Here is a 72,089-nt window from a genome sequence, read left to right as displayed (position 1 = left end):
GAAAAAGCACGTAGAGATCGACATTATAGGTGCCGGAATAGCTCAAATCAGCATCTTTAGTGCTTTTCCCTCCTCGACGAGCTGAAAGTACTTAAACTGTCACCTTTAAGCAACTATAGGTGTTGGTTTCGAAGAAAAAATCGGCACATATACTATAGTTGTCAGTTTTTTAAAAAACAGACACCTTTAGTATATTCTAGGTGTAGGTTAATTATAAATTGACACCTAAATTATAGGTGTCTTTTTATTAAAAAAACCGTCACCTATACTAAGCGGAGCCAACGAGCCGATCAAGAGCCGGCCCATCCATATGATAAGTCGGCCTTATCCGATCGAGTCGTCTCCCGTCCCTTCTCAATCTCTCACCTCTCTCTGTCTCTCTTTCTTGCCTCTCTCACTTCTCTCTATCGCGATGGTGGCCCGACGTACGCAGCAGCGGTGGCGATCATGCCCTCCCCTCTACCAGATGTGGTATGAGGAGAGGCAGTGAACCTCAGCGATGGCAGCGGAAGCGGATGCGCACTCTGCTTTCCAGATCTTGCGGGAGGGGAGGCCGTGGGATGGGAAGCCGTGGCGGGTGAGGAGGTGGCGAGAGGGGAGGCGGCAGTGGCCTCTGGTGATGGCCGCGGTGGCGCTCGTTCCCACGCCTCCGCTAGATTCGGCGGGAGGGGAGGCGGCGGACCTCGGCGATGGCAACGGCGGTGATTGAGTCCTCACCTCCGCCAAATCCAGCAGGAGGAGAGACCCCGGCGGCCTCCGGTGATGGTGGCGGTGGCGCCCGCACCCTCCCCTCCGTTAGATCCGGCGGGAGGGGAAGCGGCGGCGGCCGCGCCCTCCCCATGCTGCGGCGATGGCATGGGTGGAGAAGGGCGGCGGCGGCAGGGGTGGAGAAGGACGCCGGCTGCCATTGTGTTGTTGATGTTAATCTTTTTTGATGTTCTTGATTGCCATCTGTTCATGGATGTTGTTGGTGTTTATCTATTCATGTGTTCTTTAATCTTGTCTGTGTTCTTTGATCTTGTTGAAAGAAATAGAGCTGCTCGATGGATCGGCTCGATTCGAGCTAATACGTTGAGCCACTTTTTTTTTGTCCCAAGAACCTAATTGACACCTTTGAGAACACTTGAAAGGTGCCGACTAATGGGTGCCAGTTGAAAAACCGGCACCAATGGGGATTTCCTCGCTGACACCTTTAGCTGTTTGTGTACTAGTGTGTCTTCAATGTGTTTCACAAAACTTAAAGAATACGTGTCTATATTCTCTCTTCTCTCTCACTCCATCCATCCATGCATGCATGCATCTAGCAATCTTCAAAATGATTTTTATCCCAAACTACTTATTCGATCACACTATTGTATTCGTTGTAATTAAATCTTTATAATAAGATATCGCATGATTATATTCTAATTAAATAAAAACATATGTTTCAATCCATTAACACTCGATGTTTCATACACGATAGTAGCATGTCACTATAAAAACTAATTTTTCCATGTGGCCAGAACCTATTTTTCCATACGGTTGGAGTGTCCGTCTGCACGAAAAGGTATGTACCGCCAGGGGCGGAGGTAGTATATGTTAGGGGGGGTGCCCAGGAACCCGGTCAAGAAAATTTTTTAGCGATATATCATCTATTTTCACCATGTATACACCCCCTCAATACAAACTTAGGTGTTGTGACCTTAGGTCACGAACAAGATCGGGGATAGGCCGGAAAGAAGTGTTTTCCCGCCTATCCTTAGGAATGAGCTCAAACAGTAAATACAGTCTTTGAGGATTACTTTTGTATTAAAAATGTCTTGTCCTGCTACAGGGATTTGACTGGCTTTTTATAGCCCACGGTCTTACATGTTAGATTACATTTTTACCCTTCTAGATGTACAGTGAAAATACAACAGCACCCTTGCCACATCATCAGTACTAGGGGCACTAAGGTACATTTTCAGGGCTAATAAGGTATTTTCGGCTCCAGCTGGCAGGAGTGGTTGAGAAGTGGTCCCCACAGAATCTTCTATTTGACTCTGCCTTTGTCCAAATGAATTTTCTCTCCCGAGACACCCAGTTTGATGTCTCCTGTGTTCTTCGGGACTTTCTTATTCTTCTCCACCGCTGACTCCTGACACGAACCTGCCTAAGTCTTTGAGCAAAACAAGTTACAAGTGACAAAACATCTTGGTCATGTTCACTTTACTCGAAAACATCTTTCCAACTCGAGGAGAACTTTCTGACTCGAGAAGAACTTTCCGTCTCGAGAGTATCTTTCCAACTCGAGAGGAACTTTCCGACTCGAGAGGAACTTCCCATACTTAAGTGTTACGATTGAATAGGAAGGATGGCGATGACCCCCTGTTACAACAAGCCCCTCACGGGTAAGGGAGATATGTGCTTTCAGCCGAAACCGTGTTCAATATAATAAACAGGGGGAAAACCGCCGTCTTCCTATTCGGTCGAAACACATTTGCTCGAATACAACTTTAGTTTAGTTATTATTATAATTATTATTATATATATTTTTTATTATATATATTATTATTTTTTGTATATATACATATATATATATTATTATTTTTTTAGGCAAGTGCCACGTGTCACAACATGATTGGTGCAGGACGAGGCCGCGTCGTTTCGGGACTCGCGCCCGTTCATCTCCTCGCGACCCCCACTCCCTTGGGCTATAAAAGGACCGAGGGGTCGCTCTCAGAATGGCACTGTGCTCCTCTGTTATTCTTGTGCCAATCTCAAAAAACGCCTTTTTTACTCGAAAACACTTTTTTCTCAAGTTCTTTTTTCCCTTTGCTCATCATGGGCAAAGATGTGAAAAAGCAAGTCGAAGAAAAATAAGGAAAAGACTACAACCTCCTCCGGCTTTGGTCCTTCGAGTATCAAAGATAAACACGTGAATGATCTTGTGGAGAGCGGCGCTATTTCTGGTCGGAACGTCGTGATTCGGCTGATCAGTGAATCAAGTCCAACTCCTCGTCTTGGGTACACCCTTGTTTTCGAAAACTACTTTGACGCTGGATTCAAATTTCCGTGCAGCTCCTTTTTGACCGAAGTTCTCAAGCTATTTGGGTTAGAATTTTCTCAGCTTAACCCTAATGCTCTTGTTCGTTTGGGGATATTCGAATGGATTATTCGAAGCTGTGGTGGGACTCCCCATAGGCAAGATTTCGCATACTTTCATGTACCCAGGCATTATACCAAGCAGAACTCCAAGTTTGGTTGCATCAATTTCTGGCCTCACCCAAGTCGTGGGTGTCCTTGGCCGGCTGTTTCTTCTATTCGGACTAAATGGGGGAACAAATGGCAATCCAAATGGTTTTACCTCCAAGTCCCTACTGATGTTTATGCCGAAAAAGATTGTCCCTTTGCCTTTTCTTGCAAAACCCCCAAAATCATCTCTGAGCCTTCTGTTACCTTGTTGTCCGATTTTATCTCCATCAGATCTAGAGTTGAAGAATTAATTTCCAAGTTTAGTTGCCGGGATCTTGTTGAAGAGTTTACCTACCTCAAGATTCGGCCTTTGTCATCTGACTGGTCTTTGAACCTTGGTGCTATCCCTGAGGGTTCGAGTTCTCTACTCCCCCCATTCATCATCGACTCCGCAGGTATTTACATATATATATATATATATATATATATATTGTTTTCAAGTTTCGTTCGAATACCTGTCTCTGTTCTTTTGTTCATGATTTATTTTCTCAACACCACTTGTGACATTTGCCCTTTTCCCTTTTATGTTGCAGTTACTGTCCCTGAAGATTTGGTTATTTCCTGCTGTAAATTCCTTGGTCCTTATACCAAAGATGAACATGTGAAATTCTTAAATGTTCAAAACGGCCAAAGGCAGAATAGGGTTTTTGCTGCAATTGGTGCCGAATTGCCTGCTCGAGTTTATCCCGAACATGTTCCGAAACTTAAGAAGAAGAAAAAGAAAACAGTTAAGCCTGCTTCGGATATGGAAGAAGATGAAGTTGAGATTGATGATCAAGAGATAGTTGACGGCGTCAATGATCATGATGATAATGATGAGGGTGAAATAAATGAAGAAAATGAAGATGATGACGGAGGAGAAGAGGAAAACTCAAACAGTGACGATGATTCGGACAGTAGCTCGAGCGACAGCTCCAGCGACTCAAGCTCTGCCGAATCTAGTAAAGACATTCCTCCTCCCACCGACTTGGGCGGTCAGAAAAGGAAAAAACTTTCGAGCAGCCCTCTCCCTGATCCAAACCCGAAAAGGGTTCAAATTGTTGATGTCAGTGATGATGAACTTGACGACGGCGAGATCCGTATCAGAGCTCCCATCTTAAGTGTGACTCCCATTCGAGCTGATGCTAGTTTTGCCATCGCTGATGGTAACACTGGTCGGCTGGATGTACTCGCTTCTGTTGCCACAGTAGCTGTGGAAAATGTTCAAGCTAAAAATACATGCAATCCTGTTCGAGCCACCAGTCCCATCCGAGCCAGTTCCAGGGTTATTGATCCCAAGACTCATCTGGGTGTGGACGAAAGTGTTCGAGTGGAGAATATCCCGAAGGCTTCTGAACCTTCGTCTCCTCCTTTTATTTTGACTCCTTCTCCTGAGCTGATAAAGGATATCCTTTGTGGTTTCAGTGAACGCTGTGCTAGAGAGGGGCATTGGCTAATGAGTTTGCCTAACTTTAACGAGCTAGGGGAGAGCAGCAACCATGGGGAAAAGTTTTGTTTAAATGACTTGAAGTATCGTTATCTCCTTGGCGCTATTGGTGATAAGCTTGAGAAAGTATTGATCTCCCCTGAGCTCGAAAAGGAATTCCTTGAGGAGAATGATCTTCTCTCCTCATGGACCGCACTTGATGTTTCGGCTGCCCAGGTATTTCTTGTGTATTTAACTTTTCGAATTTCTTATTGTTTTCAAACTCTCTAACTGTGCCTATCTTTTTGACTTTTAACCTTTTTTAACTGTCTTTTGTAGACATATAGTCTTGCTCGACTTCAACGTGGAGCTGCAAAAAAGGCTATCCAGGCGATCTGTACCCGACTGAAAAAATCTCTCGAGCGTGTTGCCAAACTCGAGAAAGACCGAGCATATCTACGCTGTGAGCTTGAACGAGTGATGAACGAAAAACAAGGTGCCGCTGATGTAACTCGGAAGGTCATCACCGAGAAAAAAGGACTTATTGAAGAAAACAGAAATCTCTCTGATGAAAACAAGAAATTACATACTCGAGTTAAATTTCTCAAGCGATCTGTTTGTGATCATCAAGAAGTTGCCCGAGAAAGAGCTAATGCCGAGGATAAATTTAAAGAGAAGATTGTTTCTCTTGAGAGGGAAAACAAACAGCTCGAAATCAAATGCTCCGAGCTTGAAGATAAGCGTGCGCAACTGAGCGTTGAAATTGAGAGCTGTCGAACTAAGCTTTTGACTAGTTGCAAGACTATTGAGGACAGCCTTCACAAAATGGGGGCACGTATTACCCTGCCATGTGATGAGAATGGTCTTGCATCTTTGGCTGCCTGGATTGAAGAATCAACTAAGGGTTTGGGTGACGGAGTAGCACCTTTTGCTTACCGTTGCTCGAAAACTGTTGCCGAAGCATTGTCATCCTTTTTGCTTTCAAGAGGTTGTGATCATTTTAGTGGGATGAAATCATCCATTCAAGAACTTCTTGAAGATGAGAATAAGTTTAACAACTATCGGGAGGCTGTTCGAGCTGTTGTGAAAGCTTTTCAAGTGTTGTACTGGAAAAAAAAAGGTTACGAAGACACCCTTGCCTCTATCGAAGCATCGCTCGCTGCCAACTCACAATTGCCATCCTCTGACTCTGGTCAACAAGGGAAAAAGGATGGTGCTTCGAGCTCGAGCACACAGGTGTGATGTCTTCGAGTTGATCTCATGACTGGGAGCTGAAAAGTTCTTTTGAAAAGACTTATGTTTTGCTGTGTCGCACTCATCTGGGTCGAACACTTTATTGTAAACATCTTAAATTACCTTGCTGCAATATCTCTCTGTTGGTATTTTTGTTTATAGTTATTTTCTTTTGCTTGGGGGTTGCAGGTTTACTCAAACCATAAGTCAGTTATTCAAAGGGGTAAAGTTTTTCCAACTCGAAATGTGAAGCACATAGCGTTTCGACCTCTTGGGAAAGTACCTTCTCCCCGAGCAGCCACATATGATGATGAAATCGAAATGTATTACGATGATACTCGTATTTTCTCTTTCAAGTTCTTTCGATGGCAGAAAGAACATTCTTCGAATAGTTTGCGCGATTTTGTTAATGATTTTAGAAGATGGCGTTCGAATAATAACATGAATAGCGCCGCTTTCTGGCGGTCTTTTTGTCCATCTGAACGCCAACGTAGAATATGGAAAAGACGTTACTCTATAGTTCCCTGTATCGGAACACCTTCACCTCTAAATATTGTTTTTCCTTCTTCTTTTCCCTTTTCTTTGTAAAGAGTTTGTATAAGCTTGTTATATTGAAGAATAAATATTTGTTCCCTCCAAGTATTATCCTCGTATATTACTTGGACCATATACATGTGCTTTTGTTAATGTATGTTTGCTATAGTGTTCGAGTGATCATTAGGCTATTTTTGTGAATCAAAAGAAATTCGAAGAATTTATCTCTTTTCTCTCGTCACAAAGACTTCTTCTTTTGTAAAGAAGTGGGTAATGTTCGAGCGACCATTATCTAGGTTTGCGAGCTGTGGTAGAAGCATTCGAAAACCGCCGTCCTCCTCCCCTTTCGAAGGAGTGACGAGGTCAAAAGTCTTTTACCTCGTTGCGAGGATTTATCTTTTTTACTCGAACTAAAAACGGAGTTTTGCTCGAGCGATTGATATGTAAGTTTTCGAGCTGAGGCAAAAAATGTTCGAAAACCGCCGTCCTCCTCCCCTTTCGAAGGAGTGACGAGGTCAAAAGTCTTTTACCTCGTCGCGAGGATTTATCTTTTTTACTCGAACTAAAAACGGAGTTTTGTTCGAGCGATTGTCCATCGACTTGGTTATTCGAAAAATGTTTTTGACTTCGTCCATGCGAAGTTCTTTTTTTTTTGTCGACTTTGTCAGTCGAAAAGATGTTTTTAACTCCGAGCATGCGGAGAGTTTTTTTTTTGTAGACTTTGTTAGTCGGAAAAATGTTTTTGACTAGGAGCATGCGGAGTTCTTTTTGTCGACTTTGTTAGTCGGAAAAAAGTTTTTGACTTCGAGCATGCGGAGTTCTTTTCGTTGACTTTGTTAGTCGGAAAATTGTTTTTGACACCGAGTGTGCGGAGTTCTTTTTGTTGACTTTGTTAGTCGGAAAAAATGTTTTTGACTCCGAGCGTGCGGAGTTATTTTTTCGTCGACTTTGTTAGTCGGGAAAATGTTTTTGACTCCGAGCGTGCGGAGTTCTTTTCATCAATTTTGTTAGTCGGAAAATTGTTTTTGACTCCGAGCGTGCAGAGTTCTTTCGTCGACTTTGTTAGTCGGAAAAAATGCTTTTGACTCCGAGCATGCGGAGTTCTTTTCGTCGACTTTGTTAGTCGGAAAAAATGCTTTTGACTCCGAGCGTGCGGAGTTATTTTCATCGACTTTGTTAGTCGGAAAAAATGCTTTTGACTCCGAGCGTGCGGAGTTCTTCTTTCGTCGACTTTGTTAGTCGGAAAAATGCTTTTGATTCCGAGCGTGCGGTGTTCTTTCCAATCGTACACAGCGGCACGTTTTTTATACAGGTTCGGGCCTCCATTATGGATAAAAACCCTACGTCCTGTTTATATACATTAACTTGGATATCAACGGTATTTAAATCCTCATGAGTATACTACAAACTCGAACTCCCTTTTTTTTTTAGGGATAAAACTTTTTCAAAGAAATAGCATTCCAAGTGTGCTTTAACTCTTCACCATCAAGATAAGCCAACTTGAATGCCCCTGTTTCCGTCTTCTTTTTGACTATGAATGGTCGTTCCCACTTTGACTCGAGTTTTCCAATAGCTACCTCATTTAGTGTTTTCTTCAACACCAAATCTCCTTCTTCAATTCGTCTTGTCTTTACTTTTTGGTTATAATAGTTTTTTGTTCCTTCTGTGTATGATGCCATTTTCTCCAAAGCTTCAACTCTTATCTCATCTAGCATTTCAAGAGTAATTTCTCTTCCTTCTTCATCTTTTTGATCAAATATCACCCTCGGGGAATGTGCCCCTACTCCACTTGGAATCGTTGCTTCATCACCATAAACCAATCTAAAGGGGGTCATGCCAGTCGACCTTACTACCGAAGTTCTTAATGCCCAAAGCACTGATAGCAAGTCCTCCGGCCATTTTCCTTTCGCTGATCCTTCTAACCTCTTTTTGACAGCTTCCATGATTTTACCATTTGCCCTTTCCACAGCTCCATTTGTCTGAGGATGCCCTACAGAAGCAAAGTTGATTTGCAAATTGAGTCCTTTACACATGTCCTGGAATTTACCTGACCCAAATTGCTTCCCATTGTCACATACTATTTCTCTTGGGATTCCAAATCGGCATATTATATTTTTCCAAACAAACTTCTGTACCGCTGCGGAAGTTATCCTTGCTACTGCTTCTGCCTCAATCCATCTTGAAAAGTATTCAATTGCGACAATGACAAAACGTAAATCCCCTTTTGCTCTTGGAAGAGGGCCTACTATATCTATTAACCACCTATAGAATGGCCAGACTGGTGGAATTGGTTGTAACTCTTTTGGTGGTGCTTTTGAAGTTGGACCAAATTTTTGGCATGCCTTGCATGTCTTTATGTATCGTTCCGTATCTTTCACTATTGTTGGCTAGTAAATTCCCTGTCTTATCACCTTTGATGCTACTGAACGTGGCGCTTGATGGGCTCCACATAATCCTTCGTGTATTTCCACCACCATCTTCATGCCTTCTTCTTTTGCAACACATTTCAACAAGGGAGCAGTGACTCCGCTTTTATATAATTGCCCTTCTACTACCTTGTATTTTCGAGACATCAACTGTATTCTCCTTGCTTCGTCCTCTTTTTCTGGGAGTTGTGCACTGACCAAGTATTTGAGAATTGGTTCTCTCCAATCATCCTTGTTTTCTATGCACAACATCTCTTTTTTCTCATAACTTGGTTGAGTAACCACCTCGAAAAAAGAATTTTCCAATGGCTGGCCTGCCGTTGCTGCTTTTGCCAACTCATCAGCTTCTCCATTTTCTTCTCTTGTTATGGCTTTTATTGTTATCCCCAGGAAATGTTTCTCATTCAACCTAGCTTCTTCCAGGTATTTGGTCATTGTATCCTCTTTTGCTTCAAAAGTTTTGGAAAAATGACCAGCTACCAACTTTGAATCGGTTTTGATTATCAGGCGTCGAGCCCCTAGTGCTCTTGCCTTTCTCATAGCTAGCAAAACTCCTTCGTATTCTGCCGTGTTGTTTGTGGATGGAAAAGCTAATTGAATTGAATACTTCAACGTTTGTTTCATTGGTGTCTTTACCACTACTGCGGCTCCTGCACCCATAGCATTACATGCTCCATCAGAAAACACTATCCATGGTGTTTCATTTTCCTCCTTTTGTTCTACCCCAGTTGGGGTCCATTCTGCTACAAAATCAGCAAGTACTTGTGACTTTATGGCTGTTCGAGATGTATACTTCAAGTCAAAAGGTAAAAGCTCCATAGCCCATTTTGCTATCCTCCCAGCTACTTCTTTGTTCGTTAACACTTCTCCCAAAGGATATGCTGATGGCACTGTTATATCATGAGCCAAAAAGTAGTGTCTCAGCTTTCTTGAAGCCATCACAATGGCATAAATCATCTTTTCTACCTCCGAATATCTTGTTTTGGGTCCTTGTAATGCCTCCGAGACAAAGTACACTGGCACTTGTCTACTTTCCTCTTCTTGCACCAAAACTGCGCTTACCGTCACCGGAGTTGCTGCCACATACATCAACAAAGGTTGTCCTTTTTGCGGGGTTGCCAAAGTTGGCATGTCTTGCATGTACTTTTTCAATTCATTAAAAGCTTGTTGACATTCTGTTGTCCACTCAAATGTATTTGCCCCTCTTAATGTCTTGAAGAAGGGTAAACCCTTTTCTGCAGATTTAGAAAGAAATCTACTCAAAGATGCCATCCGCCCTATTAGCCTTTGCATCTCCCTTGTATTCTTTGGTGGTTCCATTTGATGAATGGCTGCAATTTTATCAGGATTTGCTTCTATCCCCCTTTTGGATACCAAAAATCCAAGCAACTTTCCTGCTCTCACACCGAAAACACATTTTTCCGGGTTGAGCTTAACTGAGTACTTCCTCAAATTCTCAAATGTGGCATCTAGAAAACTCATCAACTCACATCCAGCTGTGGCATCTACTAACTGATCTATCCTTGGTAAAGGGAAATCATCCTTTGGGCATGCTTTATTGAGGTATGTAAAATCAACATACATCCGCCACTTTCCATTTGCCTTTTTGACCAACACCGGGTTTGCAAGCCATTCGGGATGCATAACTTCTCTGATCACCTTGGCTTTAAGCAATTTTTCAAGTTCAATTTTTGCAGCTTGTTGTCTATCTGTTGACATCCTTCTTAATTTCTGCTTCTTCGGCTTTTGATCTGGTTTAACCGCTAAATTGTGCTCGATCAGACTTCTGTCTACTCCTTGCAAATCATCTAGTAACCAAGCAAACACATCCATGTTTTGTTTTACAACCCTCAAAATTTCTTCCTCATTATGCCTTTCCAGGTTCTCTCCAAGCAAAATATATTTTCCCGGGTCATTCTCATCCAATTGTATTTTCTTAGTTTTCCCTTCTGGGACTGGCTTTTGCATTTTCAAGTGTTCACCATGTTTTTGATCAACTACGTGTACTCCCTTCACACTTGGTGTTCCTTGAAGTTCAAACTTTCTTGCTGCTAGCTGTGCACCACGTGTTGTTATCACTCCCCTTGGTCCTGGAAGTTTCATGCATATGTAATTGTGGTGGATGATTGCTTCAAACACATTAATTGCTGATCTTCCAAGAATTGCATTATACTGATATGGCATATCAACCACGTCAAAGACTATTTCCTCCTTTCTTATGTTGTTGCCTTTGCCAAAAACAACTTGCAAAGCTATCTTGCCAAGTGCATGTACTTGCTGTCCACCAAAACCTTGCAAAGGTATTCCTGCGTTAGACAACCTGTTTTCTGGTATTTGCATTTTCTTGAAAGCATCATAAAAAAGTACATCCGCTGAGCTTCCTCCATCAATTAACACCCTTTGTACATCACATTGGGCAATTTCTACTGAAACTACCAAGGGATCTTGATGGGGAAATAAGATTCCCTCAGCATCTTCTAGACCAAAGGAAATAACTGTTTTTGAGTAAGTTGGTGGGTTTGACTGGCTACTTGTTCCCACATGATTTATTTGTCTCACATATGCCTTTCTTTGTCTCTTTGATTCAATTCGCAATGAGGATCCTCCTGTTATTGCATTAATTACTCTCTTTGGTGCCTCATCAATTGCTTCTATCTTTAAGACTTGTGGTGCTTCTATAGCATTTTGCACTCGCTGCTCTCGAGCCCCTTCATACTTGTTCTCATACTGGCTGATGTGTTTTTCCACCAAATGTGCCATGTGCCGGCATTCTTCTATTGAATGTCCACCTGGTCCATGGATTTGACAAAACTTGCTATAGCATTCTTCTGTTGAATGTGCCCCTGGGCCATGTGTTTCACAGTATTTGCTTTGATCTTTTTGACTTTCTCATCCTTTACCTCTTCCATTATTCCACTATTTTCCTCTTCCATGACCAGAATTCCACCACTGGCCTCGACCTCTACCAGATTGTCCCCAATAGCTTTTTCCTTCTTTTGAGTTATCCCACTGGTCTTTACCTTTTTCATCTTGCCTGAAGAATCCTCCACCATTGTTTGATCTATCACCAATGAAGTTGATTTGCTTTTTCTACTCTTGCTTGTAATCATGTTTGAACTTTTTCCATGGTTTGTTTGTGTTTTCCATTTTTTGTTCTTCTCCTTGGGAAACTTGTTTGTTCTTTGACTGCTTTTTACCTAGCAAAGCTGCTTCTTCTTCTTGCACCATCAACTCGTCTTCTTCACCTCTTGCAAAGCTTTCCATTCTTTCAAACAGGTCCCTGGCTATTTTTGGTCTATTCCTTGCAAGGTCAAAACGAAGTGGACCAGGCAACAAGGCTCTTTTTGCAGCTGCAATGAGCATTTCATCATCCACCTGTCTGATTTGACACCTGACTCTAGAGAACTTAACAATGAAACTTCTCAACGTCTCTCCTGGAAGTTGCTTCATTGCATATAAATCATCCGCCTCTTTTGGCTCTTCATAAGCTCCAATGAAACCTGCTCGAAAAGTGTCTCTCATGTGTTCCCATGAATAGATTGTCATGGGGGGAATGGTTGTATACCATGATAATGCAACTCCTTCTAACATGGTTGGGAGTATTTTAGCTTTTGTTGTATCATCTCCCCCTACTGCTTCAACTGCTGTTTCATAGACCCTCAAATATTCCTTGGGGTCTATGTCTCCTCTATATTTTGTGATGTTTGATAGCTTGAAGTTTGCTGGCCAAGGAGCCATTTGCAGGTTTTGGCTTAAACGATTCTTTGTATCTATTGCTCTGGTTGGTTGAAAATAGGGTTGTGTGGGCTGGAATTGAAAGGCTTGGTTTGGTATTTGACCTGCATATTGTATATGATTGGCCACTTGTGGGATGTACCCTTGTTCAAGCATCATCTCTGGTTGTTGCACATGAAAAGTAGAAAAACCTTGGGGGACTTGGTTATGGTTTTGAGTTGCTTGAATGTTTGTTGGTTGCATATGTGTGAAGCTGGGCAAAGATGTTTGAATCTGTGGTATTTGGGTTTGTGGAACTTGTGCTTGTGGTGTGTCATCTTGTGGGAGTTGTGTTTGTGGGATATGAGTTTGACTGTTTTGCATATGAGGTTGGGGGATTTGGATTTAGTTGGGAAGAACTTGGTGGGTTCGGTTCGGGAAAATATGAATTTGATGTAACTGTGTTTGAGGATGTTGTATTTGGTTAGAGATTTGAGTTTGTACTGGAATATGTGGTTGTATAGGAATGTGTGTTTGAATGGGAAGTTGGTTTTGAAGAGGAAATTGTGTTTGAATGGGAATTTGGTTTTGGCTAGGAATCAAGATTTGATCTGGGTTCTGAGTAGGAATGGTAATTCGAGCTTGAGGTGTATTCTGGGTAAGAATGGGAATTTGAGCTTGAGGTGGGTTTTGTACTTGACTGGGGGCTTGAGTTTGCGGTGGATCTTGAGCTTGGGTGACTTTGGTACTTTCTCCTCCTTTGTTTTCCCTCTAGGCATCTCCTTTTGCCTGATGTGATTGCTCTTCACTAGCCCCTGGTATTGCACCCTGATCACTTGATCCTCCTACTACTGTCTGGTTGTGTAGAGCTTGCAACCTTTGTAACTCTTTTTGCAATTCCTCATATTGTCCTTTACTCACCATGACAGCCCCTTGCGCTTGGACCAATTCAGCAAGCTCCACATCACTCATGGGTGTTTTCCCTGTTTCTTCCACCACCGCACTAGCAATTCTTTCTTCTTGAGTTGTTCCACTTCCTCCTGCTGCTGTGGATGTCTTGGCCATCTCTGCCCATTGCTTGTCAAGTGCTTCCGTTGCTTTTGCTAAGTCACTCTCTTCCACTGCCTTTTCCCACTCTCTCTCGAGTGCAGCTGTCGCGCTTGCGAAAGCTCCTGTGTAGCGTACTAGCACAGTCTTCTGTCGTTGAGAACGTCGCATTTACTGCTCGAGCCCAATCCAATGGAGACTTTCCGTCCCCACGAATGGCGCCACTGTTGTGACCTTAGGTCACGAACAAGATCGGGGATAAGCCAGAAAGAAGTGTTTTCCCGCCTATCCTTAGGAATGAGCTCAAACAGTAAATACAGTCTTTGAGGATTACTTTTGTATTAAAAATGTCTTGTCCTACTACAGGGATTTGACCGGCTTTTTATAGCCCACGGTCTTACATGTTAGATTACATTTTTACCCTTCTAGATGTACAGTGAAAATACTATAGCACCCTTGCCACATCATCAGTACTAGGGGCACTAAGGTACATTTTCAGGGCTAATAAGGTCTTTTCGGCTCCAGCTGGCAGGAGTGGTTGAGAAGTGGTCCCCACAGAATCTTCTATTTGGCTCTACCTTTGTCCAAATGAATTTTCTCTCCCGAGACACCCGGTTGGATGTCTCCTGTGTTCTTCGGGACTTGCTTATTCTTCTCCACTGCTGACTCCTGACACGAACCTGCCTAAGTCTTTGAGCAAAACAAGTTACAAGTGACAAAACATCTTGGTCATGTTCTCTTTACTCGAAAACATCTTTCCAACTCGAGGAGAACTTTCCGACTCGAGAAGAACTTTCCGACTCGAGAGTATCTTTCCAACTCGAGAGGAACTTTCCGACTCGAGAGGAACTTCCCATACTTAAGTGTTACGATTGAATAGGAAGGATGGCGATGACCCCCTGTTACAACATTAGGCACCCGTATCAGCTTAAACTCGATCTAAAATAGAGTAAATTAAGCAAGTGGCACCACCCTCTGTTTCGCTCTAGCTCCGCCCCATGAAAAAATCTCTATTTTTGTGTGCGGGTGCATATATGGCAGTGCCGGCAGAGGCAAATCCAGCCATCACGATGGCGACAGCACCAGGGAGGGAGCTACCCGCTCCCTGTCGCCTCCTCATCATAGTCGGGGGCTGCGGTGCCAGGTGGGGATGTAGATGGCGTCGACGGCGGATCTGGGTGGGGACGGGGATGCCGGCGGCGGCGGCGGTGGTTGGGGACAAGGATGGCACTGGCGGCGCCACCTGAGGTCACCGAGCTGCCCGCTGCTGCCCGGAGGAAAGGAGAGAAAGAGAGAGGAGATCCACTGGCAGTGGCAGTGGCCGGACCATTAATCTCCATGGAGCTCGACGCTCTGGAAACCTAGCTCTATCGTGTAATATGTCAGTGAACAATTTACTTTATTGGTCAGTTCTATACTATGTTGACTAAATTTAATTTCAAGAAAAATATAATCATGTGAGATCTTGTTATAAAGATTTAATTATTTCGAATACAATGGTGTTATTGGATCATAGATCGGATGAGCAATTTTAGAAGAAATTCGATCTATAAGAAAGAAAAGAAAAGACATGCACTATTGGCAGGTGATGCATATACATGCCTGCTAGGATGAATGTGTATCTCGAGCGAACAAACACTGTGCATGGTGTTGTTTTGGAAAAAGAAATTAATAGTCGGCAGACGACACGCGGTACTATTTTTGGCGAGGAGCTAGGATGGCACATGATACTATTTGTGACAAGGAAGATGTTGCTGGATTAGCCAATCACGCTTGCACTCCAATCTTTCAGTGGTATATACCTAAAATCATGATCTTTGGGGGTCATGAATGTTTAATGTATCAATTTTCTATAGGAATAACAAAATGCTGATCATCACTGGATATTTTCCAAACAATAGAGCCAATCCAAACAAACCTCCTAACACAAAAGCTACTCTAAACATGTTTGACTGTTCTACTTAATTATTAATTCCTTTTCTATCATTTGATTTATTTTTAAATATACTTTTATGTATACATAAAGTTTTACATATTCCACAAAATTTTTTAATAAGACGAACAATCAAATATATTTAAAAAAATCAACGGCGTCAAATATTAAGGAACAGAGGGAGTACTTGCTCATCGCAAATCATGATTATACACACGAAATTAGGCATGAGGATGGAAAGGATGAAAGGGCATCCGGAACATTTGTGAGATTGCTAGCTCGGAACTTTCGTAGACTTGACCTCCCCGGTTTTTTTACAAATAGAGGGCTTACAAATAAGAAAATAAGAACTTGTTAAACAAATCTTCTATTATATACTGAAAATCTAGAAAATCCTAAAAATAGATCCGAGAAGATACACGACACTACTAACGACACTCCTAAACCATTATGTGATGATCTAATAAATTAGATAAACGTCTAGCCATCGATTTTCAATTAACTTGGTGGAGCTAGCCGTCAGTTTTGACCATTAGACTAAATTCTCATCTCGCTCGTCCCTATTGTACGATGGTTGCAGGCTCTGGTCCCACCAAAATAATTAGTTAAGAGTAAACAAACCTAGAGTATCAGCTGTTTCTCTCCGAAAAAAAAATCAAGGGAACAAAATGTAACGCGCCTCTCGCTCACTTTTTCGACCAATATCAAAGAAGATGGATTTACATACCATCTACATTTTTTCAGGAACAAGAAGCAACAAGCAAGGGAGAAATAATCCTAATTATAAAACAAGTGAGCGATGCAAGCAGCTTCCATCTTTCTATTGTTTTATCTCTTAACATAGCCTTCCACTTTCTGCTTTCCAAGCCTATAATTTAGATTTTTTACCTATAATTTTATACTACTCCATGATGATGTTGTTCATATTCTTATCTGTTCTACTGGTTTCTACAACAAAGTATATATCAAAGCTCTTGCCTCTTGGACAATATCACTAACATCAGGTATTTGGGTGCCGTCAGTTGATTTTTGAGCACATAGTCGAGGCGCCTTGATACCACATGCTTTGCCACCAGAAATTTGTTAATTGGTTTTTTTAGATAATAATTTTGGAGGGATAATGCATGCCGCTTTTTTTAGAAATATAGTATAAACGTAAGTGCTCATATACACATGCACTCATTTACCCATAGGAACATACACACACATATCCTACCCATGTGAACACCATCGACAGACTGAGTAGATATATCTTCATATTAACCAAGTCACTATAGACGCCTCGCTATCGACACGCCTACTGCAAAGATAATTAGCTGAAAGTATAAGACCCATGTCAACTCTAGATCTCGAACCAAGATTAGTAAGTTCCACCATAGATAACACACTCAATATATGCAGATAATATGGACCCGCTCTGCCCTCTCCCTTAAACTTTTTTCTAATATTATTTGAGATAACATGTAGTATATAAATAATAAATAAACTGTTGTAACTTTTAAATTATACATACGATTTTTATTCGACCACAATTATATTATTTACAATTAAATGAATCAATATTTACTATATTTTCATTTATAAATAATAAACATTATTTTCATCCATTTCACCTTTTGCATTATATCTAACAAAAGAAAAACAAAAAACATAGGTCATAATTTCATATATCACGTTACAATCATGGATAACTAAAATTAGCTCTAAGATGTTTGAAAATAAAATTTATGCTATTATATTATTTATAAAATTTATTATCTATATTAACTATACTTAATCTGTAAAATAAAATAATATTTTAGGTCACATTTTTATTCTTTACGGTCCAAAAAATAAGTACCACTAAATTAGATTTACAATATCAACAAGAAACATGTCATATCTTACTTTACATGGCACATGAGAATATAACGAATCATGAAAAAACAATTTTAAGATATGGGTAATATCATCACATAAATATATAGGGTCCACTATATTCGACCTATATAAGTTCACAAATATGCACGACTAAATTACATTTACAATGTAAACAAGTGGCAAGTCACATCCGGGGCATTGCATGGCAATCAAGAATTGTTACAAATCATGTTATAAATTAACAATATGGATTATATCATAGTATAAATATGTTTAACATGTAGGGTGCAATCTATTCGGACCATACGGGGATAACCTAAAATATCAATTCAATTTATCATCATGTATAAGTTCTACACCCTAAATAATAAGTAAAATAATGGATGGGGTATACACCCATTAAATACACATGGCATGTGGGTATTTTGTATATACTGAATTTGGTTAATTAGGAACATAAACCATACTAAAGTTATATATGAGAATTCGTGCAATAAAAATACATTTCATAAAAAGATCTTATTTAACAAAAGTGTACTTTAGTCTATGGTGCTGAAATCTTTATAAATTCTCTAGAAATACTAATTATTTCTTCTCTTATTTCAAATTAAATTCATTTTTTCACAAAATATAAGAGATCATATGAGAAAACAAGGAGGGAGTAGAGTAAATAGAAGCCTACTGTTAATTAGATAAAACAGTCCTATTATCCATATTTTTGATATAAAATATCTTTAATTATTATATTCTAAAATCCATAAAGACATCTATAATATACAAGAAAAATTGTTGCTTGAGGTTTATAAACTCCAAAAGTAGGATATCCTAAATGTAAAAAACGCATGTTACATGTAATAGTTCCATACGAAGCAGGTCTGTTGTTGCAACACAATCTGTTGGCGGATGGCATGAGGCCCTTCGACTAAATCTGCCGAAACCCGTGGTGAAGGCTATGGAGCAAGAACGGCGTAAGGCGAAGAGTCGTACGAGTGCCTTGCCAGGCCAGAGGCATCTCAGGCGAAGGGTGCAAGGCGAAGACTATCTGCCGAAGGAAGACGACTTCGCCATAGCAAGTTCGCCCCCACGAAGGCCGAGGAAGCCTTTCCGGCCCATCAAGCCTAAGGGCTACAGGGCCGGCAATCGCCAGATGGCCCATCAGGGGCCCATCAGCCCCTATAACATTATGTACCCCTGTAAATGTCCCTTTCGTAAGGGTAATCATGTAAATTCCCCTGTACAACCTAAACCCTAGTAGTAAGAACCTGTAATGGGACTATAAATAGTCCCCTAGGGCCATATAATGGGGGGATCCCAAAAGAAATTCAAAATTGAATACACTTCGTTTCCTCCCAACCACTGTTGAGTAACCACGTCCTTCAACGTATGCAGTTGTCATTTCGACAACAGCTGGCGCCGACCGTGGGGACCTCCGAGCGAAACCACTGAGAGCGAATGCCACCGAAGAGGGTCGTGAAGGAGAAGGTTGCCAGGCGGAAGGAAAGCGACGCCGGACCGGACATGACCGCCGAGGAAGGAGCAGAGCCTTTGGCGCCCGTGGCCGAAGATGGAGGAGGACAAGTGCCATCACAACCGCCTTCGGCCCCTGCAACCTCCGTGCAAGTGCCGAACGCGGCCGACGTGGCGAAGGCGGCTGCGGCGGCAAGGGCACTCCAGACCAGGGCGGAGATCCTTTCGACAAGCCAACTGGTGGTGCCCCAAGCCGCTCCATCACAGCCGGCAGCAGCCCCAACTGTGCTCGCCGTTGTGCAGGCCCAAGTCAGCCCTGACCCCGAAGCACAAGCCGAAGCCGACATGGAAGCCATGCGGCAGAACATGACACGGCTCCAAGACATGCTTCGCTAGATGCAAGAACAACAACAAGCATACGAGGCGGCAAGGCGGACTAAGGCCACGTCGGCTCCAATCCATCAGTATTCGGCAGGTTATGTCCCATCTCAAGTCCATCCGCAAGTGACGACACAGCCCTTTCCGCCACAAGCCGCACAGGCGCTGGTGTACTTCGCCGGGCAGCAATCGGCCGCAGCAGTGCATTCGGCCCCTCACGCACAACTGCAAGCTCAACCAGTCGCTGCCCAAGTACACCATCAACAACCTGGCCAAGCACCACAAACAGTGGCGGAAGGGGCTTCGGCTCTGCAGGCGCAACTCCACGATTTCCTTCAGCAACTCAACCAACCCCACTGCATTTCAAGTACAACCCCATCGGCCCACCCGGAGGGGAATACTAGTCAAGGTGCGCCTAATTGGTTGCCACTGATTCAGCCGGGCCTGGGAGTTTCGCCATGGAATCAAGGACCGCAGTTCGACTTCGTCAACGCTGCTCAGGCACCAACCGTTCGGTAGCAAGCTCCGACTCCAGGCTTCGGAACAAACCAAGCACCAATCCAAGCTACCACGACGTGGTCGCAGCCAATTTTTGACCCATCCATGGCGGCTCAGCAAGTACGTCCAGTTGGAGCCAGGCAGTCGAATGCCATGGCACAACCTCACGCACAAGCTGCGATTTTGCCCTTCGCCACACCGTACCCACAGCAAAGTACAGTAAACAGGGCGGGAGGCGAAAAGGGGCTACCGCTGAGTGGGGGAATCAAGACTCGTCCAATCCCACCGCAGTTCAAGTTCCCATCTGTCCCGCGCTATTCAGGCGAAACTGACCTGAAGGAGTTCCTTTCCATCTACGAGTCAGCGATCGAAGCGGCTCATGGTGACGAAAATACCAAAGTGAAGGTAATACATCTCGCTCTAGATGGCATCACCCGTTCTTGGTATTTCAATTTACCAGCCAATAGCAAGGCCAGGCCCCCATAACTTGGAGAAAGTTCAGAACAGACCGTGCGGGCAAGGCTGTGATCGCGGTCGAAGAAGTGCAAGCCCTCCGCAAGGAGTTCGATGCCCAGCAAGCGAGCAGCCATCAGCAGCCAGCCCGCAAGAAGGTCCGAAAAGACCTCTACTGCGCCTTTCACGGACGTTCTGCGCACACCACGGAGCAATGCCGAAACATTAAGCAATGTGGCAACACGCAAGACCCAAGACTGCAGCAGGGAACAACTGTCGAAGCATCCCGCGAAGCAATTCAGGAGCAAACACCCCCAGCCGCACAATGCCAAGATGTACAGCGAAGGGCAATCCAAGTGATTACAAGGGCAGATCCGCCAAGCCAAGATGTACAGCCAAGGGTAATCCAAGTGATCCAAACGGCAGAAGAAGATGCAGATCCGTATGGTCCACAGCATCACTTCGGTGGGTGAAGTGGCGCCGCAGTATCGGAACCAGCTAATTTCTTTTGGGCCGGAAGACGCAGAAGGAGTTATGTTCCCGCATCAAGATCCCCTGGTAATCTTAGCTGAGATAGCTGGTTTCGAAGTCCGACGAATCCTGGTCGACGGAGGGAGTTCAGCCGATGTTATCTTCGCCGAAGCATATGCCAAGATGGGGTTGCCTATCCAAGCCCTTACCCCAGCACCAGCATCGCTCCGCGGTTTCGGCGGAGAAGCAGTTCAAGTTCTCGGCCAAGCACTTTTGCTGATAGCCTTTGGCTCGGGGGAGAACAGACGCGAAGAGCAAATACTGTTCGACGTCATCGACATCCCGTACAACTACAACGCCATCTTCGGCCGTGCAACCCTGAACAAGTTCGAAGCCATTTCCCACCACAATTATCTCAAGCTCAAGATGCCCGGCCCGACAGAGGTGATAGTAGTCAAGGGGCTTCAGTCTTCGGCCGCTTCAAAAGGCGATCTAGCCATAATCAACAGAGCAGTGCACAGTGTTGAGACCGAACCGCACGAACGGCCGAAGCACACGCCAAAGCCCACCCCTCACGGCAAGATAACAAAAGTGCAGATTGATGACGCCGACCCCACAAAGCTTGTATCGCTGGGGGGCGACATGGGCGAAGAAGAAGTTGAGAGTATCCTAGAGGTGCTCAAAAAGAACATCGATATCTTCGCCTAGAGCCCTGACGAGGTGGGGGGTGTCCCGGCGGATCTCATCATGCATCACCTAGCAGTCAAGCCGGACATTAAGCCAAGAAAACAAAAGTTGCGCAAGATGTCTGCCGATCGCCAAGAAGCGGCGACAGCCGAAGTACGAAAATTGCTCTAGGCGGGGGTTATCCAAGAGATTCACCATCCGGAGTGGTTGGCGAATCCAGTGCTGGTGCGGAAGTCAAACGGCAAATGGCGCATGTGTGTCGATTTCATAGACCTGAACAAAGCATGTCCGAAAGACGACTTCCCCTTGTCGCGAATCGACCAGCTCGTGGACTCAACAGCTGTATGCGAGCTCATGAGTTTCCTGGATGCATATTCCGGTTACCACCAGATCCACATGAACCCGCTCGACATCCCCAAAACATCCTTCATCACTCCATTCGGCACATTTTGTCACCTCAGGATGCCTTTCGGCTTAAGGAACGCAGGAGCAACTTTCGCCAGGCTGGTGTACAAGGTCCTTGGCAAGCAGTTGGGCCGGAATGTGGAAGCTTACGTCGACGACATCGTCGTAAAAAGCCGCAAGGCTTTCGACCATGCGATCGACCTGCAGGAGACATTCGACAGCTTGCGCATAGCAGGCATAAGGCTGAATTCGGAGAAGTGCGTTTTCGGCGTCCGCGCAGGCAAGTTGTTAGGTTTCCTTGTTTCCAAAAGAGGTATCGAGGCGAATCCCGAGAAAATCGATGCCATCCAGCAAATGAAGCCTCCGTCAAGCATACATGAAGTACAAAAGCTTGCAGGCCGAATTGCGGCACTCAGTTGATTCCTCTCAAAGGCAGCCGAAAGAGGTTTGCTTTTCTTCAAGACCCTCCGGGGCGTAGGAAAGTTTAATTGGACACCAGAGTGCCAATCAGCATTCGACGAGCTAAAGCAATACTTGCAAAGCCCGCCAGCTCTGATAAGCCCACCCCCAGGAAGCGAACTGCTATTATACTTAGCAGCTTCGCCGGTGGCCGTCAGTGCTGCCCTCGTCCAAGAAACAGAGTTCGGACAAAAACCGGTCTACTTCGTCTCCGAAGCGCTGCAAGGAGCGAAGACAAGGTACATTGAAATGGAAAAGCTCGCTTACGCCCTAGTGATGGCTTCGCGCAAGCTTAAGCACTACTTCCAAGCCCACAAAGTCATAGTGCCATCACAGTACCCCTTGGGCGAAATACTCCGAGGCAAGGAAGTCACTGGCCGGCTCAGCAAGTGGGCGGCAGAGCTATCCCCGTTCGACTTACATTTTGTTGCACGCTCTGCTATCAAATCTCAAGTGCTAGCCGACTTCGTAGCTGAATGGACACCGGTACTTGCCCCCGACACTCGAGCCCGCCGAACAATTCTGGGTGATGTGCTCTGACGACTCGTGGTCGCACAAGGGAGCAGGCATTGCGGCAGTCCTATTTTCACCGAATGGTGTGCCGATTCGGTACGCAGCAAGACTGCAGTTCGACACAACCAACAATGCAGCAGAATACGAAGCCGTTCTCCTGGGCCTAAGAAAGGCGAAAGCACTAGGAGTCTGGCGCCTGCTAATTCGAACTGACTCCAAGTTGGTAGCAGGCCATGTTGACAAATCCTTAGAGGCAAAAGAAGAGGGAATGAAGAGGTATCTGGAGGCTGTTCGGTCCATGGAAAAATGCTTCACCGGCATAACGGTCGAACACTTGCCTAGAGACTAGAACGAGGAAGCAAACGCCTTGGCGAAATCCGCTGCTTGTGGTGGCCCACATTCGCCTGGCATCTTTTTCGAAGTGCTACATGCTCCAAGTGTGCCCATGGATAGCTCGGAAGTTATGGCAATCGACCAGGAGAAACTGGGCGAAGACCCATTTGTGAAACACCTTGAAACTGGTTGGCTTCCGGTAGACGAAGCAGAAGCGAAGCGTTTGCAACTCAGAGCCACGAAGTATAAGATGGTCTCGGGTCAGCTTTACCGCTCCGGGGTACTTCAACCCTTACTTCGTTGCATCTCTTTTGCCGAAGGCAAAGAAATGGCAAAAGAGATACACCAGGGGCTATGTGGCGTGCACCAGGCTGCAAGAACAGTGGCCTCCAAAGTATTTAGACAAGAAGTTTATTGGCCCACTGTGTTGAAAGTCTGTGTTGAGCAAATCAAGAAGTGCGAAAGTTGCCAGCGTCATGGCCGAAGCCAAGCCGCGCCCCAGTATGATCTGCAGCCCATTCCGCCAATATGGCCCTTCGCCAGATGGGGACTGGACATCATTGGGCCATTCCCGGTGGCGCGAAACGGGTATAAATTCGCAATTGTAGCTGTGGAATATTTCTCTCGATGGATCGAAGCCGAACCCCTTGGGGCAATCACTTCGGCAGCAGTACAGAAGTTTGTATGGAAAAACATTGTTTGCCGTTTCGGAGTGCCAAAAGAGTTCATTACTGACAACGGCAAGCAACTTAACTCTGATAAGTTCAGAGAAATGTGCGAAGGGCTTAACCTGGAAATCAGGTTCGCGTCGGTCGCGCACCCGCAGTCAAATGGGGCGGCCGAACGTACAAATGGCAAGATCCTAGAAGCACTAAAGAAAAGACTCGAGGGGGCGGCGAAAGGCAAATGGCCAGAGGAATTGCTATCAGTTCTCTGGGCCCTTCGGACGACCCCCACAAGACCAACCAAGTTTAGCCCATTTATGCTTCTTTATGGCGATGAGGCAATGACCCCAGCAGAGCTAGGGGCTAACTCACCAAGGGTTATGTTCTCTGGGGCCGAAGAGGGGCGCGAAGTATCGCTCGAACTCTTGGAAGGAGTAAGGGTCAAAGCGCTCGAGCACATGCACAAGTACGCCACAAGCACTTCGGCAACTTACAACAAAAAAGTTCGACCCACGGAGCTGATGCCTGGTCATCTTGTCCTAAGGAAGAAGGCGATTCCAGTAGTGGTTGGAAAGCTTGAATCAAAGTGGGAAGGACCGTACCTCATCAAACACAAGTCCAGGACGGGATCTTTTCGCCTAGCGACACTCGAAGGCGAGGAGTTCGACCATTCCTGGAACGCTGCCTCTCTCAAGCGCTTCTATGCCTAGAATGGTTAGCACCCAAATCGCCAACTTGTAAAAATGTACATACAGTCATGTAAGCCCTTCGGCACCATATAAGCCCTTTGGCACTATGTAAGCCTTTCGGCAAAGAAAAAAAAAAGGGGAAAAGAGAAAAAAGAAAAAAAAACTGGATGTAGGGCTATTATCCACCATGGAGGCCCGAACCAGTATAGTATAAAATCTCTGTGTCCTCCGCCTTCTTTTTATTTTTCGTGTGATTGATAATTTGTGGAAAAACCCTAAGGCAAACGCCTGATCAGCGAAAAAGGCCAGGGGGGCGAAACGAATCGGTCGAATCATCGCTCGCCGAACGTTGAAACCGCAACAGCTTGTCTCGGAAAATAACTAGCCGAACGACGTTACGATTCGATCAACATAAAAGCAAAATTGTCTCTTTCGACACAGAATGCTACAGGTCGAAAACGAACGACGAAAAGCTGAAAAGTCAGTACACCTATTTCGCTAATATGCGCAAAGGGGCCGGCATGTTCCGACCTAACAAAAGCACAAAATGTGACGATGCGAAAAATAGCGAAAAGGAAATAAAGCACGTTCTTTATAAACTTCGAAAAAATAATCGAAGAATAGAAGGTTCACAACACGATACAACTCACTTTACAAGTAAATTACATCTTCGCCCTCGTAATCATTATCCCTCCCTAAGGAATGGTCAGACGAACTAGGTTCATCATCACTACTAATATCATACACAACCTTAAGAGGAGTAGGGGGCGAAACATAGACCAAACTGTAACGACGCTGAAAGATCATTTCCTGACGTTTAGTCTTCTGATGGTTTCGCCAAAAGCGAGCCATATCCTCCAAACGTCTTGAATGAACAAGATCGTAATCTTCTAAGGTTCGCCCGGGGTGCGCCCGCAGCCAGTCGGCAACCTTGCAAACCTTATAGCTGTGACTGTTTATCTCCATTTCGCGATAAACAGGGCGAAATGGACATCGCACCTTCGGCAGGTCCTTCAATGCCACAAATTTATCGTTTTGACTTCGCCAGCTCCCGGAAGGGGGCCGAATGCACAACTTTCGGCAAACCCCCTGATAGACAACACAGAAAAAGCAAAACACAGCTTACATAGTAAGAATAGGCGGAAGGAGGGGGAGGTATGGCATAATGCGAGATGAGCGAAATAATAATATGCCAAAGACCTCGATCATCAAAAAGCAATTAAGATTGTGTCATATATTCCAAATGTACAAAAAAGCCTTTTTTAAGGTTCGGCGACAACCTGCCGAATGTACATCATTCGCCTCTCCAAGCAAACGCAAAAGAGGGAGGAAAACTACAAAAATCTAAGGAAAGGGCGGAGGGCCTCACACCTCTGGGTGATCCTGGGCATCGCCTCCAACCTCTTCGCCTGCCGCGCCCTCTCCTTCGCCCCGATCTGTCGCCTCCACCTTCGCCAGTTGCTCCAGAAGGCGTGCTTTGGCAGCGGACCGGCCATCCTTCTGCCAGAACTGTTTTTGCCACGCGCGAAGAGCGGGCGAAATGTTCTGCGCACTAATCTCCCAGTCCCCTTTCGCATAGGTAGGGAACTCGGCGACGTGCTCGCAGCCGAACTGTTGCAAAAGGCCTAAGGTAAAGGCCGCCGATACGCGCGCACAGCAATCGCCGTATGCGGTGGCACAGTCCGAAATCGATCCGCCAGCCTGCTGGGTCCACTCGGAGAAGTCGAAGGCTGAGACATCCTCGGCAGGGACCCCCCGCACCTTCGCGCCCATGTCGGTAAGGGCGAGGCGGAGCGTTTGGCAAGTCGTTCTCGCGGATTCGGTGGTCTTCGCCTTCTCCCGCGACAACCGCTGCGACTCCTCCGCGGCGCTCGCTTCGGCCCCGCTAGCCTTCTAGCGAAGAGCCTCCATCTTCGGCTCAGTAAGGTTGTAGTAATCAATGAGCACCGCCGAATGGGTCTTCTCCTTCTCCAGTTCGGCCTTGAGGCGATCAACCTCAGTCCAGGCCTCTTTCCCCTTGTCCAATTCGGACTGAAGGCGTTTGACTTCAGTTTTCGCCTCCTTGAGGGTGTGGGTCAAGGACTCCACCTCCAAGTTCTTGCGGCTTATTTCATCATCCTTGGCCTGAAGACGGCTCTTAAAACCGTCAACACGGGCCCACACTGTTCGCTCCGTTGAACAGTGAGCCGCAAGAATCTAGATGAAAGATAGGAGCGGGCGAAAAGAACAAAAGGTTAATTGCGAAACGTAAAAAAAAAGAGGGAAGAGGAAAACGAAGAAGGAAGAAAAGGCATACCCGAACCGCCAAACTTTTAATGGTGGAACACCCCTCGTCGAACTCGTTAAGTTCGGTGAACAGGCTTGGGGTGCCGGCGGGCAAGAAAAGATTGCTTACTCCCTCCACAAAGGGAATAAGGTCCGCCCGGGTCTCGAAGTCACCAGGGGCGAAGTGGGGCGCCGCAAGAGAATACTCCGAGGCAGATGCTTCGGCGGCCGCACACTTCCCCTTCGCCTTGACCAGCAGCGAAATAGCTGGTTCGCGCACAGGGCTCCCGAAAACCCTCGCCGCAGCCGACACAATCCGTTCGGCGGAGGCGGAAGCCCCGGTGGCGGCGCTATCACCTGCCCCAGCAACGCCGAGCAGAGCAAGGGGAGCAGTCGAAAGGTCCAAACTGCGGCCAGCAGGTGTAGTCGGAGTCTCGTCAGAAGACTCGTCGTCGCTGAAAACGCGAGCGATGTCGACGAGTCCCTTCTTTTTTGAGATCTTCTTGACCAGACCTCCTTTCGCCGCCTTGACCAACGAGAACGCAACTAGGGTCTTCGCCCCTTCCAAATCCTTTCGTCAAAGGGGGGAGCTGTTCGACTCCACCCCGGTCTCGTTGTGACCTGGACTTGGGGTAGGAGTGTAGCAAGGGGTGTCGACGCGGTCTTCAATCGCCTCGTTCGCGGCCTTATCAGCCACAACCTCCACCTCCTCTTCTTCCTCTCCTTCCTCCACGCCGTCACGTTCTTCGGCATCATCCTCGTCGTCGGCGTCGGAGTCCGACGAAGCAGGAACCCTTCGCTTCCTGGGGGCAAGCTTCACTTGTCCACGCATCCGCTTTCGCGAAGGCCCTGCATCGTCGTCGGCTTTTTGGGGATTCGCCCGGGGAGGCAGTTCGCCGTTGTAAACCCGGTTTGCCCGCCCAACCGCTTGTCATGTTAGCAGCTGGCTATACTCGACGACCGAAACATCGCCGATCATCCTGCGGGCTTCGGCTTCAGCCTGGTCGAGGGTCGACACTGCAAAAGTAAAGGGTGTAGCTGCGTTAAAGGTCAGACAAGGCAAAATAACAAAGCACAGGAGTGTATAGCAAAAGAACGATCTTACTGTTCGTCCCCTCAGGAAGAACCAAGTTCGACAAACCGTCAGCCTCTTCGCATTGCTCGACCGTGACTTGCCATGACTGGGAGAGGGGAAATATGCGAAGCATACAGAACTCCTCCACCAAGTCACGGCAGCTAAGACGGGAGCAAACCTTGCGTAGTAGGACGAACCGCGCCTCCATAGCGCCGTCCACGGCGATCTTGGGTTTTCGGTTCAGCGCAATCGCCCTACGCCGGCACCGGAGGGCTTTTGCCGAGTCAGAACCAGCCGCGAAGGGGATGGTGTGATAGAACCACCTCACCATCCAATGGCGGTCCCACTTCGACATGGCAGCGTTCACCGGCCAGAGATCGGACCGCTCGGGGCGAACGTTAAAGTTCACGCTCCCGAACACTGTCTTCTTCGTTCCAGCCGGGGTAATCACCGTCTTCGAGTTCACGGTGGCGAAAAAAATGGCGCCGAAGAGCTCGGCGTTGGGCTCAAGCCCGGAAGTCCAGCACGCCCAGTCAAAGATGGAGATCCGAACTAGCGCCGATGGGCTCAACTACGGAAGCTCCACCTAGAAAAGGCGAAGGATCTCCGGCAACAACACGTTGCACGGAAACCGTAGCCCCGCCTCAAAAAAGACGGCGAACACCACCGTCCGATTGTCGATAGGCTTCGGCACCACGGCTTTCCCCGGGGCGAAAGCCTGCCCCTCAACCAACGCCCCAGAGCTAACCAACTTCGCTAGTTCGACATCGTCCACGAGAGAAACCCCCAAAAAGGCGGTGCTGTCATCATCGACCCGGCCGGGATCCGGTCCTTTTGCCGAAGCTGGGTTTGGCTTGCGAGGGGCCATGGCGAACGGCGTGTATGCGGTGGCGAAGGAAGAGAATGGGCGAAACACCTGAGGGGTCAAGAAATGCTGTGGAAGAGAGCGCACGCGGTAAAAATGGCAAGTGTACCGGTGAAAAGGAAAGAGGGGTGGGAATATATAGCTCACCCGGGCGACCGTTCGTCTACTCACCAGTAATAAAGCGCCACGTGTCGGAAGGGTAGGCGAAATGGTAAATTCCCACCGTCTGAGCGGCACAGTAAAAAGCCCACGATGGGAAGGCCCAATACTGTTCCGTTCGGCCTGGGAAAAGAAAATATATAACCACCAATCGCAGTAGGCGAAGCGCGGCAAAATAATACCAGCCGCACAAGTAACAAACTTCATTCGCAGGAATAATGTAGGTTTCGGCAGGAGCATCGGTCGAAAGGGGGCGCCGCATACCATACCACATGGTTTGCACGGTCTCGCCCGAAGCTCCAATCTCACCCTTGCCCGTGAGGGGCTTGTTGGCGGATGGCATGAGGTCCTTCGACTAAATCTGCCGAAACCCGTGGCGAAGGCTATGGAGCAAGAACGGCGTGAGGCGAAGAGTCGTACGAGTGCCTTGCCAGGCCAGAGGCGTCTCAGGCGAAGGGTGCAAGGCGAAAACTATCTGCCGAAGGAAGACGACTTCGCCATGGCAAGTTCGCCCCCGCGAGGGCCGAGGAAGCCTTTCCGGCCCATCAAGCCTAAGGGCTACATTGCCGGCGATCGCCAGACGGCCCATCAGGGGCCCATGAGCCCCTATAACATTATGTACCCCTATAAATGTCCCTTTCGTAAGGGTAATCATGTAAATTCCCCTGTACAACCTAAACCCTAGTAGTAAGAACCTGTAATGGGGCTATAAATAGTCCCCTAGGGCCATGTAATGGGGGGGATCCCAAAAGAAATTCAAAATTCAATACACTTCGTTTCCTCCCAACCACTGTTGAGTAACCACGTCCTTCGACGTATGCAGTTGTCATTTCGACAACACAATCGTTTCTCAAAAATTAAAAACCACACAGTTTAAATAAGTTTAGAATTTATATGTTGACACATAATTAGAATAAAATCAAAAGTGACATTCAAAGCAATCTCAAACAAGTTACTGACCAAAACATGTCTAGAATAGAGTAAAAAAATATTTTAAGAAACCGTCACCAACAATAAGTATCCATAATTAAAATTCAAGCAATATTAAATAAGGTGCCGGCGCATATGCGCGGCCTACCTTCCTAATTGGATAGTTAATTTGGAAAAAATTAAAGGCTGAAACAACTTTGTTTTCTTGGGAGGAATTAGATCTTAATTAAGTATCGTCTTAATAATAGGTTGGATCAAATTGTAAGAGGGGAGGAGATACAATATATATGGTAGCAATGAGATAGGGTTAACAAAATAATGGAATGGGATTCTAATTCCAAATATTCTGAGCTGGTTGCTAATGACATAGGTAAACAATATTTTATTAATTGTATCGAATAATAAGTTTTGATACAATCTTAAGGCCTAAAATTTCTACTACAACTCACTATAAAAGTTTGTTTGACCTCTCCAGAGTTCCTTTTTTTTGGTGGGGGCGGGGGGATGGGGAGGGGGTTGGGCTCGAACGGATGATATATATTCCTGAAGAAACTCAGTTGAAAAATGAATTATTAACGAATGATTTTACTTAAAAGAAGCGTGCTAGAGACAACATTTCAAATAGAGCAATTAAAGATAATTTTTCAAGTTATATCATGCTTTTTGGGAAGTAATGAAAGTTGATTTCATGGCGCTATTTAAAGAATTTCATACCGCCGCGAATTTCAAATGTAGACTCCACAAAGATTTATTCATTGATTGATAGTTTTGACTAGATAGTTACAGTTGTGAAATAGTTTCTGCATTTAAAATAAACTGATATCATTTTTATACCTATAATTAGATCATTAATTTTATTGAAAACCTAGTAATCAATCCTTGTATTGGTATGGTAATTTTGTTAAATACATGAAATTCATCTGAATCATTAATACACTTGTTATGATCATATTTGTAGTAGTTTATCAAATATTTGCAGAGAGACTATTACCAATCTTCAAATCAAATATCCATCCACTATTTTTTGTTGGAAAATATATATGATGTGCTGAACAAAAATGCGTCAATTTGAAACGATAAGTCTGACAAAAACTACTACTAGCTAGTTTGGATTTACATCCTGGCATGCTGAAGACTGACGACTTACAGCGACGACTTGGATGATGCATGTTTGGAATTTGGCTTTATTCAAAGTCACAATGTTTAACCAAGTCATTTTCCTGGCCATGAATTTCAATAATGATGGTGGGCCTCAAGCTTTAATTATTCTCAGTGACTGTTTTGCAAAGAAGACGGTCAGCATGCGTGTCTTCCTCTATATGACAATGTGCTACTTGCAGGAGGAGATGTGTTATATGTGTGGCCAAGCTAGGCTGATGGAGTCACAGTACATCAATTTCCACAGGTATTTAAATGCCCGATATAATGACAAAAGTGGACTAGACGATGCTGATCATAAAGAAACGACGACCAGTGACTACCTCGGATGCATATATTTCTTTCGTTCTCACTTGACCATACCTTTCTTCTAAAATAAAGGTCTTGAATTTGCCAACCGTGATGCGAACATCATCTAGCCCCACAACTATCACTTGCTATTTCATCATGATAAGTTGCTAACCGTAACCGTAATGTGAATACATATACATACTGGTTCGATGTTATATATATATAAAACAAGAAATAATCTTATATGGTGAAAGCAGCAAGTTTTCTTGCACGAGATGCGCCACTTTTTCAAAAATATATTAGCAGTCGGAGAAAGAGTTTGGATAAAAAATGGCCATTGGATCGAAAGGGTGCATGTATTGAAAAAACCACAAATATATTAAACATATGGAAATTTTCAGAGGTTTCTATCTCCTCCTAGAACATGATACAAAGAGAAGGAAGAGAAGACTTTTAGTGATTCATATTATAAATATATAGTACAACTTAGCTATATCTATAATTGGCTAAAGCAAGTGATACTTTGTAAACAAATGAACTTATGTCAAAACATTCATAAAAAATAAGCTAAACTAATAGACCATATTCAGAAGTTCTTAAATAGGATCGAAAGTCGCGCAAAGCGTGACTATGTGGCTAGTAAAACAAGATTTGTGTTATATAAACTCTCAACCTGGAACACAGCGGTTCAGAAATTAATCAACTGCAGAAAGCACAAAAGCATCATGTCACAGCAGCATCTTCTTCTTCTTCTTCTGGCTTGCTTCCATTTCCATGGCCTATGCCTTGCATTTTTTGTGTCCGCTCAATTCCACAACGATTCCAGTGCTGATCGCAAGGCCCTCCTCTGCCTCAAGTCCCAGCTCCATGACCCCTCTGAAGCACTAGCCTCATGGGGAAATGAATCTCTTGCAGTATGCAATTGGAAAGGAGTTACTTGTAGCAACAGCAACCCATCTCGGGTTGTGGCATTAGATCTTGAGTCACAGAACATCACAGGCCAAATATTTCCTTGTGTAGCTGGCCTTAGTTTCGTCTCAAGAATTCACATGCCCGGTAACCAACTAAATGGTCAAATTTCTCCTGAAGTTGGGCAGTTAACCCGCCTTAGATATCTCAATCTCAGCTTGAATTCTCTTACTGGTGAGATACCAGCGACTATATCATCATGCTCCCTCCTCGAGATTGTCGACCTATTTAGCAACTCCATCGAAGGTGAGATCCCTCCAAGTCTTGCCCAGTGTTCATTTCTTCAGCAAATTATTCTTAGTAACAACAATATTCATGGAGGCATCCCTCAAGAATTCGGTTTGCTTTCTAACCTTTCTGCCTTATTCATTCCAAACAATAAGCTCACTGGCACCATTCCTGAACTTTTAGGGAGGAACAAATCACTTGTATGGATTAATCTTCAGAATAACAGCCTAAGTGGGGGGATACCCCCATCCTTGTTCAGTAGCACTACCATCTATTACATAGATCTATCATCGAACAGTCTTTCTGGACCTATACCTCCATTCTCCAAAGCATCTACGACACTAGTATGCCTTAGCTTAACTCGAAACCAGCTCTCTGGTGAGATTCCTACCACAAGTGGCAACCTTCTTTCCCTTTCTACGTTGATGCTTTCTGGGAACAACTTAGGAGGAGCCATTCCAGAGAGCATAAGCAAACTTTCTAGTTTGCAAATACTAGACCTAAGTTATAACAATTTATCAGGCATCGTTCCACAAGGACTTTACACAATCTCGAGTCTTACCTATCTAAACTTGGGCGCCAACCGATTTGTTGGGAGAATTCCTACCAACATTGGCTATGCCCTTCCCGGACTCACAAGTATAATACTAGAAGGGAATCAGTTTGAAGGACCAATTCCTTCTTCGTTAGCCAGTGCTTTGAATCTCCAAGAAATATATTTTCGCAGAAACTTTTTCACTGGTGTCATCCCTTCATTGGGATCCCTGTCCGCGCTGACTTATTTAGATGTAGGTGACAATATGCTTGAGGCTGGAGATTGGACTTTCATATCCTCACTAACGAACTGCACCAAACTACAAAATTTGTGGTTGGACAGAAACAATCTCCAAGGAATAATACCACTTTCTATTACCAACCTTTCCAAAAGCCTTAATGTGTTGATCCTAATACAGAACAAATTGACTGGTAGCATACCTTCCGAGATAGAAAAACTCACTGGCCTCAATGTCCTTCAAATGGATAGAAATTTTCTTTCTGGCCAAATTCCTGACACACTAGTAAATCTTCAAAACTTGTCAATCCTAAGCTTGTCCGGCAACAAACTTTCTGGAGAGATCCCACAATCAATTGGAAAATTAGAGCAGCTTACTAAACTTTATCTTCAGGAAAATGATTTAACAGGGCAAATACCTTCTAGTTTAGCTAGATGCACATATTTGACAAAACTAAACCTTTCTAGAAATTACCTCACTGGAAGCATTCCATCAGAACTATTTTCCATTTCGACACTTTCAGAAGGCTTAGACATATCCTATAATCAACTAACCGGACACATACCACTGCAGATTGGTAGGTTGATTAATCTTAATTCGCTTAATATCTCACACAACCAATTATCTGGTGAGATCCCCTCCTCTCTTGGGCAGTGCCTTCTGTTGGAATCAGTTCACCTAGAGGCAAATTTTCTACAAGGAAGCATCCCAGCATCTCTTAACAACTTAAGAGGTATCAGCGAGATGGATCTGTCACAGAACAACTTGTCTGGTGAAATCCCAACATATTTTGAGTCTTTTGGTTCCTTACACACTCTCAATCTCTCCTTCAATAACCTTGAGGGACCTGTCCCTAAAGGAGGTGTGTTTGCAAATTCAAACGATGTGTTTTTGCAAGGAAATAAAAAGTTGTGTGGAGGTTCTGCAATGCTACATTTAGCACTTTGCAAGGATATGTCATCCAAACGGAACAAGACACCTTATATTCTTGGTTTAGTGATTCCAGTCACTACCATTGTTATAGTCACCTCAGTATGTGTTGCCATCATTCTTATGAGGAAGAGAACTGAGCCTAAGAGAATCATCGTCAACCATTCGTTCAGGCATTTTGATAAATTATCATACAATGATCTATACAAAGCAACAGATGGTTTCTCTTCAACAAGTCTTGTTGGCTCGGGAACATTTGGATTAGTATATAAAGGTCAGTTGAAGTTTGAAGCACGCAATGTTGCAATTAAAGTATTTAGACTTGATAAAAAAGGAGCACCAACCAACTTTTTTGCTGAATGTGAAGCACTGAAAAACATTCGCCACCGGAATCTTATAAGAGTGATTAGCCTATGCTCAACCTTTGATCCATCAGGAAATGAATTCAAAGCACTTATTCTTGAGTTTAGGACTAATGGGAACCTCGAAAGCTGGATCCATCCAAAAAAAATCATTCAAAGCCCACAAAAACGTTTGGGTTTGGGTTCAAGAATTGGAATAGCTGTAGACATTGCAGTTGCATTAGACTATCTTCATAATCGGTGCACTCCTCCTTTGGTTCATTGTGATCTGAAACCAAGCAATGTCCTTTTGGATGATGAAATGGTTGCATGTCTTAGTGACTTTGGACTTGCAAAGTTTCTTCACAACAACTTTATAAGCCTGAATAATTCATCAAGTACTGCTGGACTGAGAGGATCAATCGGATATATTGCACCAGGTAAGGACTTTATTTCAATTATTTTTGTTCGTTTGTACTCGATATTATCTGTCACGGAGGTGATGGGTAATTCCACTCCATCGAATCAGGTATCATTTTTTGACTAACAAACATTTTATTAAGTAACTTGCTCAATCTTGATTGCAGAGTATGGCTTGGGGTGCAAGGTCTCAACCGAGGGTGATGTATACAGTTATGGAATTATTGTTCTAGAAATGATCACAGGAAAGCGCCCAACTGATGAAATGTTTCAGGATGGAGTTGACCTTCGCAGCTTTGTGGAGTCGGCATTTCCAGATCAAATCAGTGACATTTTAGAACCTACTATCACCGAATATCACGAAGGTGAAGACCCAAATCATGTTGTGCCTGAAATACTAACATGTGCCATACAACTGGCTAAGCTTGGGCTAATGTGCACAGAGACATCACCAAAAGATCGACCAACAATGGATGATGTTTACTATCAGATCATTTCCATCAAAGAAAAATATTATGCACTGATCAACTGAGGAAATGGATGGATATATACTACTGAAGTCCACCTGCTGAAAGCTAGTAAAATAGTGTTGGTACTCATCTTTCCAGTTGTAGTAGTGAAGATTATCCTCTTTATGAACCCAAATAAAATTATGATTACGAATTTGTAGTTACACTTGTACACGCTACAGTTTTAAAATGGGGCAATAATGCAGCCATTACGGTTCTCACATGCTGTGATGCAGTTTATTCCAAATGCATTGATCACAAAATTGATGGGCCATGCAACAATTGCATAGGAGTGATTTTCTATGGAACGATACAGAATATAATATTAATAATTATGTGTACTATGAATTATTGTACTATTATAGCTAAATTAAGGTATGTCACAGAGCATATTAAGAGGGACAGAAACTTTATGCAATAAACAGTGATGATGAAACAAAAGCAGAGAACTTTAAGTACATCCGAATTCATTGAGATCTTGGACCAACAATTCACGAGTTAATTTGTTTCTTGTAAGCCCGGTATATATGATCATACCGCCTGGACATCCAATTAGGTTCCCAGCCCATGTAGTGCTGAAACTGCAATTGGCAAACACACCTAGCTCGTAAACTCAGGGCAACAGTTTGATAGCCAAATTAAATCGAAGTGAGTGCAGAAATAGGGGAGATGGGTGGCAGTTTTGATATGATATCTGGGGCTCAATTTTCCCCAATTTTTTTCTGCGTCGATCTGAATTTCTGGGGTACAGACTCTAATTTTCATTCCCCAATCAGTTTGATTGCTCGAGCAGTCACACGCTCACATAAGCAACGAAGGCAGTAGTCTGAAGATACAGTTACCTGCAGCTGCAGGCGGCTGCAGCATCTAGGCGTGGCTACGAGGAGTTCAGCTCCGAACTCGAATGGCTAGCGCCGAGGCAGGATCGCGCTCCTCTGACTTTAAGTCAGAGCGACGTGGGTCACTAACGTGTGAGCCCAACCTTTGTAGGTCCCACATGTCAGTGACAATGTCCTTTTAACTTTACGTTAGAGGAGACTCATCCGCCGCGGCAGCTGCTCTGCAGGCGTAAACAGCCATTGGCTGTGGATGGCGGTTGATCATCCGGTGGTTGGCTACTTGGTTTCGCATTAGCTGATTAGCATGGGGTGTGCCTCTTTTATAATAGTATAGTAATTTACGTTGTGACAGAGTTAATTTATTGTAAATTAATAAATAATTAATTAATTCACGTTTGAACAGTTTCAGAGGTAGCGTGAAGCAATATATAACTAATGTCATTGACTGGATACTGGACATAATCATGCCCTTCATGTTCAAGGGTAACCAAGCTCTATTTATAATTCAAGGATCACCTTGGATTAGTTTGGATTGGTTTGGATTTTAGTTGAATCCATTTTTGGCGTTTTCCATTCAGGAAAGGATAAGGAATATATCTGACTATCCAAAAACAAGACATGAGAGAAGAGAGATGCAAACCATTCCATCCATCAAAGTTGGTAGTAAACATAGGTATGTGAAGCATTGGGAGTATTAGATATAGATGGTCACTTTGGTGCCGTTTTCGCAAGACCTTTTGGTGTTGCACACAAAAGGGACGAAGCTGAAACTAGAAATGCGATACCTGACTTTAGCCATAGAAGTGCAAGCATGCTCTTCCACCATTAACGTGGTTGAATACTGGCGGTTAAGACGTTTTACTATCCTGCCCTTTGATGCCCATGTATCCTGCTAGCATCAGAAATCTTGCAGTGACCGACGACTCCAGCTAAGTACTTTTTCGATTTGGAGGAGATTGAACAGGTTTGGATGGGATTAAGGAGGAATAATTCCACACCAGACTAGAGTAGGAAATAAATCCCCTCTGAACAAGGCCTAAGGTGGTCCTCAAATGCCAGGTAATTTTTGATGTAGAGGCTTCTCACTAGTCGGCTGGTGGATTCTATCGGAGTAGCAGAGGGCAAGCGCGGTTGGATGTGGAGGACACATGCATGCGAATGATCATGAATTAATTATTAGGTGCACTACCTTCAAAATTGAAACATAATTAGTTGTACTACTTTTTTATCAACCAAATATGTAAAGGAAAGCTGAAGGTCTTTGTACAATTGGCTATGTCAGTAAGCAAAATTGTCCATTTCACAAATATTAGCATGTGGGTATGCTAGCTAGTGATCATGCCCCTTTGTCCAAAAAAATAAGGAGAACGTTAACGACGAATTAATCACTTATGCATTCACCGGTCAAAATTTCATTAAATGGTTGGGGCAATTTGGAGCAATTATTAAGTTCATCCACTATAAATGTAGAATCAGTCTCCTTCATCTATAAAAACAACCAAGCTCATTATTTTCAGTCATTCAGTCGAGAAAGCTAGCTGCCAATAAGAACATGTACGCGACCAGAAAGAAAATAATGCATGCGGTGATCCCATTTGTCCATGTTGGAAACAAAGAAACATATATAGGCATGTGAAGCATCAGGAATGCTCGAAATAGATAGCCATCTTGCTACAGCTCATTAATGATCTGCTGCACAGGTGTTTAAGCTCGGGTAGTCACATACTCACAAAAGCAGCTAGCGAAGGCTGCAGTGTGAAGCTGCAGTTACCTGCAGGGAGCGGCTGCATTAAGATGACATGCCCGCAAGGACAAGCATGTAGCGAAGCAAATGTGCGCGGAATGATACCGCACCAGTGGCTTCCACTCAGCTTTGCAAGGCATCTCGTTGTTGCGTGCTGCCCTACTTGCCTGCGCATCCATAGCTATCGGTGGTGGCACTTGATCCGCGGTGCTTGGCTTCACCTTCACGCTGAGCTCGCCACTGGAGGCGAGCAAGGATAGGTGGGGTGGCTGGAGCGAGATAAGGGCTAGAGCCTCGCAGTCGGAGATGAGAAATTTTCCAGACCTTAAAAATTGGGTATATAATTTTTGAGCAGTTCTCCAATCCTTGAAAAAGGTGGTACCATGTACCACCATCTCCAACCATGTACAAAACCTGAACCGTCTATCTAGAAAGATCTGACGGTTGGAAAATTTTTGTACCTCCTCTCAACGGGTCTTACTCCACCAGGTATTCTTAGATTGAGGGGCAAAGATATATTTTTGCGTGGCTGATATGTTCATCACCATGTCGTCGTCCTTCCTCTAAGGCTTCCGAGCCACATCCTACCACAGCGGCCACAAGGGCACTGTCCAGCCGCCCTTCCGCCAAGATGTCGCCCTTCCACCGAGATGTTGCCCTGTTGCTGCCCTTTCGCCATGTCGCATTGCAGCCGCTAGGCAGTCACCTTGCCGCCGACCCGCAATTCGACCGCCAGGCCACCGTCCAGCTGTCGCCCTGCCACCAACCCACAGTTTGACCGCCGAGGCTCCATCCAAGCCGATGCCCTTTCTTTGAGATGCCACCCTTCCGCCGAGCCACAGTCCAATCGCTGCACCATCGCCCTGCCGCGGACCCATAGTCCGACCGCCGGGCCACCATCCAGCCACACCCCTGCCGTCCAACCGCCGGGCCGCCATTCGGCTAGCGAGAACCCTAGGATGAGTGGATCTGGGTGGATCCGACATGAACACTTTTTATCTTTCCCATCCATTACCCTACGAGATTAAGGGTGGGATTGGTTTGGTAACTGGTTGGAGATGATGGTACCTAGCTAGTACCATGGATGGGAGAACTGCTCATAAATTTTACATTAAACCTTTTGGTACCTTAATTACTTATCATATGTAAGTACAAAATTTTACATTAGAAAATATGTTATCTCCCGTTACCTTCTTGAATGTTAAAATTACCCAACATGGATGGATGCCGTACGTCATTAATAGTAGGCTTTGGCTGAATGCCATCCTATAAATAGGTTTCAATGAAATGACATTATCAACGGAAGTGTCTACATCGAAATGCCCTGTTGTTAGATTTGTGGCTGCCATATGAGCTGCCAACTAAGCAAACAGGACACATTGACTACCTGCAGGCTGCAGCCTCATGTGGTCCTATATATGTGATAGACAACATATATATCTTTAGGATGGTTTAGGGGAACTTTATATGAATTAAACTAGTCCTATAAAAATCTTGACAAGTTCATGTGTCTTAAGTGAGGGCTATGAACATGTTGCTCGCGATTCCGAGAGCTACCGCTAGGATAGCACTAGTTTCATTCGTTGAGTTCAAAAATGTTATTAATTCTACAATGACTAGTTCTGGCCAATGTAGATTTGTTGGCTGGTTCTGGTAGCATGAAGAAATGTCGTTGACTGATTACAGGATATAATCGTACCATGCATCTCCAAGGGTAATCAAGCTGTATATATAATTATGTAGTGGAGAAGACTGCCCATAAGAGAACTATGTACCATAATGGCACAAATTGATAGAGTGCGCAGCCTGGTTCACCATCCGTGGGCCACCCAAATCACATTGGACGGCCTGCACCACCATAGACCCAACTAGAAACACAACTTTAGGTCATGCATCTACATAGCCCTAAAGGCTAGTCTGATGGATAAGTACTACCCCAACTTTTTCAGTCGTGCTCCTACATTATTAATTGCCGGTGTGGGACTAAACTTAACAATCTCCCCCGTTACATTAACCTATGTGACCCTGAAGACTTATTACCTGGCCTCCCCACCCATGCGACCTATGGAAATAGTTCTAGGTTTCAAACTTGGGCTCTGATATCACTTGTTAGAGTGTGTAGCCTGACCCACCATCCGTGAGCCACCCGGATCATATCGAGTCTACTTCACCACAGACCTAACCGGAGCTACAACTTTAGGTTCTGGGCCTACACAACTCAAAGACTAGTCTGATGGATGATGACTGCCCCCACCTTTTAAGTCATGCTCCCCATCATAAATTATTGATGTAATGCTTTTGGTTGGCATCTAAATTTGCCACACCTAACCTTAGGCAAGCCACATTTTTAATAGATATTCCCTCCGTTTCTTTATATAGGGCATAATTATAGGTGTCGGTTTTCTAAAAAAACCGGCACCTTTCCAAACCGAGCCGAGCCGATCCAGCCCGACGACTCATACCGAGCCGAGCCGATCTAGGGACGCCTATATGAGTCAAACTTCTCGTCTTCTCTCGGCCTTATCTCTATCTATCTCTCTCGCCTTCTCTCGCCTCCTTTTCGTCTCTCTCTCTCTCGTCTTCTCTTGCGCGGCGGCAGTCGGGCGGCGACGCCGTCAACGACGACGAGATGGGAGGCGGCGGCGCCCTCCCCTCCGCCAGATCCGGCGGGAGGGGAGGTGGCGGGCGACGGGCTTCAGCGGCGGCGAGATGGGAGGCGGCGGGCTGTGGCGCCCTCCCCTCCGCCGGATCCGGCGGGAGGGGCGGCGGCGCCCTCCCCTCCACCGGATCTGGCCAGAGGGGAGGCGACGAGCGGCGGCACAAGAGGGGCCCGCCGGCGGCCAGCCCCTCTTCCTCCCTCATCTCTGTAGATTTTGTATTAGATGTTTTGATAGATTTTTGTGACGATTTGTGAATGATTATCGATCTGTGATGTCAATTTTGGTGACGATTTGTGGACGATTTGGGGATTTCAATTTGATTTGGGCGCATGGCTACGGTGCTCAGTGAGTTCGGCTCGATTTGAGCCGGCTCTCTTTTTTTTTTGGCTGAGCAAAGCTAAAGGTGCCGGTTTTATAATTGTTATAGGTGCGGTTACCATTATTGGTGCCGACCAATAGGTGCCGGTTGGGAAACCGGCACTTATAGCCGGTTCCAAACCGGCACCAATGACCCTTTTTGTAGTAGTGGAAGCTGCTAGTGCATTCACTTGTTGTGTAGATCGATGCTTAATTATATATCTGTACCCTGCCTCTTGATGAGAACCAATTAAGCTGATCGACTAGCTCCTACCAACCAAGTTGCCTATAAGCTAGAGCACCACTGCCTCATTTGATCCTCAGCACTTACACAAAACAAAAACTCCCATGCATGAAAACCAAATTAAAACGAGAAAATCTCCTGTCTACCCCTGAAAGTTCACCTAATCCCTTCTGTTCCCTTGAATTTTGCTCAATCCTTTACATACCCCTGAATTTTAGTTTGGATCCCTTACATGTCCTTTCCGCTAGTTAACCGTTAGTTGACCGTTAAATTCTTATGAAAAAGTCCATTTTGCCCATTGGCATAAAGAAGCATATAAATTAATAGAGTATATTGTTGGAGCATAGAAATTTGTTATATGAAACTATTATGTTTATGAGATAGTTATGCACCATATTATTTGTGATAAATATACTTTTAGATATGACATAAAAAATTAATACTTATTTATTTTTTTTAGCATATGTGTTCTGATAGTAATAAACAAATCTGTTGTATTACTATGAAAATACATATGCTACATAAAAGAACTTTTTATAACTAATAAATAAGTATTAAATTTTTATATCATATGTAAAAGTAAATTTGTCACAAATAATATGGTGCATCAATGACTCATAAATATAATAGTCTCATCCAATAAATTTTTTCATTCCTACAATGTACTTCATTAATTTATTATGTTTCTTCATAGCAAAGGGCAAAATGGACTTTTTCAAAAGAATTTAACGGTCAACTAACGGTCAACTAGCAGAAAGGGCATGGAAGGGATCTAAACTAAAATTCAGGGGTATGTAAGGGATTGAGCAAAATTAAGGGGTATAAAAGGGATTAGATGAACTTTCATGGGTATATAGGGGATTTTCTCAATTAAAACAATGTAATATGCCAAATATCCACGGCATGAACATATCTAAGCCTGTGAAGCATCAGGAGCCGTTGTCACCACACATCGGTTTGAGGTATTGCATTTGTGAACCGATTTACAAGTAATACATAGCTGAGGCTTGTGAGGTTAACCTGGCCATGAGGATGGACTCTAAAAATATGTCCAGTCGCCTGTTATGCCAACGGAAGAACAAGTACTGACAGCCTAGCGATGCTAATATATCGGATGTATGTATCTCTAGGTCTAATGGATAACTACACATCTAAATGATATACTAATATATTTTCGTTCTTTCGTGGATGCAGCTGCCTAGAATCAAACTCCGAACAAACTTTGACGATGAAGGCTTTAATAATGTGCGGCGGGATCTCTGCCGCTTCATCCACTGCGAGTGTTGTCATAAAGATGGACGGTTCTTTGACCCAAAAGGAAGCCTAGTGATAAGTGATGAGAACAAGTTTCTTCGGGAGTGGAACAACTTGATGCCACAAAATTTGAAATGTGCATTTGAAATGACAATTGTAAAAAATTATATGTAAATATTGACAACATTTTTCACTAATGCAATATATGCATTTATGTAGTTTGACATGTTTGTAACTGACTAATAATATTAATGTATTGATAAATTAATTAATTGTAAAATTATTATAAAAAATTGGTGGGAGATTTTAAATTTTCACGCCAAATTTTCCCAGGCGGCCCCGATATTATCGCAGGCAGACTCCTTCCCTTCTTCGTAGGCGGCCGGCTGGGCTCCCGTTCACCTGTGAAAATGTTCTTCTGAAGTGGAGTTGCCGCCCGGCACTGATTTTCACAGGCGGACCGGCCTTCCGCCTAGGAAGACCGTTTTCAGCCGCTTGTAAAATCGGTAGTATATAGAGAGAACATGTAACATAAACAGAAATATCGTTCTGTATTTGAGAGCAGTGCGATTGCATGCATGCCCGACTAAAACCTGCAGACCCAGTCGATTCATACAAAATTTGATCGAGTTGTGTTCCTCCTGTTGACTTTGTTGTTTGGACCATATTCGAGAGTCCAATATCCAGTGAATGTTGAATTCATGTAGATCTTCCATGCAAATTTGAGCCGTTGGATGCTCATCAGTAGAGTGGATCGAAGTGTCGATCAACTACAGATCTCCGTGCCCTTCTACCTATCTACAAAAGTGTGATATAGCCCTGTTTAGTTGCAAAGTTTTTTTCCAAACTTCCAACTTTACATTAGATCAAACCTTTCATACACACACAACTTTTCTATCACATCGTACCAATTTCAACCAAACTTCTAAATTTCAGTGTGAACTAAATACAGCCATAGGTACGTTTTTGCTCTGCTGGATGCTTAGACACGTCGTTCTAATCTGCATTTTATTGTTTCCGTGAAGTTTGCTAGTTCCTACGTGATTGAGAAATTAAATCCACTTAAGGATCGCGCTAGTGCAAGCATCAGAACCAATGAATTAACATCTCATTCACCACTAACACAAACTGAGTAACTATTCCAACTAGTTTTGCATGGACTACTAACTCTGATGCTCTCCATTTTCGAATTTTTTTGAGAATTAATATTATTTTTATGAAAAATCGCAAAAGTAGTGGTCAACCGGGGAAAATCGCGAAAGTAGGTCCCTGTCGAACGGGTGCAGTTCGATAGGGCGCCTATCGAACGGCCAGAGCGCGACTGGCGAGGAGATCGGAAGGCTGCTGTTCGATAGGCAGGGCTGTCGAACTGCCCCTGTTCGACAGGATATCCGTCGAACTGGCGCAGTTCGACAGGGTCGTGTTCTCCATTTATTTGTAATAATAAGTTATTTTTTTAATAATATGTAATTTATTTTAGTGTGTAAGAAAGGAAAATATTTTTGTAATGTTATATGTATATGATTTAGGGTTTTGATAATGGTTGGTCAGAAATTGTAGTATTTATTTGTTGGTTAAAATATTTGAATTATTTAGTTTCATTATTTGTATATTTGAATGATAATTTGTCATGATTCATTCGAAGGGTATGCTACTGAGTAATTATCCGAAGAAGTTTATGAAATAGTACTGATAGTACTAAGTTAATCGTAAAGTGTTTCTCAAATAGTTCGGACAGAACATAAATGACTAAAAGTTTAATACAAATATATAAGTCAAGGACGATCAGTGCCCTTCGCACGCTTGCTAGGTCCTCCCTTCTTCCTACGCCTAATCTGCTCAGTAGGATATGTCAAATTATCAGGGGGGTGCCTATCTCTAGCTGCCTGCTATGGTGTCACGTCTGGCCCCTGACCGGCCTCCGTCTCCTGCGTCGGCTGTGTGACCTGAGGTGCTGCGTGCCAGTAATCCATCCCTACTTCCCCCTGGGGAGGATCAGTGGAAAAGAAATCCTCAATGAATGCTGTGCGAGGGGAGTAAGCAGGCATTCCGTGATGCGTCGACGCCGAACCGTACTCATCGTCTGTTTGCACAAAAGGGAGAAACCAAAAAATATGGCGTAGTTAGTAACGATACATATAATTAGAAACTAAAGCGTGTTATTGTTTAAAATGACTTACATGTGTGCGGTGTGTGGCCCTGCTCTGGCGCACGCGGAGTGATATGAAGTCCCCATGCTGGTGTGTTCAACACGTTGTCCCCCGTTGGCATGTAAGGGAAGTGTGCCGACCCAGATACTCCCTGCGTGGGGTGAACATAAGGCGGAGTTTGGAATACCTGCGGACGTGGTGGTGCCGTGCTCGACGTGGGTACCCCTGATCCGGCTGACCCCCTAGTGTACTCCGGTGATGGGGTGTGCTGAAAGGAAGGACGACCGTGAGATGTGTGGGCCGCTTCGTACCCGCGACGTGAAGTGGATGGACCACTCCGATCCACGCTGAAACGTCGGGGTAGTGGTGGTGATGGCCGTCGGCCCGACGTCTGCACCACATCTGCCGCGCTCCGACAAGAGACACGACGTAGTAGTGCGACAGCACGTGCACGGAAGTTGCGAAGGACGCTCGCCACGTCGTCAGGCCTGACGACTGGAGGTCTCACCTCTAGTCTTTGCAGCAGGGTGTCGGACTCCACGTGAACGTGCTCAACAAATTCCGCCTGTTCCACAAATAATCAAGGCAATTAAAATTATTTAACCAGTTGCACATTTATTAAGAGTATTTAACAAGATGCACATTTGTTAGAAATAATGAACCAGTTGCACATCATTTATAAATACTGAACTAGTTCCACATTTATGTAAGAAAAGGAACTAGTTGAACCAATTGCACATTTATTAGACGTACTGAACTACTTGCTAACTTTTTAAAAATATTGAACTAGTTGCTCAAATTCCACAAATAAACACGTACCATTGAGTTGTAAGCTGATCTAGGCTGAGGGGCAAACGTGTCAGTAATCGCTGCCTGGTGGGGGACGGTGCTATCTCCTTGTGGAGGAAAACACCTCCATCGTGTAACACTGCGGTACCAACGAAGGTAAGCTCCATAATAACTCCCATCGTCTGGAGGTGTCTGAAGTGCCAAGTTATCAGCTGCGTGCTCCCACTCTTGTACCGTCGGCTGAACCGTGGTTACAATAACTAGCTCGTAGGAAAGCCCGAGCCCCTTTCTGGAGTACCTGCACAACAACAAATTCACACATCAGAAAAAATGTTGTGCAGTGATTTATTTTAAAAAATGTAGGATTAAACAACTGTGATGTGAACTAACCTATGAAGACTATCAGCCAAAGGACGACCATCTCTCGGAGGGAAGTCCTGATACATGGCCAACTGTTTGAGAACCCTGTGGACATTGTGTGGCTCGACATGCACGTCCACCACGAGGTGACAAGTCGTCCTCCAGAGTTGCATATCTCACGTGCAAAGATCCGCGAGACCGTGCGGTGCACGCTCATTGACATCGTGCTGAGTGTAGGGAGTCCACCGAACACGGTCAGGCGTAAGCTGATCAAAGTCAGCTACAAACTGAGTGTAGACACGACGTGTCGTCCCGCTAACCCACTGCGGCTGTAACAAGTAGTAGTTTTCATTAGTCATATAAGGAAAGTTTGTGAACTAGTATTCATAATGATAACATAAACGAATTTAACAAAAATTACCTCACGGTGTGTCCACAAGGATCCCATAGTGGGACGATCGTCGATGTCATCAACACTAGACTTGTACATCTCTCGCAAACCGTAGTTTGCGTACGAGTCAAGCTGAGGCCTCCCAATGTCGAAGCGCTCGTGCGCCCACAACATAAGTAGCAACGGGCATCCAGGGAGTGAACTTTGCTTGCTGTTCCTCACGCAAGCATCACATAGTCCGGCATATGTCGCCGCAAGTACCGCCGACCCCCAACTGTACTATGGAATCTCCGCGATAGGTAACTCTGCAATCTGCTCCGCAAAGTGGATGAAGTGCTTGTCCACGGAGTCAGCGTGAGTTCCCGTGAACATCACCCATCCAAATAACCACAACAGGTAAGCGACTAAGTGCCGCTGCACGATCCACTCCTCCTGGTCATCAGGGAAGACATCCTGTCGAAACTGATTCAACCAACTTTTCGTAGGCCCGTGCCCATCTGTGAGATCCTCCAGTGCAACAGGCAGCACACCACCAAAACTGGCCCGAAGGTCATCCGCCCATCCAGCATTCACCATTGTTGGGCCAACTGCTGGCCCAGCTATCGGCAGCCCCAACAAATAAGACACATCCTGCAGAGTGGGCACCATCTCTCCAACTGTGAGGTGAAAAGTGTGGGTCTCAGGCCTCCATCTATCCACAAGAGCACTCAGAAGCGCCGCGTCAATGTGGATTCGTTCGGACCTTGCACGTGAAGGCTCGACCAACCGTGCAAACGTCAACAACCCAGCTGCTCTCAGCCTACAACATGACAGAGCGCAAGTTATTAATACATGAAAATATAAACACCTTGTATTAGTAAAAACAATATATTTTCACACACCTTGGAACCCAACGAGGATCAATACGCCAATATTGATCCGGTCCTCGCATCTTTAGCACATTGCAGAAAGTTCCTGTACTAAGACGTCGCAATCGATGGTTCCTATCGATCTCCTTGTCTATCAGCTGCACATCATATTGATCAGCCATACCTGCAGATCGAAAACCACATTAGTACAATGCACGTATGGTAACAGTACAGTAAATGTATGCAACATAATTCAATTAACAAATTTGCATGCCATTTCAATTTAAAATTACAGTACCAGCACACATAGATACAGATAAGAACAGTTCAGTACATTTCAATTTAAAATTACAAGCCCACGACACATATATTATGATATTACAAGTGCAGTGCAGTTCCAAATTTAAATTACAATTCCAATACAAATACATGACGATATTAAAAGTGCAGTGCAGTTCAAAATGAAAATTACAAGGCCATTACAAATAGATTCGGGTAATAAAAGTGCAAGAAAGTTCAAATTAAAATTACAGACGCACTAAACATAAAATTGAACGATAACGATCTTCAAAGTAGGGAGTCCACCAAGGATAATAGCGAACTAAGGATTATTTCACTTCTTCGACTTCCCCTTTGGAACGCGACGAACATCAGCGCCTGTGGCATCTTGCCCTACATTGTACATGCTGCAATCTTTACGGGAATGGTTCTCCCCGCAAAGAATGCAAGCTTTCTTACGACGAGAACGATCTTTCACTTCAGCTTCATCCATAAGGTTCTTGATCCTGCGTGACTGGCGACGACCCTTAGTATCAACTAATAAATTTGAGTCAGGAACCCAATTGGCTTGCCCTAGAGGAGGACGAGTGAAATCGCACACGGCACGCCAACCACGCAATTCACCACGCCAAGTTGCCTCCCACGATTCCTTTCTAAAGTAGGGAGAAACAAAAATGTTTCCATCAACACCCCCTTTTGCGGAAGCAGCAAGAACATGGGAACATGGCCGATGTAACAGGTAAGGCTTGTTGCAATTGCATTTGCAAGCATGATACTCTGGCCACAACGTGCATTCCAATGTGATGTCAGTAGTCCCAATGCCGACACCACTCTTGTCACGAAGTCGTATCTCAAATAACAACTCTCTATTCCCAGCAGGCCACACTCTGTGGATTCCTCCCTTCTTACTTTTCTCATCCATGTACTGTGTAATAGCAGGGCTATACTTAACACTGGGTTTGCTGAGGTTCAGACTAGCCATGGAATACCTTTTACAGAGATACTTCTGTGTACCCCTCGTGATGCCCTCCAGCATAGCAACAAGTGGTAGAGGTCGTGTATTCTTCATAACCCAGTTATACACTTCAGCAAGATTTGTTGTCATCACACCATACCTCGATCCATCTGTATCGTACAACAACGACCATTTCTCCCTTGGCTCAAATTCTACCCACTCCGTGAAGCACTTCGTGGCCCTTCCATGCTTCCTGCGCCGAGTAATACTTGGTGCTTCATTAGGGATGGGTTCAAGTCCCTCCGGCTCCTCCTGTCTGGCAACTATGGGTTTTTTCCTAACCTCTTCCATGTGTGTAGTGGTCAAACGATCCAGTTGATCCCATATGGCATCAAACTTTCTTTGTTGATTCTACTTGCATAACTTCTTGAATAGGTCCATCAATCTCTTACTCCTGAATTGTCTATAAAAATTAGCCCCAAAATGTCGCATGCACCATCTGCTATGTAAATCTGGCCATGGCACGGACTGTGTGACATCTTCTTGAAGCTTCTGTATCGCTGATAGCAAACCGGCGTGTCGGTCATGCAGAACACACACATTTGGTCTGTTTTCAACAACACACATTTTAATGTGCCGCAAAAACCATAGCCAGCTTGATGTGTTCTCGCTTTCAACAAATGCAAAAGCAACAGGAACGACATGGCTATCCGCGTCGACTCCGATCGCGGTTAGAATTGTTCCTCTGTACTTGCCTGTCATGAAAGTGCCATCAACACAGAGCAAAGGAATGCAATTTCTAAAGGCCTCTATCATGCACCCAAATGACCAGAAAGCCCGACGAAGAACATTCTCCCCATATTCATTCACCTCATCGAGAATAGCCATGTGTGTGCCCGGGTTTCTTGCCTGCATCACCTCCAATAGTGGGGGAAGATTGTGATAAGAATCCTCATAAGTTCCAAATCTCATCTCCAATGCTTTCTGTTTTGCCCTCCAAGCCTTGTCGTACGATATCTCATATCCGTACTCTTTCTCAACGTCATGCATTATGGTGAAAGGGGACAAAGATGTTTTTCTAACCACCTTTGAATATACCATTTGTGCCACAAATGCCGCTGTCAGGTTTCTGTGCACCAGACAGGTATTCTCCAACAAACACGTATGTTGCTCAACCCTCGAAGCTACCCATAAAGTGTCATGTTGTGGCTTGTAACCATGCACTCTCCAAGGACATCCACCCTGTATGCACTTCACGTCATACATCGTCCTATTTGAAACCTTCACCCTAAACTCACGCTTCTGGACAAATGCCCACCTCTTCACCGCATCTTGTAAGTGACCTTTGTCATAAAACATCTGTCCAACTTTCACCTGCTTACTATCATAACACCAGTGGGCATCTAAACCACCGTTTACCTTCATACGACTCATTGATATGGTCGTCCAATCATCGGGTATGTTAGTTTTGTTGTCCCACAGTGTTGTATCTTCTCCTTCCACTACAAGCGCAATGTATTCCTCGTTTTCCACTTCCATCTGATCCACTACCGCCTCATTCTCCTCCGCTGCATCAACACGCATAGGCGAATCCGGTTCTTCATCGTCCGAGTCGTTGGCCTCACGATTAGTGCCACGAACAATGATCTCTCCTTGTGTATTACCCTCTACTACTTCTTCTCCTCGACCTTGCTCAGTCCGCCAAACATTTTCAGCTTGTCCACCTTCCAACGGAGTTTCTTCCACCACGGCATGACTTGACTCCCCCGATCGATCAACACATGTTGTCTTCTGCACCACTATTGCCAGGCTATAGCCTTTCTCCCTTACTTTACTAACAAACTTCCTCCAACTCCCAGTTGACGCAACCTCCACTACTCTCCACTGCCATCCATGTTGACCCCTCACTGGCCACACGGCATTTATGACAAATTTATCGTGCACTGGATCTACCCCAAACATATTATACAACCACCCTAACACGTCGTTCAAACCCATATGCTCCGGTGCATTCAGACTAGTATCATGGAAGGCATATACAGTCAAATCCACCCCGCTATCACATATTTGTATAGGAGCATCGCCATAATACAAACGAATGGGCATATCACCTGACATCCTGATAAAACATGACAAATAGTCTCACGTTTAATCATTTAATCATTCGATAATTACCCTATTACAACTTATACTACATTGCCGTGTACTAATTTACAACTATTAGTAACAAACAACTAGTTTAATAATCCAAATAAAATATAACACCTTTGTACCTATTTTAACACACAACATATCAATAATATGTACTAACTAAGAACTAATTTAACCGTACAATTACTTAAATACCTCTACCAACATTTAGCAATAACAAATATGTGCTAACCATACATACTAACATCGAACAATGCGAAACAATTAACAACTCTTAAACCAATTTTTTATTAAACTTTCATATGCATTGTACTTAGGGATTACTAATGTATACCTTAACTTCACTGCTCGAGGGCGTCGCCAACCCTTTCCTCCCGGCCGGCGCCTCCTCGGCCTCCTCTCCGGCCTGCTATCCCCTCCCCTCGCTCCCTCCGGCGCTCACGGCGACGATGTGGCGACTCTCGGCGGTGGCTGGCGATGTGGTCCTCAAACAAATCGAACAAGCATCGTGGCCTGGGTGAACGGGGCTTTAAACCGGCCTGTCGAACGCCCATTGTTCGACAGGGTCGGTGGAGGGCCCTGTCGAACACCCCCGGTTCAACAGGCCTCGCGGCGCCGGGTGGTGGGCCCTGTCGAACTCCCTCCGTTCGACAGGTGAGCTTGTCGAACGCCAGCCGTTCGACAGGGCTTTGTCGACTGCCCGTCGTTCGATAGGTGCCCTATCGAACTGCACCCGTTCGACAGGGAGCTACTTTCGCGATTTTCCCCGGTTGGCCACTACTTTTGCGATTTTCCATAAAAATAATATTAATTCTCAAAAAAATTCCTCCATTTTCACCAGTCAGTGCAGACGAATAGGTAGCAGGGTTTGCAATTTCGGTTGCCACCGAAATTTCGGTGGCTGCTGAAAATTTAAAAATTTCATGATTCCCTGTTTTTTATGACTGAAATTATTTAAACTTTTAACATATTTTGACTGAATTTCAACAAATTTTGACCAAATTTACAAATATTTGATAAAAACCGTAAATTTTTGGAAGATTTGTGCTTATCGGTGGGGTCTGAAATTTCAAACCATGATAGGTAGAAAATATAGGTTTTCCGATCACGGTTACACCTGTTGAGCAAACCGTAAACCATGATCATTGGAGTCATCGAAAAAAAAAACTCCATACCTCAAATATTGGGTTCATTTCCGGTCCATTCAATTAGGAAAAAAAACATGCACGCTGCACGCTTCAATGGAGGTATACCAAGGCCTATAAAGACAGTGCAATAAATATGAGTTCTTTCAACCCACACACCACACATGAGACTTTCTCTGTACATATGCATATAGGCCGTGTTCTTCCTCCAAAATTTTTTTAAGCATACGGACACACATTTGAATTATTAAACGTAGACTAATAATAAAACAAATTACATATTCCGCATGTAAACTGCGAGACGAATTTATTAAGCCTAATTAATCTATCATTAGCAAATAGTTATTGTAGCATCATATTATCAAATCATGGCGCAATTAAGCTCAAAAGATTCATCTCGCAATTGACATGCAAACTGTGCAATTAGTTTTTTTTGTCCACATTTAATACTCCATGGATATGTCCATACATTTGATGTGATATTTGTTGTAACTTTTTATGACAAGTTGATAACCACGATCGCAACACCTTATGCCTTGCGGTGATCCTAAAGTCGCCAACCACCTTAATCTAGCAAAAACTAGACCAAGATGGGTTTTGATAACTAAACCGGCTAGCGGAGCCGATTTCTAGATAGCTACCCGTCTTGTGGGCAAAACGGAAGGTTTTCGGGACATACCTACAAAGAGATGTCGCACTCTCGCAGCGGCGACGGACGATTTACAGTGCAAATCAACAAAGATGGACAAACTAAGAGAAAACTAAAAGCAATATGAAAAACGATTCGATTGATTGATTGTAGATTGGTTAGCTACAATTGAACCGGCCATGTCTCTTATATAGGGGGTTGGTCTTGCCCACTACAGGCCCTCCTCCAAGTCTAACTCGGGATAGAATCCAAAGGAAACCCGAAACATACCTTCCCGAGCAAGAAAACTTCGAGACCCGGCAAAACAGACCCGGACTCGGACTTGTTGGTCAGACCGGCCACACACCACCGGTCTGACCGGCCCTCAACCGGCGGTCTGACCGGCCAACACATGGCGGTCAGACCGGCCTACTCCGAGGAAACCGTCAGACTTTCAAACTTTGGCAATTTTTCCTATTTTAATCCAAGGTGCCAAATTTGGGTTTAAACAATATTTTTGGCTAAAAATTTTTGAGATATCTAAACACACCCATAAATTTGGAGTACCTTGGACCTACAACGTGAGGGACATCATTCAGTATGAGACACGCAACGTTTGGCCAAAAATTTTTGAGATCCAAACATTTGTAGTGCTCTCTCTACTGAACCTACAACGTGCAAATCATAAGCAGCTTATGTTAATTATGGCATCATTCAGTATGAGACACGCATAGGGCTGAGAGGAATCAGGAGAATGTGACAACCATTTGCATAGGTTCCTCGTACGAGTTAGCAAAGTAAAAGCCCTAGTTATCATTCCAGAGCATACATGGGCATCGTCTGATCCTCTGCGGTGCATGGCGAAGGAGGAAGTCGATGCAGGCTCATATCCAACGCGGGTATCGAGTCAAGTACTGAAGACTATGGATGCAAGCGGGCCAACCCGCGAGTTCACTTTTAGGTTAAATTAATGATAATTCATGAGTATTCGCGTCGTGATTCATAAACTCAATTATATGTCAAATTAATAGGTAACCCGCTGGTCAAATCCGCGGGTTAAACCAGTGGGTTACGTACTAATTTTGCCTTAAGCGGGTTGGCGGACAAGCCCACTTACACCCCTACCAAAGAGACTTGTTAGTACATGTTTCTGCCTTTCTGCTACTTGAAACATGATCATATCTGCTAAATGAAAATTCGAATTTAAATAGGAACAATGCATATGAATTTTCCTCCCTGTGTGATGGATCTGGATTATATAATGTTGTAATCGCTATGATTGTATATGATATAGTTTTATGCCTATAAATGAAAATAAGAGATTTGTAAATACATTATTTGTACATCAAAATGTTGTTGAGTTCACGTAGCTCAATCATTTTCCCACTTGCCTGGGACCACAACATCAATATAGTGCTATCATATCGATGGTATAAAATGAAGCAGGATAGCGTGTGAGAAAAAAAAGTATACTATCTCTGTTTAAAATAATTGTATTTCTAGTATTTAGAAATTGTCCCAAAATTCACTTCTCATTCAAATTCGTTATATTCTACTGTTAAACACACTCATACTTTCACCAATGGCTCTGTTATGGCAAAGGACTCAACCACAGAATCGCCAATGGCCCACATGACTGTCCCCATTCAATGTATCCACATCTCAAAATTCAACAATTAATATAGCTTAACAACAACACTTATGTTTTAAATCGCTAATGGTGTTATCAATTATCCAAAAGTATGTTTTATCTAGAAACTTTCCACATCACTAATATGATTGTTTCTAAAACCTTTCTATATTAGTGTTACTTAGATAACCATTTCAAAGAATTTTTAGGTCTATATACTTAATTCATGAGCAATTTTCTGTGTCTGTACTCTCTGTACAGTTATCCAGTTAGAATATACCCATGACTTCATAGAGTTCAATGGATCATTTTCTTACTTGCTTGTGACCACAATGCTAAGATGCCGCCGGGATATTGATTGATGGTATTAATTTATTTTAATATATGTCCATTTAATCATGTTGTCAATAATAATGTGAAGCCACTGGTGTATTCACTTGTTGCTGCGTGGATCAATGTACCCAAGTACCCTGCATCTTGATGAGAACCAATTAAGCTGACTAGCTCCTACCAACCAAGTTGCCTATATATAAGAGCACCACTGCCTCATAGCAAAGGTCTATCATTTGATCCTCACCACTTACACAAAGCAATTGCATAAACTCCAATGAGAACCAAAACAATGTAACATGCCATTCGACCTCTCAAATATCGAGGGCATGAACATATAGACATGTGAAGCATCGGGAGCCATTCTCACGACACATTGGTTGGAGGTATTACACTCTCGGAGGGTTGTACGAGTTATACATTGCTGAACCTTGTGAGGTTAACCTGGTCATGAGGATGGACTCTAAAACTATGTCCAGTCGCCTGTTATGCGAACTGAGGAACAAGTACTGACAGCCTAGCGGTGCTGGCATCTTCGTTGCTTCGCATCACAGTGGCAGTGAACTCTGCAGTGCACGCGGCAGGCGGCAGTGGTTCCTCTGGTCAGACGGGGCGGATCCAGGATTTGGAGCCACCAGGGTCATAACGTAATACATACTTTACGGTACTAGCATTTATAAGACTAGACGACACCATACTTTCTAGCTAATTATTTGTGGTTTAATTCTTCTCACAAAAATTAAAATATACCAATGATGTAATTGATTAATGAAAAAAAAGAGAGTGAATTTTGCAAGAGTCTCAGTAGCACCTGAGGTCTTGGGTTCTACTCCCCATGGGAGTGAATTTTGCAGGATTTAACGGCGTTGTGCTTTCCATGGTAGGCGACATACCCGTCGACAGTGACAATGGTAGGCGACGTACCCGTCGATAGCGAGACGCCTGTGGTGACTTCGTCAATCTCTCCAGAATTTGCCGGCCCAGTCTTCGAAGATGCTCATAGGGGTAGGGTTTACGTGCGTTTGTACTGTGTGAGTGTCTGCGTTGTACTGTATAATTTAAAAAAAATCACACGGCATCTACAGTACAACACGTTATTAATTTGTGATACTGTAATTAATTTGCTTGTTGTATATCTATTATTTTTCTCCTGTTGAGAGAGCGAGTTTACGTCGCCCACATCGTTCGTCTTCTGCACTACTCCGATCGTCCCCGACATCGCCACCGTCGACTCCGATCCACATGGCTTGCTATCTTATGTTCGTTGGTCATGAATAAATTAAACAAATTGCTAGAACTCAAAAGTGAAAAGAAATCATGCCCAGCGTTGCTTGCTTCAAAGGCCCCATCTATGGACAGCCCACACAAGGTTCACACCACTTTCGAAAAAAAAAATGAAGAGTTAATTGCACTTCGGTACACCTTTTGTTACCCAAGTTTCACTTTGGTCTACCCTCTAACTAATATTTTCACTTTAAACTAAGTAAGATTATCTTAATTTGTTGCAGTTTGGACCATCTCAAGTCATTGTTCTAGCTGTATCAACCCTCTAATCTTGCGAAGAATAGTCTACATGTAAGTCGAGAAGATTCTCGGTTTATGGGTGTCGATGTGGTTAAAGTCATTTATGTGCTCGAGAAAAGTTTTTGGGATGATTCAAAGTGAAACAAAGGTAAACTAATTAATCTAGTCAAAAAGATGGTTTAAAGGGTAGTCTAAAGTGAAACTTTGGTGATAAAAGATGGCCCTAAACACAATTTACTCCACAGGACAGCATGCAAGAAAAAAAAAGTATAGAGAAATGGGACACTGCAGGGAACTTGAAAAAACAAATCAGACACGCACGTGTGATTGTCAAAAACGAGAAATTCGGACCAGATATCGTGCACAGGCCCACTCCCTGAAGATTCAGATTTTATGGTTCAACACATTTTTAGGTTGCTGCTTCAACCATCTAAACATGAAACTGGTTAATTACCAGTTACGATAAGGTTCACAAAATCGGTTAATTACCAGCTACATCGAGCGCAACAGTACTCCCGGCCCTCAAGAGGCAGGTATTCTTAATTGGGCTGTCTACAGTGGAATAACCAATATCATTGAGTAGAAAAATGTCAACTAAATTGCAACAAACTTTTGGTCTTGGTGCACACACGCCATTAATTTTGATATCCTCAAAGGATTATTTATAGTCAGCTAGTGAAGAAAGCTGCCTATAAGACAACTATATATATGAACCATGCACACGTCACAGCCGTCAAATACACACTAGTCGCATTCTCAGAAATTATTTTGTTTCAAAGAAATATATCTCGGAGAGCCATTGCCAAACCTAAAAACAATGTGTCCTATTCCTATTTACCTGGATTGGTTGCGGATTTAATAGTCTCTATTCCGACATAAATAAGACCTGTGGTAATGGAGTGCACAAAACTTCAGTCATCCATTCATATCTACCTATGCAAAAACAATACCAGTGGGAAGGGTGTGCAGATGATTCCAATCATCCATGTTGGAAGAAAACATAGGCATGCGAAGCATCTGGAGTGCTAGACATCGACACCCAAAGTGCTGATGCTCGTGTTGGATCTATGGGTGTAGAAAGCAAGAGAGGGTAAGCTGAAACTAGCGATCCGAGACCTAAACTAGGTCTGAATTGCGAGGCTACTTGTCCACCTTCAAAATGACTGGTAATTGATGTTGAACCATCTCGCTGTCCTCGACCTGCTTCGGCAAACTTGACGACAACTACTTGCTTCAATCAGGCTTCAATCCAACGGGTAGTGGCCAAGTGTCGCCTCATTGTTATGGATGACAAGGAGAAGATGGCAAGTGAGGTGGAAAGGATAGGTAGGACATACAAAGTAAAAGGTTTGCACGGCTAAACCATGTCAAATCAAAGTGTGTTTGATTGTTATTTGTGATGAAGAATTGGCATTTGATGTTATTGGTTTTGATATTTGGAGATTATTGGTGAAGTGGTTGTGGAGATGATTGATTTTCAGATGATGAACAAGATTGTGTTGCTTTGACGATTGCGGTCAGACCGGCAGGATTGGGCCAAAAATAGCCTTGCTTAACTGCGTGCGAGATTCGGCTAATTTTTTTATTAGAAAAATAGAGTTGGCTCTGTTAAGGGAAAGGACTCAACCATAGCAACATTGAGGCTGAGTTCGGGAGGTAACTCCACCTTCCCGCACGGAAAATGGTGTTGCACATTACCATGTGATTAATTAAGTATTAGCCTAAGATTTTTTTAAAGCAATTTTCATATAGAAAACTTTAAAAAAACACACCGTTTAGCAATTTGAGAAGCGTTCACAAGGAAAAAGAGGAAGGTGAGTTCGGAAAGAAGGGAAAATAACCCAGCCTAAGAATCGCCCCCACATGACTGTCGTCCCCATTCATTGTATCCACATCTCTAAATTCAGCATTTAATATAGCTTAACAACAACACATGATGGAGGTTTGATTATCCAAAAGTAAATTTTTTGCTAAGAACTCTACACATCACTAGTACGATTTTTCTAAAATCTTTCTATATATATCAGTGTTACTTAGATAACTTTTTCTATGAATTTTTCGGTCTGTAATACATAATTCATGATCATTTTTCTGTGTCTATACTCTATACAGTTATCCAGTTAGAATATACCCATGAAGCCATGACTTCATAGAGTTCAATGGATCATTTTCTTACTTGCTTCTAACCACAATGCTAAGATGCCGCCGTCATTTTGATAAATGTCACTCCTTGTTTTAATGTATGTGTCTCTTCATGATGATGCTGAATTGCTTTTCTATAAATTAAACCAATATCAACTCCTAGCCTGCACAGTATCCAATTAATCATTCATGTTTTCAATAATAATGTGAAGCCGCAAGTCCATTCACTTGCTGCTATGTAGATTGATGTATCTGTACCCTGCATCTTGTTGAGAACCAATTAAGCTGACTTGCTCCTACCAACCAAGTTGCCTGTAAGAGCGCCACTGCCTCATAGGAAAGGCCTATCATGTGATCCTCACCACATACACAAAACAATTGCGAAAACTCACATGAAAACCAAAACAATGTAATATGCCATTCGATCTCTCAAATGTCGAGGGCATGAACATAGGCATGTGAAGCATCAGGAGCCACTGTCACGACACATTGGTCGGAGGTATTGCATTCTTGAAGGGATGTACGAGTAATATATTGCTAAACTTTGTGAGGTTAAACTTGTCATGAGGACGGATTCTAAAAACGGAGTTGCTATAATAGGTATTCCATTGATATGATAGGAGCATCTTGACATTGAGGTCTCAGGCAAGTGGGAAAAAGATTGAGTTATGTGAACTCAACAACATTTTGATGTACAAATAATGTATTTACAAATCTCTTATTTGCATTTCTAGGGATAAAACTATATCATATACTATCGTAGCGATCAATTAACATAGGGAGAAAAATTTATATATATGCATTGTTCCCATTTAAGTAGCAGAAACAAGTACTAACAAGTCTCTTCAGCGCTTGCCTCGATACCCACGTTAGATGAGCCTACAACGACTATGGCTGTGTTCTTAGTCCAAGTTTCACAACTTATCTCCCTCGTTTTTCGCGCACACGCTTTTCAAATTGCTAAACGGTGCGTTTTTTTTAACGTTTCTATATGAAAGTTGCTTAAAAAATTATATTGATACATTTAAAAAAAAATTAGCTAATACTTAATTAATCACGCGCTAATAATGGACCGTTCCGTTTTCCGTGTGCACTGTTCCGGTTGATAACCGGCTCCAGCGAACACAGCCTATACCTCCTTTGATATGCACATGCACCTGAGAGGATCAGAATGATAACTAGGACTTCAACTTAGCTCACTCATTCTATGAACCGATGCAAATGGTTGTCACATTCTCCGGATGCCTCTCAGCCCTATGCGTGTCTCATACTGATAATTGCCATAATTAACATAATTACATTAGCTGCTTATAGTTTGCACGTTGTAGGTTCAGTAGAGTGGCGAAAGAGCATATAGTCTAGTGGTTATAGTGACCTGAGTAACACTCCAAGGTCCTGTGTTCAAATCTCCATATGAGTGAATTTCAGATTAGGTTGTTTCCAGGCTAAATTCGGGAAAGTCTCAATGATGCAATTTATTACATACTTAGATACAAATTAATTAGTAGAGAGAGCACTTAGGCCCTGTTTGATTCAGCTTAGGATTATTATAATCTAGATTATTAGGAGTAACCTCAAACAAACAAGTAGATTATTATGCTAGATTATTATAATCTATAAGCCAGATTAGTATAAACTAATAATCTCCTCTGGAGGAGCTTTTTCCAGATTATTGAGTGGCTAAAGACTCGCTACCCTTAGATGCTTCCAATAATCCAAAGAAACAAACAACTGCAACTTAATCTATGTCAGCTTATTATAATCCAGCTTAGAGTAATCTGATTTAATAATCTAGATTACAATAATCTTAAGCTGAAATAAACAGGGCCTTAGTACAACCAAGACTCCAAATTTATATATGTAAGGGAAAGTCTCAATGATGCAATTTATCACATACTTAGATACAAATTAACAAGTAGAGAGAGCACTTGGTACAACTAAGAGTCCAAATTTATATATGCAGGGAAAGTCTCAATGATGTAATTTATTACATACTTACATACAAATTAACAAAAACATATCATAGATCTCGCTTTCCTGTTATATGTGTGATCTATATAATATTTTTTGAAAAGAAAACACATATCAACATGCAGTCCTACAATTTAAATTTAATAGTAACAAATATAGCTTTTCAACCAACTACCTTAGCATGGTTTATATGCAATATGCGGAGCAACTCATAATGCCACGCTATATGATAAATGGAACCCAATGAGGTAAGGTGGGATTAGTCCTTTTTAATCATATATATCCAATGAGAGGGTTTGGCGGTTGTATGTATGCTTTTTACATGTAACAAGTAAGTACATACGTATTCGAGATAGGAGGAGTGATTAGCCGGGATGATCAGGAGGGGTGATTAGCAAGATTTTTCAAGTCTAATACAATGGTCATATATCGATTTAACTGAAAAATCGAGGGAATGTGTGTTTTTTCTCAAAATCTTTGTGATTTCGAGGCTTTGTTTATTTAAAGATAGTTATGATGGTTTAATACTGATTTAAGTAAAAATCGATGGACAAATATTTTTATAAAAATTAGTCTAAAATAATGTGTACACAATATAAAATAATGGGTGTCAACTTTGTTTTTAAATATTGTAGAGCCAATTTATTTGCATCTGTTTGTAAAGAGTGATATGATAATATATTCAATGTTTGTAAAGTAACTATTTTATAAAAAATATTATCGCTAATAATAATTATTATTATTGTCTCAACTATATACGTGGAAAAAGAAGAAAAGGAAGGTCAATGTTTCAATATTTGTACGTTTTCCTACTGAAGGGAAGGAAAGACTATATAAGAGTTTGGTCGGTTTGTTTTAAGAAATCTAATCTAACTATTTATAGTATTTGAACTACCGATTTAAGTGAAAATCAAGGGATATATGTTTTTTCTCAGATTTTCTAGGTTTTTCTTTAATTTATTAGAGCGCCAACTGATAGCTTAAGAGCGTTTTGAAGAAGTTTAATAAATTTTTAGTATATAATTGATGGTGTTTATTTTGAGTGTGTGCTTCTTCTTAGTGGTACAGAATTAACTTTTTCCATAAATTTATTAAATATCAACCCTTGCCAAGAACAGCCCATTTAATCAGGATGTAAATAATAATGTGTTATCAACAATAATGCGAAGCCACAAGTCCATTCTCTTGCTGCTCTGTATTTTAATATGAAGCAAATAATCTAACTCGTTTGTACCAACTATACATTCGTTCAATCAAGAAGAACTGCCCATATATGTAAGAGAGAAGCTCAGTCTCATAGGTCACAAAGTTTTATCAAGTGACCCCCTCCACTTGCACAAACCAAAAACTCCCATAAAATCCTAAACAGTGCATATGCCATTCAATCTCTCAAATATCAGCTGCATGAGCATAGGCATATGAAGCATCAGGAGCCATTATCAGGATACATCAATAGGAGATACTGCACCCGAGATGTGCAGCATGCGAGAAGCACAAAGCCGAAGCTTGCGAGGTTCACCATGTTCTTAGGATGGGCTGAGTGTGCAAGTCTACTCACCTATTATGCAAACTGAATAGATTTCCTCTACAGCCTAGCGATTGTGGCCTCGTCTTCTGCTTTGCTCGCAGCGGCAGTGAACTTCGCATTGCTTGCATCCGGTGATGGATGGTCCTCTGATCAGCCCTCCAATCGAATGGCCATCCTCTTTCTTGTCACAGCGAGGAACAGCAGAAGAGCGTAAGGAGAACGTGGAACATGAACAGCAAGACTCTGTTGCATAAGTGCATGTTTGTTGAACTGGAACTGGTATACGAAGGCATTCGTATGAAATTTGATTGAGTTGTGCTCCTTCAAAATGGTTCAAACAATATTCAGCTAGAGTTTAATATCCAGGGAATATTGAATTCAGATATTATTAGTCTTAATTTCCTAGCAAATCAGAGCCTATAGCTCGATGTTCAGACCAGTGGCCCGAATTGTCGATCAACTACAGATCACCGTGCTCCTATAGCTTTCTAGAGAAGCATGATACACTGATAGAAACCAAATGCATGCCACAAGTTTGTTCTACTGGATGTCTGGATTCATAGACGTTCTTATCTGCCATTAGCTATTTCCGTCATGTTTGATAGTTCCAATGTCAATATGCCATTTACGGATCATGCAACTGCAAGTGAAAAAATGAGAACTAATGGATTAATATTAATCTTTAGTCCCGGTTAGTAACAACTCCTGACACATTCACAACCGGGACTTAAATATGATCTTTAGTCACCAACTGGGACTAAACATCATATCTTTCCGTTGCACTTAAAAACCGGGACTAAAAATGGTTTTAGTCCCGGTTAATTGCTGAACCGGGACAATTGTGGTTTTTGCCCCACCCGGCAAAAATCACTTCTCCGGTAGTGCACATTAACTGAGATACCAACTCTCAAAACCTTTTGTAATCGTGCCCACACACTGATGCACATGTAGTCCTTCCTTTAGGTTTTTAAGATGCACATGTGGTTGATAGTACTACAATACCACACATGCTTAAATTGTGATGCTGTCCTAGTACGAAATCTCTAGTATTCATATATACCAAATAATGATGGAAAATGTAGTACCTGCCCACACCACATCATTCAATCGGATGCACTTTTGATGTATTACCAAGTTTGTTAATTAAAAGGAAAAATAGCGAAGGTAATTACCATCAATATACAATGTGTGTCTATGCTTATATAACAGCCGCAAAGGTGAATAGGCTCAAGGCTCAAACTCACGTGAGGTAGTGATCTATCTCACTTTACCATAAACAGAGCAGTTGTCCCTTGTTCCTGCATAGATATGTTTGTTAGTATATCGTTTATACATGTCTAATGCGTATTGGACTGTGAGGTATCAGGAGTAATTGGTACAAAGGCTTCCTCAACATTTTTCATGATCAGATATATGGTTGAAGCATCATGTGAAAGCAGTGTTGAAGCACGCCGACTTTCCGGAAAGAATGTGCGAGCAGATTGACGTTGTACAACAATTGATCTAGAATGCTTAGGTGTGCTAGGTGAAAATATTCTACTTTCTATAGTTATTTGACATCTGATGGAAAAAACAATATGGAATTATAATATTATTTTTAAAAATATAGAATTTTATTATTTAGGGAGTCATTTTTCTTAATGTGCTTAGGAGAAGGATATGGTAGCTAGTTACATTGCCATGAAAGGCTCCAATATCCCAAACATATATACCTCCATGTTTTTTTATCACGTCTAAACCTTGCCACCATTATAGCACCATCCTATGGAAGCGCAAACATCAGGAGAGTGTAGATAGTTCGTGCAACACGAACAGCAAGACCTTGTTGTGTCATAACAGCAGGACTGCATGCTTGTTGAACCAGAATTAGCAGACGAAGCCAATCATACGAAATTTGATCGAGTTGTGTTCCTCCTACAGCAGTTCGAACCATACAGAAATTAATATCCATGGAATGTTCGATTCAAGAAGATTTCCTTCCAAATTAGATCCGCTCGATGTTCAGTCCAGCGACTCAGAGTGTCCATCATCTACAGAGATCAGTGAGCATTCCTCTACCTTTCTAGTACAGATGCATGGCTTTCTAGTATAGTCCGACCAGCCTGCTTTCTCAGAATTTGGGTGAGCTGACAAGTTACAAATTTGTATGTGAGATTCTACCATAGTACCATACTCACCATCAGTTAAATAAATGTTTCAGCTAGGTTTCCAATCAAAATCCCATTTAGTATGAATTAACAGTGTGTTTTCATTTGTTACCGAGGAGGAGACATGCAGGCCTGTGTGTATGAGCAGACGCCCATTGGGCCATGAGGACTTTCAGGTCCAGAAGTTGCGGCCCATATTTACTAGGAGGTGACGGCTCACTACTGGAGAGGGAGAAGCTCCCTGGTGTCAAAAACACACGGCAATGCGTGAAAAACACCCGGTAAGGAGGTTACGGAGTGCTACACCCAGCAACTTTCGCCCGGGAGTGACGCAGGATTCCCGTGCAAGGTTACCGTGTTTATATGCAAACTAGCGCACGGTAACACTTGTGAAGTTACTGGGTGTCCTCAAATACCGTCCAACGGAGTGGATCAGTTAACGGGAATAGACGGACGGACGTTTAGCACGAATTGCAGTGTGCAGCTGCAGCCATCACCCGGTAAATTTACGGTGCGCCTGCACGATGAACTCGGTAAGATTTATCTCGTTTGCGAGTTCTTTCGCACGTCAACACACGGGAAGCTCAATCATGTTACAGAGTGCTACAAGCCTACATCCGCTTGACACCCGGGAAGGAACTTTGAGTGAGCAATTAAAATGCCAATTTTCCCTTAATTTGCACCATATAATAAATAATAGAATCCAAACAGCGGCACTTGCAATCACACATACAACACAAGAATGTTGTCACATGCATTCGCGTCCATGTTTAATTAATCAATCTTACGAGTCTGATACAATAGCTACCCCAATATTACAAACAGCTACCATTGAGAATAAATTTGAACATTACATGCCAGGACAACACACCAACATTTCCAGCGAAGAAACAATTCCAAAAAGGAAAAAAAATTAGGTAGACAACCGGCACAGCATTGGTGGATGCATCAGCAATGTGACAGCAACTCGAATGACCAGCAAGGAAAGCTGGTTTGCCTGGAGAACCTAGAGTTTTCAGTAAAGAGCTAATAGTTAAGTAGGTGAGATCTCACCAAGCAACTGAGCTTTATTTAAAATGAACATTTCATGCATTCTAAAGAACATTCTGATGACACATACATATACAGCAGTAGCACTACAGATAGAGTGAAATCCAGTAATTCGGACTAAACATCCATATATAAGGCAATTATATGTCCTTCAACCCAAAGGACAACTATCATCTAACAGGTGTATGTTAAGCAGATACACTACATGGTGATCCACAATTTATAGTAAGACAGCAACCACAACTCAGTTAATTGTCACACCGAAGTAGTTGCTGGCAAATGTAAGTGGAAATATAATGGTTTAATTACAAAGAATTTGTTTTACACAAATACAATGCAATAAGAGGTGAAAAAGCATACCAAGCTGTGTTTCGATGAGAGTAATAATGGGTACACCATAAGCAATAGCCTTAAGCCCTTAACTCAGATTTAGACTGACAACAAATAAATATATTGGTCAGTGCAACATAACAAGCTGGATAAGCTAAGGTATTTCAGAGAGAGAAAGGAAAAGTGAATGACAAAAATTATTGCCTGTTCAACTGATTAGTCGCATAACCTCTATTTGTTTTCTGATATATATGCTAAATGATCTATTAAGTTAATATGTATAACCATTTTTTCAGATCAGGATCATATCCATGAAGAAATAGAGTAATAATGTTGAATGATACACTAATAGAATGGAGATAAAAAGAGGTTCTTCTACTTCAAAGTTCAGACTCATGTACGCATGTACAGATTAAAAAAAACAGAGGTTTTAGGTAGCAGGTGTTCTTTGACTAAAACCTGTGTGCAGTGAAGGTCTGAAAACATACAATCTTTCACTGCATAACTTTTCTGTATTCCAACAAATAAATTTGATTTTTCTTGACTTCGCTAACTAAAGTGGCCACATCATTTAGTATATGGCGACTGGACCTGAGCGAGTTCTTTTAACATCCAGTATTATAGTTCGCCTTCCACTACGCAATGGCCAAATATCTAGCGCAATTCAATGGATCTAGCAAAATGCCTTTGATGGCAATGTATACTGATCATCGTGTGAAATATGTATGGTAGTAGTTTAAGAAAAATGAGAGAATCGTGTACACTGATAATATACTCCCTAGGAATAAGGCTGCATTTTTCTGATACCTGAATGGCTTCATATGAAATCTCTCGCACCATTCTTGAAACACCACAATGCCATGTATTAGTAATTAGAACTGTTCAGAATAACAAAGTTATCAAACTTCATGCTGACTAAAAGGAAATATACAGGATATATACTCCATATGCCTCACCTACAATTTTGAGATTATAGAGAGCGCGCGGGATGCATAGAAGAAACCTGCTGGCTAAAGAACTAGTAGAACGGAGATCGATCTGTCTCTCTGCAATAGAAAATAACAAGAACAAAATCAGATCATCTAATTAAGAAACCTGTACAATTTCTTAGAGTACATGCTTGTGGGTAAAGGAGGAGGCGAACAGGTAGTCAACAGAGGATGATAACAGGGATCTACTGGATCTGCAGATATACCCATAGTTGTAGTAGATGCGTGGTGCAGATCAAATCATCTAGCCCGTCGTGCTCTGTGCGCTCAGGCCCGGTCGCCGTCTAGCTTTCTCTCTTCTGCACCTGCACGTCTGCGTCAGATTTAAGTGAGGGGTGTGGGGAAATAGTTGCTGTGCTTGCAAAACCATCTTAACGATGGCAGCTATAGGAGGCTAGGAGCTGAGCACCACCGGTCGTCGAACCAGTGAAGAAGAAGACAAGGAACCCAGAGAAAGGAGCTCGGGGAGTGGGAGCCAAGGAAACTCAACAAATGCAGGGACAAGGGGAACCTACCCAGGGTCTCAAGGATGGTGTTGATTAGGAACAAGAGTGCGCCGCCCCCCCCCCCCCCCCCCCCCAGCTGCGCCCGGCGGCCCTCCCGCCTGGCTGCTTGGTGAAGGGAAGCATCATGGTGAAGGGCGTCGGCCGGACCGCCGGAGCATGAGTGGAGGAAGGGCCAGACCGCCGGAGAGCGAGAGGATAAGGTTAGTGTGAGAGTGAGTGTCTGTGACTGTGACCGAGTGGGAGTGAGAGAGTGAAGTGGGTGGATAAAGATGAAATGTGGAGACGATGTCTACGAAAATTGGACGAAATTTTTGGAGGGAGAATTTCAGCTTCCCGGGTTTTTTCTCAACTAAAGCATATAAACACTGACAGGTGGAGCACCCCACGAATGTCCCAAACATGAAACAGCTATTCGAGCTGGTTGAACGATAATTCTGGATGATTTCTAGTAAATTTTAAAACACAAAGAGTAAATTTAATAGAACTACACATACTTGGACTAAATTATCGTAAAACTACAAATTTAAATGTATCACAAAGCTACTGATTTAACAATAAATTTATCACAAAACACATGTTAAAGGCTAAGGTGATGTTTGGATCCAGGGACTTAACTTTAGTCTCTGTATTTAAACACTAAATTAGAGTATTAAATATAGACTACTTACAAAACTAATTACATAAATGAAAGCTAATTTGCGAGACAAATTTTTTAAGCCTAATTAATCCATAATTAGATAATGTTTACTGTAGCATCACATAGGCTAATCATGGATTAATTAGGCTCAATAGATTCGTCTCGCGAATTAGTCCAAGATTATAGATGGGTTTTATTAATAGTCTACGTTTAATATTTATAATTAGTATCTAAACATCCGATGTGATAGGGACTTAAAAGTTTTAGTCCCATCGAAAAGGGTGTATCACAATACTACAAATGATTAATTTTGTATGATAACTTCGAATCAAATTTTATGATACTAAATGAACTCATATGAAAAAGTTGCCAAAAACAAAGTTGAAGAACTCGTTGAGATCTACCAATTTTCTTTTGGTCATTTATCCATCCGAGTTTGATTGAACAATATAAAATTTAAATTTTATAATATAAGAAATGCAAATAATTTTTTCACGTAGTAAATGATTTTAAATAGAAAAGTTGTCAACAACAAAGTTTTATAACTTATCAAGATCTACAACTTTTGTATTGGTCATTTTTCTATATGACTTTGTTTGAACAGTTTAAATTTGAATTTCAAATTATGACAACTTCAAACAACATTTTCAAATACTAAATGATTTCAACTGAAAAAGTCATTAATAACAAAGTGTTATAACTCATCAACATCTATAACTTTTATTTTACTCATTTTTTTATCCGATAAAGTGATTTATAAGATTGTTCACAAAATGTACATATTTCTTATATAGTTTTATAAACTATAAGAGAGATATGTAAATTTTGTACAAATGTTACCATCACTTTGTCAGATGAAGAAATAACCAAAATAGAAGTTATAGATCTTCATGAGTTATACAACTTTATTATTGATGACTTTTTCAGCTGAAATTATTTATTGCTTCAAAATATCATTTGAAGTTTTGAAGTTCAAATTTTTAATTGATAAAACAAAGTCGCAAGAAAAAAATGGCAAAAATAATAGCAGTAAAAACACAATTACATGATAGAACATGATTTTAGAAATATTTAAGAAAAAGAATCATCCAATTTGGAGTTCATATGAGTGAGATAAACTAGTTTCAAATTTTTAAATTTTATTTTCGTATACGGCTCCTTAAGACGTTCGTATGGAAAAATTGATTTTTTCCATGCGGGCTCTTAAGTGGTCCGCATACAAAAATGAGCTCATTTTGGCGTCTTAAGGAGTCGTATGCGAAAATACCGGTGCAGTAAGTTGTGGTCCGTTTACAAAAATCATAGGGTTTCATACACAAAAATCGTTTTGTGTAGTTGTGAGGGGTTTTTATATTCCGATGAATATTCGTCACCGTATTCGTTTCGCTTCACATTCGCTCCGTATTTGTATTCGATAATATTCGATTTCGTTTTCATATCCCACTTTCCGATTCCGAAAAAATTGTGAAAACGGATATGATAGAGCTAGTTTTCAACCGTATTCGATTCGTTTTCATCCCTAATCATAGCTGAGCTGTTCATGGTGTGAGTCTTAATTGTATTTTTTTTATGAAATGTTTCTTAAATTCACAATTAGCCTGCATCATTGCACCTTAAAGCCTCAGTTTTCATTTTGAAAATTTCAAAATTTATTTATTCTCCAATTTTCCACCAGAGGGAACGAAGGACAGCTGGACGTGGCAAATCTTCAGCTCAAGAATGACAGGTGGGCCAACGACCTGTTTTTCCGTTCAACTGTTAGGATTACCGAGTTCCCTATACGATAACACAAGGTAAGCATCACGTGCAGTTACAGCTCCGTTCCTAATCTGTTCCCGCCGCGAGCAAACAAAATTCGCGCAACGGAAATCGGAGTACGGATGGATGGCACCTTGAAGTTTCCGTTCCCGCCACGACCAAATAAAGTTCGCGCCAATAAAATTCGCCGTTTGGGTGGATGGCACCCTGAAATTCCGTAGCCTGATAGCGCAGCACTCCGTAATCCTTTTGTGATTACCTGGTGTAACAAACAAACACACGGTAACGTATTAGCTTACCTGGTGTTCCTTCCAAACACCCGGTAATTTACGGAGTGCTGCTCTACACACCCGGTATCATTTTGGTGCACCCGGGAGAGCCTCCCCTCCTGGTAGTGGCTACTAATTTGCAATAAGGCAAGGACAACTCATGTGCAATCTGCGCCGCACATCGTTGATCGGATGGCGTACGGTGATCCCTCCCAATCACTTGCAGCATTTCAAGACTGGATAAAAGAACATGCACAATTTGGTGGGTGTTCTATCGTACTAGCTCCTCGAGTAAAGCAAATTCACATTTCATTGAGAAAAATATTTTGAAGGGGTGGTGTTTTTTTCTTATTTGTTGATCCCATAAACAAGTAGGATTGTGAGGCATCGGGAGCGTTCCGCCCACCATATTTACACGCCAACGTTAGAAATGGGCATTTGGGTGCAAGCTGCTCAAGAGATTCTGTTCATGTGTATAAATTCAGCAGTAGCAACTTCACGGTGTATTGGCATTACCAAGCGTACCAAGCGAATGAGCGTATGCAAACGTTTCACCCGAAAACCACACAAATCGGGTGCATGTGCAATCGGAAAAGCATCAACGGAAGCAAGAAAATTACTAGTATTTGAGGGTATGTGCATGTGCAACGGTGGCACCTACAAACACAGGTCTTCTAAGCTCGCTCTGATGGTTCACAAAAGCATGCACAGCTGGGTGGGCGACCTACATACTCCTCGAGTAAAGCAAATTTGCTTTTCCTTGATAAAACACTTTGAAGGGGGATAATGTTTTTCATTTGTTTATACCGGAGGCGGGTAGGATTGTGAGGCATCAGGATCGTTCCGTCCACCAAGTTTACATGCCTACATCAGAAATAGGGATTTCGGTACAATCTGCTCGAGAGAGGATGTTCATGTGTAAATTCGGCAAGGGCATTCCACTTGTACTATGAACCCTCTTATCTCAAAAGAGATATAAGATTGATCTCCCACACCACACCTACACCACTAGACTCTAGAGCACCGCAAAGCATGCATCCTACTACTCATCGTCCTGGGTTAGACTCCCCAGGCGTTATGCACTTTGCAGTTGTGCCACTGACATGTGGGCCATACCAAAGTGGGCCCACATGTCAGTGGTACAACTGCAGGCTGCACAAAATCAGGGGATTTGTTTCCCATCGTCCTTGTGGTCAAGCAACGTCGTGCTCATCATTGCTGTCAAGCACCTCTGCCACTTCTTCGGATATTAAGCAACATCTCATTACTGCTTGTTGTGGGTGGTACAACCAATTTATATTGTCAGAAGAAAATCTAAAACATTAAATAGACTTGCACCATTTGATCAAGTGCATCGTACATATAAGCCAGGACAATATACATCAACTAAATGAAAACCAAGTTGCATATAAGTAAAACCACAGAGAAGAGATCTCTCTAGGCTCCGGCCATATATTGTGCACTACAAGTTCTGCTTGCACCTACCCACAACTGCATGAGAGATAATAATCTAGTTTCTACCATTGTACCATGCTCACAATCTTGTAAATAAATGTTTGATGTTTCATTTGTTACTGCGGGTATAACATATAGGCTTGTGAGATATTAGGAGGTATCAATGCACCGAAAATCACAATGGGTCTCTCACATAAATATTTGGGTGCATCACCAACAAAAGAAGATGTTAAAGATTAAATTCAGTAAGGGCCAGCATTTTGTTGGATTCTCGCGGTAAGCCATCTTGCCAAACGAGAAGGATGAGGCCTCTCACAGTGCTCCATGCTGGCGCGTGGCTTCGTCACCGCGTGATGTCGTGGAGGAGAAAAAGTGTGGACCCTCGGTGCTTTGCATGGACGCTCGGTGCTATGCATGGACATGGGGTGCTTCCTCGAAAAAGCTGAAAAAGCAGCTAGTGAAGTGAGAGACGGGGTGTGGAATCTAACTGAAAAGGCAGTTGGGACTGGCGGGGAAGCATCGTGTTGAGCATGACCTGCACTGTGAGGGTGGGATCTTTATCGGAACCTCATCCTATATGGCAGACTAGGTTCTTCTTGGTAGTATCTTGCACTGTAATAAATGCTTTAGTACTGGAAAGGCCTTCAAAGCACTGGATGAGATGAGGCTGACAAGCGATCAGATCAGCTGGCGTTGCTGGACATGATTCCCAATCATCAATGACATAACAGAGGCATGTTCGCTTTGCACAACTCCATGACAAAGCTGGATATACCTCCGTCCCAAAATAAGTGTAGTCGTGGGTACTTGTGTCTAACGTTTGACCGTCTGTCTTATTTAAAAAAAATATTAAAAAAAAATAAAAAAAACATTAGTCACACATAAAGTACTATTCATATTTTATCATCTAATAAAAATAAAAATACTAATTATAAAAAATTTTCAAAATAAAACGAACGGTCAAATGTTGGATATGAACCATGGAAAACTGCACTTATTTTGGGATGGAGGGAGTATTTGAATATATATCTTTCGACGAGAGAGAACCTATCCTGAAGCAATTTACCAAGCAGTTAGTACAAGTCCTGTTAAAAAAAAAGTACTAGCTGAAGAAAGATAAGCTTTAAAATATTTTTTCTAAGGCAGTTTGTACCTGTCACTGCTGGGGAACCCATCTTTAACGCCGGTTCGAAACCCCCCGTTGTCCCGGTTATGCAACCGGGACGGCAAATCCGGGACTAAAGATGCCCATCTTTAGTCCCGGTTGAAATAACCGGGATAAAAGAAGCATCTTTAGTCTCGGTTGGTGTTATCAGTGTGTCAATTAATGTGTCATTGTGTAGTGTCGATATGCATATTTTTGTGTTAGTTGTGAGTCTTTTGACGTACCATTTTGGATGAATCCGTTGTAATATTGTGTATGGCTTGATGAGTAAAAGAGGTTTATGCTCAATCAAGCTTTCCACTAACTAAACTAAGTTTAGCCAAGTAAATTATAGTTGGTTGTTGCATGAAAATTAAGACAATGTTCATACAGTAGAATTGATTTTCTACTGTCAACTCATGTTTCTATAGCAGCTCAAGCTTTGGTAGCGAAAATTAAGTGGCCTCAATATCTATAGAAAAATCGAGTATAACCAACTTCTTCGTTAGGGCAGGGTCCCCGCCGAGGATCTGCCTCAATTATGGTGGGTTTTTCTTTTCCTGAAGCACGCAGTATACACTACTACAGA

At 42.9% G+C, this 72,089-nt stretch overlaps 1 protein-coding gene and 1 long non-coding RNA gene across 4 annotated transcripts; one reads left to right on the top strand and one right to left on the bottom strand.

Moving 5' to 3' along the window:
• The first annotated feature begins 31,789 nt into the window (after positions 1–31,789).
• LOC127754004 (probable LRR receptor-like serine/threonine-protein kinase At3g47570) lies at positions 31,790–35,600 on the top strand. Its single transcript, XM_052279457.1, has 2 exons — positions 31,790–34,807; positions 34,955–35,600. Exons 1-2 carry the CDS (start codon positions 31,852–31,854, stop codon positions 35,317–35,319), a joined length of 3,321 nt encoding a protein of 1,106 aa, XP_052135417.1. The 5' UTR covers positions 31,790–31,851; the 3' UTR covers positions 35,320–35,600.
• Positions 35,601–64,107: 28,507 nt separating this feature from the next.
• On the bottom strand, positions 64,108–66,487 carry LOC127753938 (uncharacterized). Of its 3 annotated transcripts, none has more exons than XR_008012728.1 (6): positions 66,247–66,487; positions 65,938–66,044; positions 65,699–65,788; positions 65,550–65,620; positions 64,773–64,846; positions 64,108–64,368 (listed from the first exon to the last, which is right to left on the bottom strand). It is a non-coding gene; the product is annotated as an uncharacterized LOC127753938 (long non-coding RNA). The 3 variants fall into 3 exon arrangements; XR_008012730.1 differs by having other exon boundaries at positions 65,703–65,788; XR_008012729.1 differs by having other exon boundaries at positions 65,938–66,036.
• Between the last annotated feature and the right edge of the window lie 5,602 nt (positions 66,488–72,089).

The sequence above is a fragment of the Oryza glaberrima genome, chromosome 11 (assembly GCF_000147395.1).
Source record: "Oryza glaberrima chromosome 11, OglaRS2, whole genome shotgun sequence".
Lineage (NCBI taxonomy): Eukaryota > Viridiplantae > Streptophyta > Magnoliopsida > Poales > Poaceae > Oryza > Oryza glaberrima.
This window is presented reverse-complemented; position numbering and strand designations above follow the sequence as displayed.

What these genes read in the sequence shown, in the direction of transcription:
- LOC127754004 (XM_052279457.1), top strand. Translation starts at nt 31,852, where the DNA reads ATGTCACAGCAGCATCTTCTTCTTCTTCTTCTGGCTTGCTTCCATTTC. An exon ending in AATCGGATATATTGCACCAG is followed by an intron (nt 34,808 to 34,954) that starts GTAAGGACTTTA and finishes TCTTGATTGCAG; the next exon opens with AGTATGGCTTGGGGTGCAAG.